This window comes from Rissa tridactyla, chromosome Z (genome assembly GCF_028500815.1).
Source record: "Rissa tridactyla isolate bRisTri1 chromosome Z, bRisTri1.patW.cur.20221130, whole genome shotgun sequence".
NCBI lineage: Eukaryota > Metazoa > Chordata > Aves > Charadriiformes > Laridae > Rissa > Rissa tridactyla.
In genome coordinates this window covers 21,196,429-21,264,108 of record NC_071497.1, presented here as the reverse complement: position 1 = coordinate 21,264,108, position 67,680 = coordinate 21,196,429, and the positions used below count along the sequence as shown (strand labels likewise).

General features: G+C 37.2%; 1 protein-coding gene across 7 annotated transcripts; it reads left to right on the top strand.

Moving 5' to 3' along the window:
- Positions 1-23,068: 23,068 nt before the first annotated feature.
- Positions 23,069-63,418, top strand: CEP120 (centrosomal protein 120). Of its 7 annotated transcripts, none has more exons than XM_054185413.1 (21): positions 23,071-23,302; positions 24,271-24,427; positions 25,342-25,456; positions 26,267-26,408; positions 28,585-28,733; positions 29,886-30,083; positions 32,123-32,350; positions 32,648-32,816; positions 33,863-33,976; positions 35,243-35,420; positions 38,781-38,930; positions 39,792-39,974; positions 41,158-41,254; positions 41,344-41,493; positions 42,172-42,261; positions 42,745-42,837; positions 44,500-44,661; positions 48,654-48,776; positions 50,245-50,343; positions 60,427-60,572; positions 61,260-63,418. In XM_054185413.1, exons 1-21 carry the CDS (start codon positions 23,251-23,253, stop codon positions 61,495-61,497), a joined length of 3,033 nt encoding a protein of 1,010 aa, XP_054041388.1. In that variant the 5' UTR covers positions 23,071-23,250; the 3' UTR covers positions 61,498-63,418. The 7 variants fall into 7 exon arrangements, 6 of the variants coding, with proteins under 6 accessions (XP_054041388.1, XP_054041387.1, XP_054041390.1 ...); XM_054185412.1 differs by having other exon boundaries at positions 32,609-32,816; XM_054185415.1 differs by lacking the exon at positions 33,863-33,976 and having other exon boundaries at positions 32,609-32,816.
- Positions 63,419-67,680: the final 4,262 nt, after the last annotated feature.

Below are 67,680 nucleotides of genomic sequence, written 5' to 3'. Positions count from 1 at the left end.
TTATATTGTTATGTTGCTTCCCAGCTCTATCAGAAAATGGCAGACGTGTAAGTTACGTTTAGAAAAAGTATATTATCAACTGTTGCAGCTGAACTCCTATAGTAAAAAGCAGGAAGATGGAACTGAGTAAGTTTAATGTTAAAGTAGCTTGACCTGAAAAAAGTTAATTAATGTCCTATTCTAAAACCCTTTTAAAGTCAATGGAGAAACTGTTGAAAGTTTAAATGCCACCAAGCATTGGAATGTATGGAAATTTAATTAATTTATTAGAGTAATGTTATATTTAGATGTACGCACCCAAAAGATACGGTTGTAAAGGCCTAATTACAAATGCACATACAGTCAAAAATGTCCCAAAAGAGTAAGTAGTAGAAGCACACGTGTAAGTGTAAATGCAGCAATCCAAGAACAGAAGGAAAAGACAAAACAAAGTCCTGCCAGTCAACTTCTTTTTACTTCTGTGCAGTATTACATTAAAAAAACAAATGGTGTGTGTAGGGTTAACCTCCAGGGAAATTCTGAAAAAATAATTATGTTCACTCACTTCTCTAATAATTTAATCCGCCTTTCACTTGAAAATTAATTCTTTTTATTAATGTAAAATTCTTTTTCTCCAGGTATATATGTGATTATTTTGTTTTGACATGGAATGAAAATATGAAATAGTCATCAGGTATAACTTCCTCTCTTAGTATATCACGTTTTGAGATCTGGAGGACATAACATTTCTCTACCATGTGGAATGTCTGCGAGACAATTGTAAAGTTATATGCACTCTCACAATTGAGAAGAACTCATGCAAAAAAATTAAAAGGTGAACACTCTCAAGCATATGAATAGCTTTTTTCCACATGAATTATCCTGTTGACTTCAGTAGAACTGCTTACATTTTTCAGGCTCAGCAGCATGAGGGTTATAGGTTTTAGCATGTTAAAAAATCACTTAATAATATAAAACTAAGCCAGAAATTTGTTAGTGTTAAGAAATCACAAAAACTTGTCAAATTATGCCCAGAATACACACCAGTGAAAGTCCACTGCAAATAAACCAGATTTAAATATGCAGGCATCCAGTGAAATGAAACGTTTTTACATTAGTGCTTTTTCAGTTTTAGTATCATCTCATAAGTCAGCATTCTCCAGTTTATATGTCGTTGTGAAAGCACGCTTCTCACTAACATACACTTCAGCCTTTGATTCTGAGGCATTCACATGATCTTGCGTAATGCCTCAGGTGGAGTCCACCACCCCCCAGTGCCAATGGGAATTGTGCCCTCCAGTCCCAGAAATTCCTATTTGGAGTCCTGGTTACATGCAAGTAAAAGGTAAAATATTCTATTCAAGAGATCCATCCTTAATGTAAGAGTGATTCACATTTTAAAACAGATAGAGCAAAAGTACGTGCTACTGATACTCTATAATGATCCATGCTTTTCTTGATAATACACAGCACCAGTATGACAGTTTTAATCATATACTTCGGATGATTATACTAGGAAAAAACAAATCAATCTGCTTTTTTAAAAGATATTTTTAGTACCATTTCAGTATTTTCAGTGGATTGCTATAAATCTAAAACTGTCAATTAAAAAAAAAAAAGAACCTCTGGAAAGAGATCTGCTTCTATGATTTAACACTAATTTCAGCAATACTGGTAAAGCTTTCAATTACTTTAGAATATGTTTTTAAATGCTTTTTAAAATTTATTTTAAGGTTACTTTAGATGTTATTTTTAGATGTTATTTTAATGTAATTTAGAGGTAGTAATTTAATGTAATAGATGTTACCTTAATTTACACTGCTAGATCATTCACTTAACATTTTACCCTTAAAATCTTATCCAAGAAAAGGACAAGCACCAGAACATCATAAAAATTACTTTCTGAATTAGCAACTGATGGAATCTTCTAGAATTTGAAATAAATACATTGAATTCTTAGATAAATACTTATTTTCAGACACTGAGGCCTTCTTGATTTTCTGCTGAGAGATGTTTGGAGCTTGGAAATATTAACATACAGCAGAAGGTATTAACTTGTGAATTTATTCACCCTGGATGTGGAACGATATGGAAGTCATTTTCTTACAACTCTATATATTACTAAAAATCTATGTCTTGGGAAGAGTGTCCTTTGCAATTTAGTTACTCTGGTTGCATTCCAGTATAATCCCAATTGATTAATTCTAATTTTTTTTAAGAGGATGAAAAAGAAAAAATACAGGCACTACTAAATTTTGCTTATCTGGAACTGTAAGTGAATATTATTGATTTTTACGCATCACTCTTAAAACCTAATAGCATTTAGATTGAAGGCAGTGGAAACACTAAAATCTCTTATGTCAGCAGTGTACTAAAGAGGTAGGAAAAAAAAGCAAAATATTCCAAAATAAATTATATCTTGCTTAGTCTTTGGACACTGCCCAATTTAAGCAAAGGATTTAAGACTTTAAAACATTTCTCTGATACTGCTATGAAAGCAAGAGAAGAAGAGAAGAATCCAGGCTAGATCACTTTAAAAGCATTAGAATGCACCAGCAAGAAAAAGTTCTTCGGTTTTCAAGTGTAAATTCAAGTGGTAAAAATATGCACCATGTCGGATATTCAGTAATATAATATTCTACAGTAACATAAAATTAAACACTGTCATTTGCATTAAGTAGTCTCCAACACTTATCCTATGCTTACATTTGAGCGAGGATTCTTATCAGAAGGGTGCTATGCCTGACAGACAGTTGATAACTGATTTACCTTGGTAGTGAAGAAGAGACCAAGAGACATTTTTTTCCTTTAATGTGTGTTGACATTTTGTACAAAGGAGCCTTGATCTTTCTTTGGAGCATCTAGGAATTAGTACCAGTAAAAAATAACTATGGTAGCTCTAAGTGTGAATTCTCATGCTATATTAGATGCTGTTTAACACTGTAAATATTTAAATAGCTAATATTCATGGCCATTTTATCACGAATAGTAATTACAATGGCCACATTTTACACTTCCATCTCATGTAGTTCCAATAGTAATGATTATTTGCTTTCTAACAATGGTAAACGAAGGAAGCCTCACACACAAATTCTGTGAAAAAAGTAACTGAATCAACATCTCTGTAGTTTGTAGAAATACATTGGCAGAGAATGCAAACTTTGGATAAATTGTATTATACCTAGAGAAACATTCCATGTTTTTAGATTTGGCATTTCATCTAAACAGTTCACCTGGATTTTATTTTTCTCATTAGAAATCTATTTAGAAGAAGCCATTTGGAGTATGGTTCAGCATGACTTTATGTGTTAGAGAATATGTTCCAAAAAGATTTCAGAATGGCTCACATGTAGTGTGAATTTATTTATTAGGTTTTTTTTAATTACTAATATTGCCTTAAATGGGCATGGTATAACAAAGTAGCATTAAATTAGTTGATTTAAACCTAATCATCCCTAAAATATATCTTTTTTTCACCCAGCTGAGTGCTACTAGTAGTCTAGAGAACAGTAATTGTAGTTTACTGAAATGAAAGATCAGGTGAAGATTGGCCACTGGATTCAACAACTGTTAACTATCGCGATTCCTATAAATAAGTTTTTAGAGAAGAAAAGTAGCATTCTGATGAGTGGAGGAAAGCACTCACCCCCGTAACAAATTTAACAATGTGTTTCAAGCTAAGTGCAGGCCATAAGGTATGTTATGAAAGTTGCTTGGGTTTTTTTCTGGTACTTAGGAGGTACAACTCTTACAACCCCATTTAAAAATTATGGTGAAATATTTGTTTATATTCCATCTCATCCTCCAGCCCGAATGTGAACACAGATACATCCAAACCCCTTATGAAATCCTAAACTATCAATAGGATTAATCAACTGAACATCCACACACACCATCTCTTGTGTGTATACGCACCTCAGATGTAGTTGACAAGTCCAGAAGTGATATCACATTTGCAAAAACTAATCTTTCACTAAAAATCTGTTTCAGTTTTATATTAATTACATGGGAAATAACATAACTGACAGACATTAAGAGACATGATACTGTAGATGCACATTTTACAACTGCATGAATATCACTGAAAATAGAGAGCTATGTGTTTATATTCTTTTGTTTCAGTTTCCTGAAAGATTACTTCAAGACTGAGTGGATGATGAAATTCTAATAACTAATACCAGATATAATATTAAAAACAATGCAAAAAAGTAAAGATAAGCTCCTTTGTTTCCCTCTGAGAAGTATGGTAATCCATTGTCAGAAGTCCTAAGGACAACCGAAAAGGTTTTCACAGAGAACACTACTGAGCATATCTCCAGGAAGACTCAAAGCACAAGACTAAACACGGCACATTTACCTAAGTAGGCTTTATAGCTGCTAGCTCATGAGGGACAGCTATGATTTTTTCCAAAATATACTCCACCCCCATGAAAAATCAAAGAAGATCTTTTTTTTAACAAGAGTAGGAAAAAAAAATAATGTGCCCACATTGTGTCCTGTCCGCGGTTCTTTTTGATAACCAATTTAAATATGGTTAGCACTGTCAGGCTGGAGAACTTTCCAGTGGCATAAAAGGAACATATGTTTGCATCCAGTGTACAAGCTAATTTACAGACAGCTTTGGACCACTGTGCTAATACTTGATAAAGAGCTGATTCTGCAATGCAGCAAATAATTTGGCCTTTTCTGCATTTCATTTTTACACACTGCACAAAATTGCAGAAGTGATTTAGCTTTTTAAAAAGAAGACAGTCGTTTCATGGCTATATATTCTGTTGCACTTCCACTCTTCTTCTAATCTGCACCGATGTAAGAACGAATCTTTGAGAGATGTCAAAGGGCAACTGAGTCATGCTTCTGGTTTCTGTGTCCTTGTAGACTGGCTTCATTGAACACAAATGTGTTGAGCTCCAAAGGCAAGGTCAGGAACAAGATCAGTTTTCCTCCTTGGGTATTGTTAAAGGAGAAGCCACTGCCTGAGCATTCACACACCATTCACTGCGTATCACACACGCACTTGCTCTCAGGTGCGCACTCCCTCCTTTTTCAGGCTCAACCCTAGGTTTCCCGCAGCAGAGCTTCAGGCATCAGATTTTATAAAATAATTAATTTAATTGAAAGGTACAGCAGCAAGAACAGCCCAGGCTGGGTGCCTCCAAAGAGAGGGACACAACAAAGAAATCCCTGGGCAATTATACCCTTATGATCTATACACCCACCCCTCACGTGCTCTTCAAGCACTGTCCATGTGTCCACCACCATTCCAATGGTGATTTTTGGTCTGGGATCTTCTAACACCTTCTTGGATTATTTTTCTGTGTCCAGGCAGGCAGGCTCTTATCTTGTTGATTTGCAGTTTCAGCCAAGGGTTGGAGCCTGCTTATCTTCTGGTTTACACTCCTTGTGCACCTGCACTTGCTGGAGAACTGAAGAGTCCCAGATTTGTGAAAAACACTACCAAAACATCAGTGTGATATCAACATCTTTCCCATACTTAAAGACTAAGCACACCACTGTACCAGCTGCTAGGAAAATTACAAAGAAAAATAACTCTACTGCAGCCTACAGGTTTCAGCAAATCTAGTTATTCATGCTAAGTAAAGCTAAGGACACAGCATAAATCAAACTATATTATAATCCTAAGTAATTTATTCTAACTAAAACCTACTTATTTACGCTAAACAACTAATATCCCTCAGCAGGTATCTCATGGAGGGTTTCATTCCATGTCCCTCAATGGAGTGAAAACCTTTGATTCTACCTTACTGGTGAGGGAAGATGTGGAAAACTTTTGGGGATGGTGGTGAAAATACTATGCATATAGGGATTTATATCTTTGGAGTACTCCGTGTAGAATTATAAAAAAGCTCAATGGTTGAGGCAAGACTATCTTCTCCCCGAGTTTAAGTTGTAATGCTGACAACCCACATCGTGCACAGCCTCCAGTGGCCCACATAGAACTGTTTTCAGCCTCAAGCAGGATCATCTTGCCAGATTTTTTTAAACATGTCAGAAAAACGCAAATACAAGGTAATATATCAATGGTTATTCATTATGTGGTATTCTGTTCCCTCTGAATCAATTATATATCAGTTATATCAACTGTATCAGTTATATAATGCAACACCTAACATGGGTGATAGTATAAAAGTTTTTGGATATTATGTTTTATTATGTTCTTAGAATAACATATAAAATCAAATAAATCCATTAATAGTGACTAATAGCATTTGGCAACCCTTCATAAAATCTGTAGAGCTAACAGGGAGTTTCTAGAAAAATGCTGTTTTGCTGAAAAACAAAAACTTTTTTTCCAAACAGTTATGAGAAATAGTTTTTCTTAAATTAATATAAAAAATATAATATACTACTTATTGTGTCATTTGCATTGCAAACTTTATGGCTAACTAAAATTCTGTCTGCAGTGCAAATCAGGAAGGTATTCATTTCACATCCCAAACTGTTTTGCACAGTTCCTGTGTGTTCTTGAATTGCTTCTTGTTTTCACAACTCTAGTGTGACAGCACTTGGTGAAGGTTCTTTAATGCAAATTGTCTGTTCCATTGTAATGTAGTGCCAGATGCAATAATTTATGTAAGGCCTATTGAAAAAAACTATCATACACACAAGCCATACGGTGTATTTTTAAGTATAAGTTTGTCTTCATTTCCAGTTTCAAGCAGACCTGAAGACAGCCATATGGCACTTGCAACAAATAAAAGAATAACAACAGAAGTCATGGTTCTACTGCTTTAGAAAATTTATTTCTTGAGAACTGACTGACAATGTTTTAGCAGTTTTCCCTTGAAATCATGCTTGTTTTTCCAAAATTGTCGATTCCATTAAACCTGAACTATTATTTTCTCATTAAACATCCAGGAAAAGTTAATAATGGATTCATAATTCACAGATGTTTTAAAAACCCAGAATGGTTTTTAAATATGTGTAAAATAATTACAGAACAATCTTGTTCTGAGTAGAATACAGTTGGCCTGAAACAATTCCTACAAATTTAACTAAAGTTGGACCAGAATTTTAGAAACGTTCTTTTAAAATTACTGGGAAGAGATCCTTCCAGCAATATCATTGTGTAAGACAGCTTGATACAAAATATGAAAAAGAAAAATCCAAGAGGGCATTAGGAAAACCTGCAATACCGAAAAAGTGAAAAATAATATTTATGATATTTTCTAATCAATTTATGCGCAATAGCCTGTACAATGTCAGTAATTACCTAATTCAGGCACATATTTTCAGAACTTTCTGTCTTGTGGGTAGTTGAACAATTCCAACTGAAATCAATGGGTTTGGAATACTAGTGAAAAAAACGTGAATAATATTTTTTAAATTACATACCCAGAAAGTAAGATGCACTAAATGTGCCATTTCTGACAACATGTCCATATAGGGTGCAAGCTGTGTTCCAAAAGGTTCAGCCTCAAATCTGGAGCTGAAATGGAAACAGCTGTAGCTTAAACCACCAGAGTCTGTACTGATGCCATTAACAGAAATAAGAACTGGGTTTCTGTAGTTTTATCTCACAGACACTGAATTACCAAATTGAAATTACGGCCCAATATACGTTTCTTGTACTTTAATTTTCTACGCTTCAATTATGCTAAAAAGTTGCAAAAATAAACAGCTATTCGTCCATTTCTTAATTCTCAAGTCATGAGTAAAATCTTTATTCTTCTGTAACATGGTGATGTGGTGGTTTAAACTTGGTTGACTGACAGATGTCCACCCAGCTGCTCTCTCTCTCACCCTCCTCACCAGGACAGGGGGGAAAAAGTAAGACAGAAATGTTCATGGATCGAGATAAAGATAGGGAGACCACTTACAAATTAACAATTTGCAAAACAGGCTTGACCTGGGGAAGATGGAACAGATCTTCCTGGAACCTACATCAAGGATGATTGATTGGGAGGTGATTAGAGACAGCCAACATAGCTTCACCAAGAGCAAATCATGCTTGACTAATCTAGTGGCCTTCTATGATGGAGTGACTGCACTGGTGGATAAGGGAAGAGCAACTGATGTCATCTGCCTTCACTTCTGTAAGGACTTCAACACAGTCCCACAAAACATCCTTGTCGGTAATTTGCAGCAGATGACTGCAAGGACTCATAGTCATGGCAAATCCTTGGATTAAATACTCTGCTCAGACGAGCCCTGGGGAGGGATTGCCAGCTCTGGGGTGACGAAGGAATTTTTCTCCCTGGGGCAGATTTGCACTGGCCCCCGGGGGTTTTTCACCTTCCCCTGCAGCATTGAGCATGGCCCCTTGACAGAGCTCCTCTGGGCCTTTTTGGGTAAGTGACTGTGGGCTGCACTTGCAGCACCAAGACAGCACTGGTGCCCTGGGTCTGCGGTCAGGAGGGATTTCTTTTCCCCCAGGACAGATTGACACTGTTCCCCAGGGCTGTGTTTTTACTTCCCCTCTAGCACTGAGCAGAGCCCCTTGCCAGGGCTCCCTGGGCTGTTTTGGATAAGTTCCGGCCTGCTGCTCTTGCAGCATGAAGACACCTCTGGTGCCCTGGGGCTGGGGTGAGGGAGGAATATTTTGCCCTGGGGCAGATGAGCACAGGTCCCTAGGGATTCTTTGCCTTAATTGGCCACATTGAGCACGGCCCCTTGGCAGGGCTTCTCTGGTCCATTTTGTATAAGTGCTTGCCTGCTGTTCTTGCAGGATGAAGACGCCATGGGTATCCTGCATCTTTCAGGAGCTGCTGCCTTTCAGCGGTCCCTGGATGCAATAAAAGTGCAGTTTTCTCCTTGATCTGCGTTTGTGTCACATGTGTGCTGGTCTCAGGCGGGATCCTTGTCCTGCAGCTGTGCTGTCAGCAGAGCCGGGAGGTTGGTTGGTTGCCCAAGCCCAGCCTGGTCAAGGTGCCTCAGCAGCCAGAGTGCAAGGCATGTTCAGCCCCTGCCTCTTGTCCACTCATGCTCAGCCCCAGGGATGCGCCAAGAGCTGCCTCCAGCACCTGGTGCTCCACGTGCCATGTTTCTTCCCATCCAGGTCTCCACAGGCACTTGAATGGTGCACCAGGGGTGGGGTAGACCCTGCTCCACATCATGTACTTGCCCCCTTTCTGCTCCACGCTCCCAGCCCTGCCTTGAGACACTCCCCTCCTGTGCTACTCACAGCTTGCAGGGGAGTAGAGAGGGAAAGAAGGAGGAGGCCTCCCCACAACTTCTCCATACTGGAGCACTCAAGATGGTTTTTTTGTGCAATGGGGGCATGGGGGAGGTCCCACAAGCCCAACCCCATCTTTGCAGCTCAATGCAAGGTGTCAGTCGGCAAAGGGGTTGACCTGCCTTCTCAAGCTGGATTTTCATTCCAAGGACCAAGGTCTCAGCTCTGTCCACAGCATGAAGCTTCAATGCAGTAGCACATGCTGTAGTCTGTTACCTGAAGTGTCTCATTGAGGTGTAGCAGCCCTCCACGTGCCAGAGGATCTGGCCGTCCTCTCCCGCAGAAGCCCAGGCCATGGCCATTGCTCGGGAAGGTGACTCTGCAGAGGTGCAAGGCAGGACAGGGTTGCTAGCGATAATCTCTGGGACAGCATGATGGGGTTTGAGTGACAGTGCGCTAGTGAGGGCTTTCACTCTGCTCCACAATGCACCAAAGACAGCGGAGCACATTTCAAATGTTTGTTCACTACAGCCCACAGTGTAAGGAATAAATGGGGAACTGGAATCTTTGGCTCAGTCCCAGGGCTACAACAACACTGGCCTAAGTGAGACTTGGTGGGAGGAGTCCTGTGACCAGAATGCTGTGATGGACGCTTACAGGCTGTTCAGGAGAGACAGGCTGGTGAGGTGGAAGGGTAGCACTGTGTGTAAAGGAGGGGTTGGACTGTACAGTGCTTGCAGCTGGGGGTGACATGGTTGAGAACCTCTGGGTAAGGAGTAGGGGAAAAGCTAATAAAGCAGATGTTGTGGGAGTCTACTATAGATCACCCAGCCAGGATGGTGACACCAATGTATTCTAGAAGGAATTAAGGGAATTAAGGGAAATCTCCAGATCTGTCGCCCTTGTCCTTATGGGTGACCTCAACTTCACAGATGTTAACTGAGACTGTCATACAGCAGACAGAAAGAGGTCTGGGAAATTCCTGAAGCATGTTGAAGACAACCTTTTGGTACAGGTACTAAGGGAGCAGAGAGGGATGATCTCTTTCCTCTGATGTCTGGTGATTGGACACAAGGGAATGGTTTGATATCAGGGGAAGGTCAAAAAGTTCTTCACTGAGAGGGTGGTCAAGCACTGGAACAAGCTCCCCAGGGAAGTGGTCATGGCCCCAAGCATGCTGGTGTTCAAGAAGCAGATGGTTTACCTTTTGGTTGCCCTGTCAGGAGTTGGGCTCAATGATCCTTATGGGTCCCTTCCAACTCAGGATATTCTGTGACGCTATATCTTATATTTAACTGTCTCGTAAGTACTTTTCACTCAAATAGTAACTTACATAAACTTTGTGAGAGAGGAGGAATGAGTCTATTCATTTATATGATAGCTGCAATTTTTTTACATCATTTTGGTGATTTAGAAATTTAAAAAGCAGTTACCTTCCAACCTGCCTGACAATTACAAAAAAAAAAAAAAAGGTAAACATTGTGTATGACAGAGTATATGCTGTTTAGTAGCTAATGAACATCACAATACATTATAATTAGCTCAAAAAGTAACTTTTCAGAGACATTATGATGTTCTGGATAGAACATCACAAAAGTATGTGGAAAAGGGGATTAAATTCATACGTAAGTCATTCAATCTTCTATTACAGAGCCATCCAACTCCGTAATAGGATTAAATATCCTGTCTCTCAACTCTCTGTTCATCTGGTCCATCCAAGACCAGATGCAACTCACACTGGCACAGAGTTACCAGTTGCAGAGACAGTTTGTGTGAGCAAATGCATGAAAATGAAAGTACAGATTACTGTTTGCTAGACTGTAAACTCCCTCGACTTAGACTGTCTTTTTCTGTGTGCTGCTTCCTACAATCTACACAGAACACTACAATGAAGTCATCCCTGCCTTAAGGATCAGTTTTAGCACACTTTCAGTATTCTGGTCCTCGGAGACAGAACATTCATACCTGTTATTTCTTGTTAAATAGATGTTATACACATATTCTCCATATTCTGTTCATTATATTATATATAATAAATATATATAGTATATATATAATATATAATATACTATACATATGTATATGTGGTATATAGTATACTCTATATATAGTATATTTATATGTATTTATTATATATATAGTTTCTAATTTAATCCTTTGTAAGGACTTATTATACATATATACAGATATTTAAAAGCAGATCCTAGAATGTGACTTGCATGCATCACTTGACTTTAGTGTCATAATCACCAACATGTATTTGACATTCATTTGGATTTTTTCTATGTACCTGAGTGCCCCAGTATATTAGTGAGTTTGTCAAGAATATTATGCTGTGCGTCTGCACAGATAGCATCTTAGAATTCAGGTATTTAGGGGAAGAAATATAATCCCCAAGTTGGAAAGCAGTCCAGTGCCAGCAGTCTTTGATTAATGTCATTCCCTCAGGGCAGAACAGCACTAGTGCTTCTTGTTATAAGTAGTTTATTAAGACAATTACATTTCCCCACCAGTTTGTTAACTGTTACGCCTACTCTGAATGTTCCGCTTGCCTCCGTATAATGAAATTTACACTGCTGCTTGTGACATCAGAATTGGGAAAGTTATTGCACTGACATAATTCTTTTTCTTTTCTTCACTAATGTCTTAAGAATACTTACTGTGTAACCTCAGCACAGACAAGCTGATCCAAACTCCAAATCATCTCTGAGTCCACCAACTACAGGCCAGTCAGTCTCACCTCTGTGCCTGGCAAGATCATGGAGCAGATCCTCCTAGAAACTCTGCTAAGACACATGGAAAATAAGGATGTGACTGGTGACAGCCAACATGGCTTCACGAAAGGCAAATCGCGCCTGACAAATTTGGCATCCTTCTATGACGGCTCTGGTGAGACTCCACCTGGAGTACTGCATCCATCTTTGGAGTCCTCAGCACAAGAAGGACACGAACCTGTTGGAGCAAGTCCAGAGGAGGGCCACTAAGATGATCAGAGGGCTGGAGCATCTCTCCTATGAGGACAGGCTGAGACAGTTGGGGTTGTTCAGCCTGGAGAAGAGAAGGCTCCGGGGAGACCTTATTGCGCCCTTCCAGTACCTGAAGGGGGCCTACAGGAAGGATGGGGAGGGACTCTTTGTCAGGGAGCGTTACGATAGGACATGGGGTAATGGCCTCAAGTTGAGAGAGGGTAGATTTAGATTGGATATCCGGAAGAAATTCTTTACTGCGAGGGTGGTGAGGCAGTGGAACAGGTTGCCCAGGGAAGTTGTAGATGCCCCATCCCTGCAAGTGTTGAAGGCCAGGCTGGATGAGGCTTTGAGCAACCTGGTCTAGTGGGAGGTGTCCCTGCCCATGGCAGGGGGGTTGGAACTAGATGATCTTTAAGGTCCCTTCCAACCCAAACCATTCTGTGATTCTGTGGTTCTGTGATTTTCTTTTGTTTTTCATCAAATCTTCTGCCTGTTCTTAATCTATCAAGTTTAAATAAATTAACTAGACGTGTACATCTCATTACCAACAGTGGATCTGGTAGCAACCCCAACTAGAATACCTGACCCAACTGACTTTTTCTTAAAATGCTCTAAAAAGTATCTCATTTTAGCATTTTTACTGTCACTGACCACAGACTGAAGAATTATTTTGATGATTTTGACAAATGGTCTCTCTGAAAAAGAAAGATAATGTCTTGATTTATCTTAAGAGCAGCAAGGCCTAGTATATAGATAAAAGAATTAAGATTCAGGAGATCAGGGTTCTTAGTTTTTCATTGACCTGCTGGGTTATGCAAGCCCAAAGTATACCATTTTCTTTGGTTAAATGACAAAAATCTACTGTGTTTGCTGTTCAAATATGACCGGAACTGTGTGGATGACCTTTCTGCTTGCAGAGATGTAAGACTATGTTCCTGGTCACTTGGGACAAGATCCAAAAGCCATGAAAGCTATCCCTTCAAAGGAAGCTTCTCATTGACTCACATGCGTTCTGAATTAGCCCCTTAGTTTAACTTTGTATTTAACGTATTAGTGCTCTCAAGGTGCAAGGAGTTTCCTGGGAATGAATGAGTGATGAGGAGAAGCTGATGATATAAGAGATTCCTTTCACCATTAATCATGAGGAAATGCCATTTGCTGAAATTATTTCAGTTTAAATTTCAGTCACAGTGTAACCTTCAAGATGTCTTATTTCTACACAAGTACTTTAGAACTTTGAAAAATGTAAACATCTGTAAGAATACCAGAGCAGTAAAAAACAGAGCCCATGAAATATGCTTACTTTTACTGAGTCTTTTTTTTTTTCCCCTTGAAACATTGACTGAAAGTTTTCCTCCTTCCAAATAATTAGGATTTGGCAGTAGTTACAAGGCGAACAGTGAGCAGCCAAATAACAGAAGACCACATGACACAAGATCATCAGCAATGTATCCACTGATGGCACTTTTTAAATTTTAGAAGCCGTTAGCCATTAGCCATCATTAGTCTTAGGAATTCCTATCACAGACATTTTCACACAGAATCTGACCTGGTACTGGAAAGAAACAGGAACAATCTGGTAAATTACTTGAACAGTCCTGGAAGAGTCACAGCACAGGCACACTTAAGGGAGATCCAGAATATATTCTGATATTCTTCAGCATGCTCTAATTTTTCATCATAGAGCTCTACATAGTCCTAGACTTGAGACAGGAACAAAGCTTTTGTACCTAATTTGTGAATATCCACTGGATATTTTTAATTCATTTCTCATATATTTAACTGTCCATTTTCTTTTCAGATCCAATTCTTCTAACAATATTCTAGTTTTCGTTGATAGCACTATTCACTGATACAGTTTATGTGAATTAAGCAGTACAATAAACTGTACAGTGACATCTACACCATTTGGTTATGTGTACTACTGCTCAGTGGAGAATAAATAATCTTTTCCTACCTATTCTGAAGAAATATATTTCACCATTCAGTTTTCCCTTTTCCAGAAGAATAAAGGTTAGTTATCTTCTAATTTAATCTTTAAAAAGCACCTCCAGCTGCCCATCTTCTTAAATTTAGATTTCCTCTGTTTAAATGATGTTCCTGCTCTTCCTGAACATACCATCACAGAGGACCAGTGATTCCAATTCTAAATTTTGCCTTAAAGACAGTATTTTATATCCTTTTCTCATATTCAAACTCTATATTAAGTATGCTCTTATTGAAGTTCTGTTTTAATGTAAACAAAACTTTTCAGAATACTTCCAAGTATTCCAAAGTGTAACCAAATAACCACTAGAAGAGTAATTCAAGTTACACGTTACACTTAAGTGCAATTTAAATCCCTACCCCACTCTGTACATGAACAGTCTGGAAATGTTAAAAAGATGCAAGACAGGTTAAATAAGAAGTAAATAAATGATCCTAAGTCAATTCATAGCTACCCTAAGGTTATTCATTAATTAACCCAGGAACAAATATGGTGCATTTTGAGCTGAAAATGCTGGAAACAACATGAAGTTAAAAGCACCAGTCATTTTTAAGCACCTGGTGCTTAAGGTGCAAAAGCACCACCATATTTACAGAACCTCCTCCAACACAAATGCTGAAGGAAACAATACTAGCTTCCAAGCAGAAAGGTCTTCAGGACTAAGCTACCATGAAACAAGATGCCAGATGGAGAGGATAATGCATCCCTGTTTGAATTGCATATGACCATTTCTCAGCTATGTATATGCTGATGCTATTCTAGCCTGTTAGAGGTGACAAGGGGGAATCTCTGAAGCTATCACAACAGGTTTTCAAACATTGGTAATGCCATACTACAGCTGCTTATCTGAACTGTAGTGGGAAATACAATGGTCCCAATTTGAGCAAACTAATAGAATTCACACTTGATGAGAAAGGACTGATTGCTTTTATTGGGGTGAATCTCCAAGTGAGATAGAATACTTACCAGTTTCATCCTCTTCTCACCTTATTTGAACGCTCATCCCCCTGGCATTTTTCATATAAGTATATATTATTAAAAATAATCCCAAAACAGGAAGGAGAGGGCCAAACATCTAAGGCATGCTGGTTGAAATATTCAATACCTTCATTTGGCTTGGCTAGTAGAATGATGAAAGTCATGTAGGAGCATGTACGGAAAATATAGATAAACAGATGTAATTTTAGCAGGAATAACTCAGTCTTCTTATTTGTAAATTTAGTCAGAAATGCAACAAGTACAAGTCTTTTGAAGTCAACAGAAATAAATCTTAAAATATTTATTTAGGAGAATAAAGTAATGAAGGCAGAGGAAGTTACCTTGTAAAATGAGGCATAACTTCATATATGGAAGCAAAATTTATATACAATATCAAAGGGAAGTGAATCTGGGATTGAAAAAATAGCTATGCCAAGGAAAACTGGCTAATAATTATGAAGAACTGTTATAACTTAATAGCCTCTAAAATAAGAATATAAAACCAACTAATTTTGACTAAAGTATTTAATAATGGTAGTCACAATTTATTAATTCAATAATTACTTCAACCATTGTCTGTATGAAGAAAATTTCATAACCGATGCTAACTTAAATATTGTACCTAATATTCGCTTCTTGTTTTGCTTGTATAATTGTATTTACATAATTGTAATTATATTTTTCCTTTAGAGATGTGCGATAAGTGAAGATGGTAATGAGGCACAAGATACTGGACAATCTCTATCTTTTTCATGGAAATTGAATTACAAATTGACAAATGAATCTTGAAAGTGATACATTTCTAATTCTATTGCTAAAAGAGAAGCATAATGACATTAATTTGCTTAATATGCATTAAACAATTAAACTTAGAAAATGGAAAACCACATTGATTTTCATATAGTGTTTCATATAATGTTATAGAAAATGACTGCAGTTGAAAAACGGGCTGGTTTATGAATAAAACACATTGGTTGTTCTTAGTGATGATTTTTTACTGTTATATCCTGGGTCTTTTAAATGTATATTTTTCAGATAGATTAAAAACCATCTCACAAATTATTAAAAAGGAGTGTGCTGCAGAGCAATAACATTAAAAATCTTAATACAATAATTGCCTTTATATTGTTCTGTTTAGATGCCCTTCCAATATTACATATTTATTGAAGTCTGAAAGTCATTAGATTGTACCAGTTTTGGATCAAAAAATGCCTTTAGTAAAAGGCATAAAAAATTTCAAGAAAGCACATTTTACAGAACTGAAAGGATAAATGGGTAAGATTTTTGGAAACATGTTTATTAGCAAAGCTGTTTAGGAGAGTTCATAGCTCCTTGAAGAAACTTTTTAAGAATGTGCATGCAAAGTATTCCAGTCCAAGGAATGAGAATAATAGTTCTAGCTAAATTAGCTCTTCATTAGGCTACTTACTAAGGAGAAGTATGAGAAGCAAGCAAAAATAGAAGACAGTATTAGAATCATAGAATCACTTAGGTTGGAAAAGACCCTTAAGATCATCGAGTCCAATTGTAAACCTAACACTGTCCAGTCCACCACTAAACCATGTCCCTCAGCACCACATCTACATGTCTTTTAAATATCTCCAGGGATGGTGACTCAACCACTTCCCTGGGCAGCCTGTTCCAATGCTTGAAAACCCTTTTGGTGAAGACATTTTTCCTAATAACCAATCTAAACCTCCTCTGGCACGACTTGAGGCTGTTTCCTCTTGTCCTATTGCCTGCTGCTTGGGAGAAGAGACTGACCCTCACCTCAGTACAACCTCCTTTCAGGTAGTTGTAGAAAGCAATAAGGTCTCCCCTCAGCCTCCTTTTCTCCAGGCTAAACAACCCCAGTTCCCTCTTCTTTGGATGCTCTCCAGCACCTCAATGTCTTTCTTGCAGTGATGGGCCCAAAACTGGACACAGTACTCAAGGTGGGGCCTCACCAGTGCCGAGTACAGAGGTACAATCACTTCCCTAGTTCTGCTGGCCACATTATTTCTGATACAAGCCAGGATGCTGTTGGCCACCTTCTGCTTCATATTCAGCTGGCTGTTGACCAACACCCCCAGGTCCTTATAGAAACTTATAGAAACATTTTTAATTTACTTTTACCACAGTAGCTGGGCTTTGGCCCTTCTAATTTCCCCCCTGCATAGCCTCACAACATCTTTATAGTCCTCTTGAGTTGCCTGCCCCTTTTTCCAAAGGTTATAAACTCTCTTTTTTTTCTTCCTGAGTTCTAGCCAAAATTCTCTGTTCAGCCAGGCCTGTCTTCTTTCCTGCCAGCTTGTTTTTCAGCACATAAGGACAGACAGCTCCTGTGCCTTTAAGACTTCCTTCTTGAAGAATGTCCAGCCTTCCTGGACTCCTTTGCCCTTCAGGACTGCCTCCCAGGGGACTCTGTCAGACAGGGTCCTAAACAGTAAAAAGTCTGCCCTCAAGAAGTCCAAGGTAGTGGTTCTGCAAACCCCCCCCTTACTTCTCTGAGAATCAAAAATTCTATCATTTCATGATCAGTATGCCCAAAATGGCCTCACATAACCCACAAGTCCTTCTCTGTTCACAAGCAACAGGTCCAGCAGCTCACCAACTGTGTCAGGAAATCTTCCACATGCTCCAAGAACCTCCTAGACTGTTTCCTCTCCGGTGTATTGTATTTCCAGCAGACATCTGGCAATTTGAAGTCCCCCCAGTCACAATTGCATATCTCACCATGCAATCGTGAGACTTCTCGAGTAGCTTATAAAATATTTCATCTGCCTCTTCATTCTGGTTGGGTGATCTATAACAGACCCTACCCATGATATCTGCCTTCTTGGCCTTTCCTCTGACTCTTACCCATAAGCACTTGACCCTTTCATCATCATTGTCAAGCTCTAGACAGTCAACGCACTCCCTAATATACAGGGCTACCTCACCGCCTCTCTATTCTGAAGAGTTTACAGCCATCCATTGCAGTGCTCCTTGTGTGCGTCATCCCACCATACCTCCATGACTGCAATTACATCATAGTTCTCCAGCTGCACAATGGCTTCCAGCTCTGTTGTTGCCCATGCTGTGTGCATTGGTGTAGATGCACTTCACTTGGGCTATTGATCCTGTCATCATTTTGAGGGGAGAAGCCCTAATTCCTGTGCAAGTGTTATCAGGCACTTCTGTGGTTTCCAACACATCAACTCTTGCATCTTTTCTGTCACGTGGATCTCCACCCCTACCTCCACTGAGATGGCTATAGTGCTGCGTGCATTAGTCCAGGGACATTTCAAATTTGCTCCACTGTACTCAGCACATCCTGGAGCAGACCAAAGGACCTCACTGGCACACTGTCCCTCAAACATTGGCGTGCAACCCCCAAGTTTATCTCTAGGAAGCCTGGTTTTAATGCTTTCCCCCTTCAAATCTAGTTTAAAGCTCTTTCAATGATCCCTGCTAACTCCTGTGCAAAGATCCTTTTCCTCCTTTGAGACAGGTGTACTCTATATGTCACCAGCAGGCCTGGTGTCATGTAGACTGACCCATCATCAAAAAATCCAAAATTTTGCCAGTGATACCAGTCTTGGAGCCAGGGATTGATCTGCTGGCTCTTCCTGTTTCTTCCTTCATCATTCCCTGCAACTGGAAGGATAGAGCAGAACACTACTTGTGCTCCTGATCCCTTAACCAGTCATCCCAAGGCCCTGAAGTCTCCTTTGATAGCCTTTCGAAGTCTTATTGCATCTTCATCACTGCCTACATGAAAAAGCAATAATGGAAAAATAATCTGAGGGCCACAGCAGGTTATGAAGTTTCCGCATGGTATCTTTAACCTGGGCCCCAGGGAGGCAGCAGAATTCTCTAAGAAGTGGGTCTGATTGACATATTGGACCTTCTGTTCCCCTCAGAAGAGAGTCTCCTATAACAACAGCCCATCTTTTTTTCTTTATGGAAGTGGTTTTGATGCAGGGTGTAGGCCGACTTAATCTTGGTGACACCTCCAACCTAGATGAAACATCGTCCTCGTCATTGCTTCATTCCACTTGCAGAGCCTGCTACCTGTTATGCAAGCGCACCTGGGAAGATGGGGTAGTCACAGAGGAGATGCGCCTGATGCACCGGGCAGGAACTTGTCACCATTCCCCCCATCCCTTAAGTCACCACATTCTGCTGGGTGAAGAGAGGTTAGGGAATCACCCATATCATGCATCCTGCCTGCCTGACGGGGCTGTCCCGGGGAAGGTGGGGTGTGGATCCAGTAGTCTACCTCTCTCTCCCATTCCCTGATCCTCCTTAGCCTCCTCACCCCCTCCCGGAGCTCTGTGACCAAGCAGAGGAGTTCCTCTACCTGGGCACACCTCCCACCGGTGTGCTCACTGCTGCCATCCGCGACTGGCATAGGAGCAGGGCACAGCCTGCAGCCTGACACCTGGGCAGGCAAATGCACAAGATGAGATACAACTAGGCAAGACCAGGAAAGTGTCATAAGAAAACATTCTTTGATGGTGACAGGAAGATTAGAGGAAGACTTGGCGTTCTGCAAAACAAATGAATCTGGTAAGACCAAGGAGGTCCCAATGTCTTCTTAATGTCTTTTTACTCTTCTCCCCCACTCCACCCCCCCTTTTTTTTTAAAGCTTTTACTGGAAAAGGTTAATGGTGATGAGGCTCTTGGCACAGTTAATACCTGTAACATAAAGATAACAGTCAGGCCAGGGCCGGGAGAGAATAAAGTTTCATGAAGTAGGTGACCTGATTTAATGGCTTGCTGTTGCCAAAAGGCGAGATCCCACATGCTCTGCCATGTGCAGACACAAAGACCCATAAACCAGCATTGTCAGGCCCGTGCTCTCGCTCTTTTGTACTGGCTCTGGCATTTGTCTGACCCTGTGCTGAACCAGTTCAGCTTACTAAATGGGCAAAAAGCAAATCCAGGAGCAGTTACAAGAAGCAGCAGTTGTTTTTTCCAGCAGTAGTTCACAAGAAGAAAGTGGAGAACGTGCAGGAAAACACATTGACTCTGTTGTAGGAAACACGAAGGTGGCCCTCCCTGATGTAGTCTATCCACCTACAGGCACTGTCAATAAAGAACAGTGAGGGCTAATGAAGAGTTCAGAGAAGGGCAACAGAAATTAATAAAATCACAGAAAACATGATTAACAGAGAGAACTCTGGGACTTGCGATTATTTATTCCCAAAAAGACTGATGAGAAAAAGGACAACATCCTTTATTCAAGTAAGCAGTACATAATAAAGCAAAAGGAATTAAAAAGTAAAGAAGCTGACTATGAAGACTGTCCTTAGAGGAAAATACCAGTCTGGGTGAGTAGTCTGCAGAGAAGGTAAGAATGAAAGTGGAAAAATCTTTCTCAGGATTAGGAAGGTTAGAGAGACAAAGTACAGGAAAATATGAAGTGAAGAAAGGCCAAAAATAGCAAGGAACAAAAAGTGATGAAATATAGCTGACTGTTGTGAGAAAAAAGAGAGGCCTACTGAGGGATAATTTTTAATTAGCTTTTTCAGCCAGAAAGCACTACTGGCTTTAATTTCTACAATAAACTTTTTTTTTTTTTTTTTTTTAATCTTTATTTACTGAGACAGTAGCTTTATTCTGGTTACAAACTGCTGGACTCTGATATGGAATAAACTCATGTAAGACACCAGAAGGAGACATTATTTCCAGGAATCACACCAAGAGAAATCAATTTTCAAATTAAAACAGCTGCCAGGTAAATGGTACATTTTTGTCATCTCCTGTGATAATGTTCCCTCCCTAGCCAAAATTACTCACTTTTCAGAGGTCTGCCTCCAGGTCTTCTTTAAAAAGTACCTATAACCTGGTTTGCAGAAGCTGACAGTGATAGAAATTTAAGAACTTGGGACAGTGATAGAATTTAAGAATTACTGTAAACAAACAAAGTGTTGTCATACCAAATGAAGTGTTACACAATAGAAGATGCCATCACAAAAAGCACCAGCCAGAACTGAACTCAGGCAGATTCAACTCAGAAAAAAGAAAAACGCATTTAACAGTGTTTCAGAACCAGAATAAACTCCTGCAAAAGGAAAAGGGTTCTCCCTCTCCTGATGTTTGCAAATAGTGACTCAGTATCTTTCCGGAATATGTGTGTTACTAAAACACAAGGATTTTATGTCAGCACAAAGTTTTTGCTAGACTATCTAATAAACGAAAGATTGTAAACATAAAAAAGGTTTCTTTTGGCTCACAGTCAAGGCATACATGCAATTTGGGGTGCCAGGGGACACTAATTCCTGGTATTATTGGTTAACCGATTATTTACTTCATAGGGAAGAGAGAATACTTCTATGGTTTGAGAAACCTGCAACAATTTATTGTCGTTAAGACAATTATTATATCACCTGATGACCCTTCCCCACCCGGGAAGGGGAATCAGAAAAAAAAATAGGGAAACCCAAGGGTTGAAATAGAAACAAATTTAATAGAGTAAGACTAGATAACTAACTTCAATAATACTAAAGAAACAATATTGATCCTGATACCAATATAAAATACACAAAGATTGCACTCAGCCAATTACGTCAGCAGGAAGCTGTGCACTCCCAGCAGGACACTGCGAGTGCAACAGCTTTGGGAGGAAGGGAAGGGCTCAGGGGTCCGGCACCAGGGCAAGGAGTTCTTGGAATGGCAGCCATCAAAGGAGAGAGAACTTCTCAGCAGAGTTTCTAATTTATATAGAATGTGACATTAATGGCACGAAGTAATCCTGTTGGCCAGCCTGGGTCAAGTGCCCGGGTCTCGCTCCTCCTCATCGCTGCACCTGGCAAGGCTCGGGACATGGAGACATCAAAACCCACCTACCATACCTGGCTATAAAGTAAATATTTTCACAAATTCAGACACTACATTCTTCTAAAAGTACAGTATTCCCAGGCATTAGAAATTAGTCCCGTGTCGCTCAGACCAGAACAAATACATTAAAAACTCATCTAAGCAAAATAAAGCTCCATTTTGCAAGAATGATATTGATACTGTGTCCAGTTCTGGGCTCCCCGGTTGAAGGAGGACAGGAACTGCTGGAGAGGGTGCAGCAAAGGGCTACCAAGATGATCAGGGGACGGGAACATCTCTCTTAGGAGGAAAGGCTGAGGGACTTGGGTCTTTTTAGACTGGAAAAAAGACGGCTGAGGGGGGACCTTATCAACGCTTATAAATACTTAAAGGGTAGGTGTCAGGAGGATGGGGCCAGGCTCTTTTCAGCGGTGCCCGGTGACGGGACAAGAGCAAACAGGCACAAACTTGAACATAGAAGTTCCATCTAAACATGAGGAACTTCTTTACTTTGAAGGTGGCAGAGCACTGGAACAGGCTGCCCAGAGAGGTGGTGGAGCCTCCGTCTCTGGAGACATTCCAAACCCCCCTGGACGCGTTCCTGTGCCACCTGCTCTGGGTGAGCCTGCTCTGGCAGGGGGGCTGGACTAGATGATCTCCAGAGGTCCCTTCCAACCCTACCGTTCTGTGATTCTGTGAGGTTGTTCTGCCCTGCTGCTCACCACAGTGGGGAAAAAAAACAATGAAGTTTCGCCATTTCAATAGCCCGGATGTCTTTAAAGCAGCTGGTAGGTGTCGACTGGCAATGCAAAGTGCCTGGGAAGGCTGCAATGCCATACTTGTACTTTGTATTTACAAATATTAGATTTTTCGACTAGTTTTCCTTGGGTCTACGCCGCGCACCAAGCGCGTTCGACAACTCCCCGCCCGGTTCCGCGGCCCTGCCGACGCCAGGGCGCGGAGCCCCCACAGGAGTTACGGGTTGAGCTCCAGCCTTTCAGCCTGAAACACCCCATTTCCTACCCGGAAAACGGGTAGTTGACGCAATGCAGGTGACGTAGCTCTGGGCGGGGCGGGAGTGGGGCGGAGGAGTCGCCGCGCGCGGCTCAGGCCGCGGCCGCGGAAGGCGACCGGGAGGCGTGGCCTGTGATGCAGTGGCGTGGCTAGTGCGGCCAGGGGGCCATAGGGCGGGGCGGTGTCGTCCCGCGCCGGAAGCGTACCGGCGTGTGGCGGGCGGGGTCGACGTTGCTAGGCGGAAGTGCGGCGCCGGGCGGCCGTTGGCTTTTAAAGGCTGCTGAGGCGGTAAAGGGGCGGCGAGCGGCGGCAGCACGGGAGGGTTGGCGGGGTTCCCCTTACTCCCTCCGCTCCGCCGTGGGAGCGGCTGCCCTTCGCGGTGCCTGGGCGGAGCGGGGAGATGGTCTCCCGAGCCGCCGATCGGCTGCTGATCGTCGTCTCCGTCCTGGAAGGTAAACAGAAGGGGGGCGAGAGAGGCCGCATTTCAGTAAAGATCTGGACCAAAACGTTGGGGTCCAGCCGATGTCTTGCGATGTTCAGGATCGCTTCATGTGTCTGCCCCTCCTAAAATAGTATTCTGATGTTTCTGTCCCCTGTTGTCAATACACTGTAAGCTATTTTTATAGCGTTGAATACCTAGCTAATCGGTAGTGTGTGAGTGTAAGGGTTTCATTTGCTTTGGTGTTTATTTCTCTTTCGGGTTCTTTGGTTGTGGGGTTTTTTTGGCCTAGTGTGTTCTCTTTGCCAAGTAAATCCTATTACCTCTGTCCATTTATGTCGTTTGCTAAGGTAACTTTAAAGATCCTGTTTCCTGACATGCATTAGACCCTCCCAGCACTGTGACACATGTAAATTTTAGAAGTGCTTACTTCATTTTGTTCATTTAAATTACTAATCAGAATATGGGATGATGTTGAACCCAGGAAAAATCCTGTACAGCTTTAGGCACTCTCCTAATCTAGTAATGATTTTTATTTTTTTTCTCAATAACAGGTAATTGGAAAAATGCCTTTCATGGCTTTCATTATATTGTGTTTTGCTGCTTTAATGTGGGATAGTGATAAAATCTTCAGTAGCGGCAAAACATTCAATCTCTGTCTCTAACCTGTTCACTTGATCTATTCCCAGTCATAGATTTCTCAAAAATAAATCATGCTAGTTGTCTAGTTTCTTTCTCTTGCTGTTCTTTGTTACTTCATGTCTTGCTGTTTCTGGGTGCTTCACAAATAGTCTGTTTCATGGTATGTTCATCTTTCTTATTTCTGCATAGTGGGAATACTTTTTTTTTAATATGTGGGATTTAGCTTTAGCACAGTTAGGATACAGAAAAAAAGTATATTTATGTAGTTGATTTGTGGTGTACATCTGAGCTCTTACTTCTTTTTTAGTGATAGCATGTGGCAATTACATTCTTTTGCAGGGCGCTATTTTCCAAGACGACCCAAACATGTGCTTGTAGTTGAAGCAAAGTTTGATGGTGAACAGTTGGCTACGGATCCTGTAGAGCATACCGATCAGCCAGAATTTGCTACAGAATTGGCTTGGGAACTTGATAGGAAAGCACTTCATCAGCACAGGTAACATTAGAAAGTTAAGTCTATTTTGGAGATAAAACTTAATTTTCTTGTCTTTACAGCTACTGAAATACAATTTTTGTGTTACTGTCATCTGAATTTTTTTAGAAACATTTAGCTGTACACTGATCTACCATAATGTTGCCACAACAAACAAAAGTAGTATGTGGCAAGACAAGTGATGTTTCAAAATTCTAAAGGGTATGTTTTTACACTACTGAAAAAAACCCAAGAGTTTAAAGCAAATTAGTAATGCTATAGTTCAAGCATTGGATTCAAGCTTTTTTGTGCATACTGTGATGCAGAATTAACTTAACTTCAAGCCTGAAAAGCTTACGTAAAATATGTTTGAAAATGTCAAATAGAAGAGCTGAGAAATTAAATAAGGTTTCCATAGCTGTAATTTGGTTTTGACTGACAGATGATATTACCTCCATATTTTCAAAGATGTTAAAAAGGCCATATTATCTTTGAGAGAAAAAAGACTACATGTACCTTATGCTAGACACCTTATCTATGCCTTGAAGTATTAAGTGCTTTGCACAAAAATCTTTTGCATAAGTCCTATTTTTAATATACCCTCACAAGTGAAATCCCAGTTTCATGTGAGGTACAGTGCTTATTTCTTGTATGTGGATAAGATTGAATTTATTTGTCTCTAATATATATAGCACTTGACGATATGTGAGACTCCAATACACTCCTCTTACAAATTAACCCACTTGTACGTTCTCCCACTTAATGATGAATTTTTAGATGTTCAATATAAACTCAGTTTCTCACTTACTCACTAAAACCAGTTATGTGACAAATACACTTTGTATCATTGGTATCTTTGAAACTTATGAATTATTTTTGTGAACTGATTGCATAGATAACTCTCACACTGTGAATTTCAACTGAATTGTTTTTTTCAGGCTGCAGCGTACACCTATCAAACTCCAGTGTTTTGCTTTGGATCCTGTATCTTCAGCTAAAGAGAATATAGGCTATATTGTACTTGATTTAAGGGCTGTACAGGAAAAGAAACAGGTATCTTATGGGGTATAAAGCTTTAAAAATTTATGTTTTGACATGATACTGTTACAGGTAGTAGAATTTGAGTTAAGGCACAGGCAAAACTTTCGAGTCCTGTTTTGGAGTATGACTCCTAGTTGATTATGTGTTTTGGTTTTTTGAGGAGAAAACATCCTGACTCTGTAAGAGCATGGGAAAGTGAAAATACTTTTGCACTTCTGAATTTGAGAAGCACTTGTAAGCGATACTTTTAAGCAACTCCATGATTTAATTGCCTGGAAAAGATTTTCAAAGCAATTGAATTGAGTCTCCCTCATCAAATCAGGTCTTATTTTTTTTTTTTTAATGGGCCTCAGTGGAAGGTGTGTTAAGGGATCAGAAGTTCTAGCTCCTTAATACAGCACAGAGTAAATATAATGTAAATGTTTATATGAATTTAATTGATCAAAATTCTGTGTTGTGCATGATGAAAACATAACTCTGATATGGGTCATAGCAGGACCTTAGTGTTCTTAAGGATTTGTGATCCATATCACTTACTCTGAACTTTCAGTTCAGAATTTTTCTAAGATTTATGGTATATTTTTCTTCCTAATTTGTTTACTGTACAAATCAGTGTAAAAGAGTTCAGGTAGTCTTCCAGGAATCATTCTATAGCATCTTTCAGTATAATAGTGTACTCAAAGTAGACCAAACCTTTGGAAAGAAAAAAAAGTAGATGAAGTAGAAATGCTAGAGCAAGTCTAATTTTCCTGTAACAATATTATATTATTTTCCTGAGTTCTTAAATGCTTTTGGTTTTTAATTTTGTTTTCAATTATGTAGGCACCAAAATGGTATCCTCTGCTTAGTAACAAGTACACTAAATTTAAATCTGAAATACAAGTAGGTGTTGTGTTGGAAACTGATTCAAAAGCACTAGTCGATGGTTTTAAAGCAAAGGAGGCACCCCCTAGACAAGGGAAGGGTAAGTAACATGATAAGAATATCACTTGCTTTAAATTAAAAATGTGCCTGTGCCAGATGAACATATCGTTTGTTGCAAATGTGTTGATTTGAGTCTTTAGAGAACTTAAATTTCATAGCATTTCCAATGCAAATTCTCTTCAGCTGATTAATGTACCTTGTGGTAATAACTTTACAAGGATGCTTTAATGTGGTAATTGCGTGACCTTTCAGGTGGACAGAGTTGCAAACCAACCATCTTTGAACTCAGTGTTTACTCCTATGGACATTTTACTCATATTTCAGGGCTTTAGAAAGTTCTGAAATAAAAAAATAAGAAAAGAGCTTCTTCACAGGATGCAGCTTCAGTATTTTGGGCTTGGAATTATAAAGTAGTGCAATATTTCATTTGTTGGGTAGGCTGCTCCCCTTTACTGATGTTTGTAATCTAATTTAAACCATTTGGAACTTAAATAGTGTTCTATTGATAAGTTTTTATAGTAACATCTACTTAAAATTTACAGTTGGGACTCATTCCACTTCTGGACTCCCTTGTACATTTTTTGCAAAAGTAATTAGTGAAATGTGTCAAAAATCTATTAGAATTCAAATATTATGCTAGTAAATGTTTTTATTTATGTGCTGTGCTTTTCAGTGACTTTTTTTATCTGGGATTTTTTAATGCAAGTTAGTAGGTTTTTTTTTAAAAAAAAAATGAAACAACAAAACAAACCCAAACCCTTAGAAACTTGATTTTTAAAAAAGACCCCCACAAAACAAACAGATTTACCTCCCTTCACCCCCACCACAAAGTCTGTCTACTTCATTTCTAAAAACTGAGCCTCTTTTACAACTAATGGATTTTCTCCTACTTACAGTACTTTGTGTTCTTGCACTGGGGGTAACTTTTTCCTAATTCTAATTCCATCATCTGCTTATCATGATCTATGGCTGTGGTTTTGTGAAAACAAGGTGGTCAGTGGCAGTAAGTGCTTTGCAGGGTTTCTGGCCCAGGCTTGGATGTAGCTGTATTGCAAGGGTGGTTAAGGCAATATTGAAGTTCCAGTGTAATCACTTAGCTTTCAGGTTCATAGCAAAGCACAGGGAATTTTGTGTACTGTAAAGTTTGTAAAGGAGGCAAGGAACTACTGCAAATGACTTGTTAACCTGTGCTTCCCTTGTGATCTTTCTGCCTGCAAGCTCTCCTACCCTTCATTACACTGGCAAAAAATATGAGAAATCCCTTCTGCCTTCACCCAGCACTGTCTTCCACTTCATGCTTTCTGTGGAATAATTGATGCAAACAAGTTTGCCAGCTTTTCCCTTCCCTTTCCTCTGTTGTCTCAAGATAGTCAATATCATATTTAGGCAATGGAGGAAAACAAACATGTAGATTTTCACTGGTTTAAAGTTAATGTTCCAAGCATTGGGTATGACAAAGCTAGACTACCCAGTTCTAGTCTAGTCAGGCAGTTATGGAGATGTCTTCCTTTTGGGATTCATGCTTTGATTTTTTTTATTTTTTTTTTTTTGCTTCACTGGCTTAAGTGGTCTAAAGTTTCCAGTGTTTGAAATAGAACCTTTTGGTTCACAGCAGAAGTGCTGTGTTATTATTCCTATTTGCTGTAACCTGAGGTGCTTTGAAATGTATTGAGTTACTGGCACCATAGAGTAGAAGCGAATAAACCAGAATACGAAGTGTTTTATGCACTGAGGACTTCAGATAAAAAATTTTTAAATTAAACATCCCAAAGGTCAGTGGAACGAGACATTGTACTTCTTTCAACAGTTGAACAGGTTGTCGTATGCAGTTTCTGTCTTGCATTTCCTTTAATGAGTAAAATAAAGAAACAGCATGGTAGACTCTAAACTAATGAAATAAAGTTGCAGTCACTGTAATGTTATCCACTGTAACATTAAGTAAAAATATGCACTAGCGTTCTGTCTAGCATAGTGTTCAAAATAACATCTGTGCCCACTGAATAGAAATTGATTTCATAATTTTTTTTTTGTAGCTATACCTGAGCTACTTAGGGACTTTTTTGTGTTGAAATGCTTTGGAATCAAGCATCAAGATCTCTATTGGTAATTTTTTCTTTCCACATGTACAATAAGTAAAGGTAAATTACAGTTAGATGGAAGATTCCTGCAGCAATTAATAAGGTCATAAGTTACTTAATTTTTTTCTTATCTCTTAGCATCTGCCCTTCTTTCTGGACTAGACCCTAAAAGTATTGTACCAGTCTTGAATGAAGAAGAGGGCTATCATCAAATTGGACCAGCAGAGTATTGCAGAGACTACTTTGTCTTGTCTGTAACTATTGCTTTTGCCACACAGTTGGAACAGGTTTGTTTCCTTGCTATGTGTAGGTTCTAAGTACTATCCTAGGTCTGTATTTTGGCCCTCCCGTGCCTTTTATCTAGCTAGGACTTTTTTATTGTCTTAAAGTTTCTTGCCATAAATAGCCTTGTCCCATACTGAATACATTAATTTGAGTTTTAAAACTCTATGTAGTGCTTGCATGTCAAAGTACAGATGAAAGATCAGAATTCTTTTGGAGCACTAGAATTGCATTACTTTAAATTATGCGCTTTTATGAAATGCACACATTTTATATTACAATATAGTATAAAAAGTGCATGTATGGATAATATGAGTCTTCAATGTGCCTATGTGCTGAAGTTCAAATGAGATGAAATACCTTTTACATTCGCGGGATGTACATAATAGTAGGGTTTATAGGTTGCCTAAGGGAAGGACTTATTAGCTTGGATGAAGTGCCATGCTAATGTGATTATTTTAGCTTTAGACCTCGGCTGCTGTGCTTATGTTGTACTGTACCACACTGATACATACTGTCTGATTTTAAAAATACAGGTAGGCCCAAGTTACTGCAAAAGTCACAACTCCAAGCCAGTGTGACCTTTTTTTTTCGTTGATCTGTAACTCACATTGTATGATAAACTCTCCTCAGTCTTGTCATCTTTTTTTTCAGAGGAAATAATTTTCCATGTCAGAATTATATGGCCTTTTGAAGTAGATTTATCGTGATCACTCTGGGGTAGCTTGTGCCTTTTTTAGACGTTGAACTCACAGTTGTAGTGGCTACAACATGAAGTAGCTGTTGCTGGCTGTTCCAGTCTTTATTGTATAACTTGGTATCTAATCTGCATTGTTTATTTACACTATAAATATTTTGTGGAGGCACTGGTTGTTTCTGAATATTTGTTCAGTGCTTGACATTATTGAATATATGATGTCAGTTACAGTCCCATTTTGCAAGTTATTGGTATGCTTGTAAGATATTTTTTTAAACAATCCAAGTATTAATGTAGAAGCTTTCTTTTATGTGTGCAGTGCAAGCTAGGATTTAGGTCAGCTACTTGGCAGTTTGAGATCACTTTAAGCTCTTTAATTTCCAAGCTAATGCTTAAGGATTACAGTAACTGTACATTAATGAAAAAGATACATTTTTCTTTTCTGCATCTTTTTTTTTAGTTAGTTCCCAGTACTATGAAGCTTCCGGAACGACAGCCTGAGTTTTTTTTCTACTACTCATTACTGGGAAATGATGTCACAAACGAACCTTTCACTGATTTAATTAATCCAAACTTTGAGCCTGAAAGAGCTTCAGTTCGAATACGTAGCACAGCTGATATCCTTCAGGGTTATTTTTGTGCACAGTCAAAACTGCAGGTAAGCTGTTTCTTCTCAAATGTGAATGAAAATAAATAATGAAAATAAAAGAAATAGAATGTGGCTCAGGCTGAAACTGGAAAGCATTTCTCTTTCCAAAAGTAGGTTGTATTATGGTATTTTATCTCAAATATAAGTTGATTTTCTTGCTGATATGATGGAAACCCTAGCAGCAAGTTTCCCAGCTTGGAGGGAGTGCAGTCTCTTTATTGCAGTTGCTGTAGTAAGCTGGGTTACATGTCATGATAAAAGATATTGCTGAAACACGGTATTCCCAAAGTGCTAATGTCGCATTCTGAAGAGCTCTGGGACCTGCTCTGCAGTCAGACCATCTGCAACCTACAGTCTTGCTTTGTGCTGCCTGTGATAACCTCGCCCACTCCAGCTGCTCGGGTCATTCTAGCCTAAGTTCTAAAATCACCATCCTCAGCACCCTTTGTGAATTAAAAGGGAGGTCTGGCTTTTTTCCCCGCTCCTTAGCCACATACTGTTTTTAAACACACTATAGTCATATTTGAGCTGTTACAGGATATTACTCATCTTTATGCCTTTAAATGGGAGACATTGTTTAGTGGTGGAGTTGGCAGTGTTAGGTTTACAGTTGAACGCAATGATCTTAAGGGTCTTTTCCAACCTAAGTGATTCTCTGATTCTAAATATTGGGTGGTATTGAAACTGTTCATGGCAATCTGTCTAGTTCAAACTTGACTTGTTGACAAACAACAGACTATTTGGTTGAGGGTGACATGGGGTTTCTAATAACATAGCTGGTAAATAAGACAGTGTTAGTTATACAAAGTAAGTCTTGGATCTGGACCCTTTCAAAGCTATTTTTCTTTAAACTTGTACATGCCATTCTAGTTTTGTTATCCAGGTTAGTTTAAGAATGTTTCAAGACCAGAGACTAAGATGAAATTCCAAACACAGCAGTGCATATGTTTCTCCAAAAACTGCCATTAGGAAAATATTTGAAGTTGAGACAAAAAATCTGAGACAATATAAGATTTCAACAGAAACAAAGTATTTAATATATATTATAAATATATACACAAACGTGTGCTTTCATCATGTTAAAGAATGACCTTTTGAAGAAGAGTTTTCATGAGGTCAGATCCACATCTTGATTTACAGTTTCCTTTCTCTGACTTCTCATTCAGCTTCTTAACATTTAGGTTATAGGTCAGAGATTTGTATTCTGGATTTGGTAGTTAATACATTTTTTCAAAAAATGAAGATTTTAGTCATAAAAGGTGCTACCAGATTAGGTAGCACAATATACACACCTAAGTGTGTATATTGGCAGCTGACACCTTTTAGCATTAAAGTCTTCATTAAGTGTAATAAATATTAAGGACCAGAATGCAGTGTTCTGATATGCTAAAACGTAACTGAAGTGACTCTTATTTGGAAAAGAGCAAGTTGGTGTGTGAGTTTCAAAGAGTAACTTTCAGCAAGGAAAATAACATTATGTGGAGTGTAGGGTTTTTTAAGATCCATCTCTTATTTAGGTGTATAAATATTAAACTGCGGTAGGAAGAAAAAGTTGAGTCAAGTTTTGAAAAAATAATAATGATTCTTACCAGGAATTAACAACTTAGTTACTTAATTCCAAAAATCCTTGCTATTTAAGTGGTGTCTAAATATATGCAAAAAGACTGGGCTTTCAAGTAATGTTTTTTTTCTTTACGTTGCAGTCATGCATTTTATATGCCTGTATATTAAGGGCAAGAATTTGTGCTGTGTTTAGAAGCTGCAATCTATTGAATTTGTCCTGCAGAAGGGATAATATGACAGGCCCTTAGAAGGACAGTGCAGTGATCTGCTACTGTCCTAGCACTGGGCAGATCCTACCTGCTCAATAGTGAAATTTCATAGCTGTTCTTTACTGCTCAAAATACTTGTTTTCATCATGCAGGGACTAGACTAGGGATGATCATTTTGATCTGTTGTATTTATGCTACCTTTAGTAGAGGATGAACAGACAGTTCAAGTGGAAATGCTTGTGCCAGTTACTTTCTAACACTTTTGTATGTATGCAGATCCATCTTTGCTGTGGGGATCAGTCCCTTGGAAGCACTGAAATACCCCTGTCTGGACTACTGAAGAAAGGAAATGTGGAGATCGATCAACACCCTGTGGCAATAGAAGGAGCTTTCATCCTTGTTCCACCAAATAGAGCTAAACAGAAACTGCCACAGTTGCCTTTGGATATGGCTCCTACTGTTGGGGTATCTGTAGTTCTGCAAAAGGAAAGCTTGAGCATCCAGGTACAGCTTCCCCATTTTTTGTTGGTTTAGACACTGTTTCACAGTTTCATGTTGAAAAAAACCCTAGTATTTCTAAGTCCTATTTGACAGTTAAGTTTGTAAAAGAAATCCTGAAAGAATAAGTTGCTTTATATGAATAATCCTTTCATTGCTTCATTTTTCTATGTCAGAAAAATCATCTCAAACTATGAAAGTGTTGTAAACAGAATTTTTCAGTGCAAACCATGATCAATAAGAAAACTATATCACTTCATTCAGCCTTTGATTCCCTTAAATGCTCCAACTGAACCTAAACAGCCACAGGAGAAAGTTCTTTCACCTGTTAGTGGAAAAACAGAGGGCTTCCAGCAGAGATCCCAGAATGTCCTCTCTCAAGCTGACCACTCTTCTTCAACAGAAGATGAAGCAACTGAAAGTGAAGTGGAAAGTCTGAAGTTTGAAAAAGGCATGAGACTAAAGAAAAAGGGTACGTGGTGTATAATTTTTTCCCCAGTTGTCAAGTGTGGTGTTGTATCATGTACTACTCATTTGTGGTGATAAATTTCAGGCAAGTAAGAATTAGTTACATAGAACAGGTAACAGGAGGAGAATAAGTGTTGTCATTTGAGTATGGTGGTTATTGAAAACACTTCGAAGAGCCAGTTTGAGGATTTGGTGGTGTGTAGATTGCAAGTGATGTGGATCGTCATCAGCTTGAAAAATAATTCCAGAAATGCGTGGAATTCCCTGAATTTGAGAATGGGAGAGTTCAGTACACTACCCATGAAGAAACTTACTTCCTCAGTGAGGAGGTGAAATGGCCTAACATTCATGTTTATTAAATGGAAAGGCAGAAGAAATGTAGGGGTTTTAAGACTTATAAGGTATTTACTATGTGGATAATAAATTGTAAAAACAAGTGTTCATACCATACAGATTGCTGAACAAAACCAAGCATCAAGGTTGTTTATTTTTACATTATCCTTTTATAGGGACTTGATAGCCCACATAGCCTTCTAAGACTTCCCTTGTTTTGTTTTTTGATGAGGACTGGGTTGAGGAGAAGTGAAAGAGGAACAGAGATGAGAGAGAGAAATACTATACTAATCATAGAGTAAAGCTCAGAAGAATGTTTGTTTCCTGAACATTACTGAACGGGCATATTCTTCTTAAGAGATGACTTATGAATAAAGCAGAATGATTCTTTTTCTAATAGTGTTTGTATTATTTTTCTTTTGAGATTGGTCCTAAAGACATCCAGTTCTGTATAGGAAAATCTGTGTCCTAGAATGTGCTCTCAGGATTTGTCTGCTAATTCAGCCACCTTTCCTTTTAATCCTAACTGATCTTAACTAAGCAAGGATTGAGTACTTTATATGAAATGTGTCAAGAAAAAGTATTGTGTACCCAGCAGCTTGTTTGAATCTGCAGTTAAGAAATCCACGATTTTGCTTTTCTATTACTACTACTAATAATTTTATAACTCTCTGGTTTGGTAAGATGTAAAACATGCCATTTCACATTATCTTTCAGGGCTGGTGGCTGAGTCTTGCCAAGAGGCTAACAAACAGTATACTGAAGAGCTTCCAGTTTTCAAATCACAGAGCAGAGCGAAGTCACCTCTAGTGTCAGATCTGCAAAATTCCAGTAATGCGAAACTTATCAAATTTAGTACATTGAATGAAATTTGAATATAATAGCAACTTAAATTAATTTTAACAGTAGGCTGTATGCAATTGTTAGTGGTACCCTTAAACTTCTATTCAGCCATTTAATTGCAGCAAGCAATCTAGTCGTATTTTGCCTGAATCATGAAAATTACTTCATTCCTATGTTGTGGTAACTAGCCGATGTTGAAGTAGTATTGAGGGGTTTTTTTGTATTATTACTGTTACTGCAAATAAAACACTCAAAACCAAGCAGAACAACAAAGTCAGTGCTAACAATGATGTTGGTTTTTTTTAAAATGACAAAAATGGAAACATTTTAGATAATTATGAAGAAAGAGGATCAGAACAACTAACACTTACAAACGGCAGTCAAATTCTTCTCTGACAGTTTCTTTGCCTCTTTCTCTGCTTTACTATCTTAAACATTTTTTGGAGGATACCTTTTGTTGATGCTGTCAGTAAAATTTGTAGTTTGACCTTTTATTCTTTCAAGACAGTATTGGGTCCCAGTGTAAGTACTTGAGAAGCCTGGATGCAATTGGATATGCACTCACTGTAGCTTCTGCTTCCTAAATTATGAAATGGATGTAACAGTAGGTGGGTTCTGATCAAAGGACATAAGCACATGTGATTTACAGACCTAGCTAGAGCATTTTAATTTATTTCAAGAGTTAAACCGCAGCTTGGGACCAATAGCTGATACTGCCTTACATGAGCACTGTAATTGACCTGGTGCTCTGTTTTTCAGTTACAAACTAAAGAGATTAGTTAATTCAAAGCAAAGTATGTTACTATTAATTGGGCTTTTTTTTGTAAGCTCACCTCTTCTGCATGCCCTGAAGTTGGCTAGGAACAATTATGCAAACTGCTGAAACCAAAGTCTTACAGCATCCTTCTGAAGAATTTAAAGCTTTGATTTAGTCTAAACTTTTCTTCAGTGAGATAAACTTACATAGCTTTAAAGATTAATAGCTTTAAAGATTAATTAAAAAAAGGAATATTACCAAATCTTTAAGACTTAAAGTTTATTGCGGTTTTCAGTGCAGTTTTTTTGAAGCAGTAAGTTGAATACAGTGGCTGGTTTTTGTGGTACTAGCTTATATTACAAGGAACTGAAATGTCTTGGGGGAAGCAACCTATCTGTACTTGCATTTAAAATGCAATACCTATCTTTAATATATTTTGTTATTTTGTGCAGAACAAATTACTAAAAGTGCGTACAACTTCTCTTCTGTGTTTTCAGCTGATAATGGTCCAGTAGCTGTATCTCAACCTAACCCTGCGGGTGCATCCAGTTCTTCTGAGCCTGTGTCAGCACAGAAAATTGTTATTCCAGCAGCCTCTCATCATTTTTGCTTTTCAATAGACTTACGAAGTATACGTGGTCTGGAAGTTGGTTTTCCAATAAATTGCATTTTAAGGTATGATTTATTTTTGTTGATATTACTCTTGGTAATAACTATCTTTCTTTTCAATACAAAACCTTCATAATCAGAACGATTGCTGGCACTATGCTGCCTGATGCCTCCTGCCTTTACAGAGCTGATTTTCAGTAGTGAAATACTTTGGAATGTTCATCTGGCTCATTGCTAAAATTCTGAGCATTACAGCATTAAAGACAATATGTAGCACTTCATCTCTGCTGTAATTTGTATTAAATCTCACTTGAATATCTAAGCTCAGACGATGCAGATAATCATTCAGTCCTTAGAGGAAAAGGAGGATTACCTGTTTATTTACTTTCTGGCTGCCTCTGAAACTGATTGAAGGAGTGATTTCTGTAGCTTTCCATGTTTCCACCAAGAACTTGAAGTATTTTAGCAAGAGACAGATCACCTGGTGTGTGCATGGCACTGAATCTAAAGAAGCACATTCTAGTCCTGCAGTGAAGAGCCAGTGTAGTAAATGCGTTATCATTCTGAGAAGCGTATCACAGTTTTTTTGATAGTCTTTGCATACAAGCAAAGCTTACTAGGGAGAAGTAGCACCTTTGTTACATTAATTTGTGGAGGTACGAAAAAGGCAAGCTTTCTAGATACATGAGTTTTGTGCCTGAAGCAAAAGTAGAAAACTACCAGTGCTAGTTTGGAACAATTGCTTAGAAATTATTTTTTTCCTGATGTCATCATGAAAGAAAAGTATGGGAGCACTTTTGGAGAATAAGCAGATGTTAGCTGGGACATGAATGCTAAGTTGGAGGAATAAAAACTAAAAAGTTGAAGAACCAGTTACAAGTAAGGGTATTGAAACAAGTATCTGTATGCAGGTTGGGGTTTGATTGTTTTTGTTTGTTTTTTTTAGCATTGCCAGTGAAGACAGAAACTTTCTTTTATTAATTTTTTTGGTTTTGTTTTAGGCTTTCCTTAGAGTTTAGGATCAAGAGTTCATAGATATGGGGATGATTTTGTTGTTTGGTTTTTTTTAAAAAAAATTCCTACTCATGGAATATTACTTATTGATGGCATATGTGAACTCAGTGGTTTGTAGCAGTCTTCTCAGTTTGCCTTCTGGTTTCCATTAGGGCCCTCTTGGTGCATGTGATGAATCACAGAATTCATAGAATTGCTGAGGTTGGAAGGGACCTTTAAGATCATCAAGTCCAACCATTAACCTACCCTGACAAAAACCACTTCTAAACCATGTCCCTAAGTACCACATCTACCCTTTTTTTTTTTTTAAACACCTCCAGGGATGGTGAATCCACCACCTCCCTGGGCAGCCTATTCTAATGTTTAATAACCCTTTCAGTGAAAAAATGTTTCCTAATACCCTATCTAAACCTCCCTGATGTGACTTGAACCCGTTTCCTCTCATCCTATCACTTGTCACCAGGGAGAAGAGGCCAGCCCCCATCTCTCTATAACCTCCTTTCAGGTAGAGGGTGATAAGGTCTCCCCTCAGCCTCCTCTTCTCCAAGCTAAACAACCCCAGCTCCCTCAGTCATTCCTCATAAGGTTTGTCCTCCAGACCCCTCACCAGCCTTGTAGCCCTTCTCTGGACACGCTCCAACACCTCAATGTCCCTCTTGTAGTGAGGGGCCCAGAACTGAACGCAGTACTTGAGGTGGGGCCTCACCAGTGCCGAGTACAGGGGGATGATCACTTCCCTAGTCCGGCTCACCACACTATTCCTGATACAGGCTAGGATGCTGTTGGCCTTCTTGGCCACCTGGGCACACTGCTGGCTCATATTCAGCTGGCTGTCCACCAACACCCCCAGATCCTTTTCTGCCAGGCAGCTTTCAAGCCCCTCTTCCCCAGTCCTGTAGCGCTGCATGGGGTTGTTGTGACCCAAGTGCAGGACCTGGCACTTGGCCTTGTTGAACCTCATACCATTGGTCTCAGCCTATCGGTCCAGCTTGTCCAGATCCCTCTGCAGAGCCAACCTACCCTCAAGCAGATCAACACGCCCACCTAGTTTAGTGTCATCTGCAAACTTCCTGAGGGTGCACTCGATCCCCTCATCCAGATCATTGATAAAGATATTAAAGAGAACCTATCTTTAAACGGTGATTTGATTTGAGAGGGTTGAATATTGTGGTCGTGGAGATGTATCTCTGCTTTGCATTTGTTATTCTGACAGAGTTTCGTTCAATACAGTTTTAACTGGTCACCAAGAAATCTGTTCATATTAACAATTGTTGGAGCTTAAGCTTTGTTTGAACTAGGGTGAAAAGGTGGGGGTGGGGTGTAAGAGTAGAATATTTTAAAACAGAAATAATATAGATTGCATCATTAATGGTTTTTTGTATAGGCTATATTATTAAATAGTATATGGAAAACAACATACAATGGGTGGAATCTTGTCAAAAAAGCTTTTTCACATAATATTCTGAAAACTAATTTGTTTCAAAACAGTGACAACAAGTAGGTTTTGCTGTTTCATACACTTCAATTTTTATAGTCAGTGATGAATATAGCAACAAACTGAAGAGGATAAACGTCCAAACACATAAATGCTAAGAAAAGTTGCAGGGTAAAAAAATTGCATTTTCACTGTATATTGGGAGCATGATTTCATTCAAGTCTAAACAAGCTCTTTATAAACAGTTCTGCACAAACAGTTGAAGAATGGAATTTTATACGTGGCAGCATTTGATGCAGCATTTATTTTATTAGTAACTTAGCTGACAGCTGGCATCATCAATTTGAGCAAAGCAAAGTTCAAGGGTTCTTGGCCTTCCCTTTGTTGTAGATTATCATATGTTGAAGTAGAGTAGTTTCAGGCCACACTGTAAATCATACTGGTAAAACGACTTGGCTTTCCTTTTAGTGAATTAAACTGTGAATTAAAAACTAAATTCTTCAAATGTGACTGAAATTTTCAAATGGTGCTGACACTGCAGATACGTATACTTAGTTACCAGTTATTGTGTGTTAGACCAGTCTTAGTTGTAAATATAGTTATATATGTTCTCAAGTAGCAATCTATATCTCAATCTAATATTCCTTTCTTCTGTTTCTCTGATCACTTTCATTAAAACTTTGCAATTGTTATATAGAGATTAATTCATATGGTTGTGAACATACGGTTATTAAAGCTTTTTTTGTCAAAATAACAGCAAATATAAATGAAGCTGGATCAGTGCTGAAGTAAATGATAACAGGAGTATTTAAGAACTAAATTCTATCAATGGATATATTTGTGTCAATTTTGCTAATTGTAATACAAGTTGTGCTTCAGTGAAAGGTGTTTAAATTGGTGTTCTTGTTGCAGAAGGTTTAAGAAAAAAGTTATCTATCAAATTATTGTTTGATTATTTTTGTTATTGTTTTTGTTAGGTACTCGTATCCATTTTTTGGCAGTGCAGCACCTATTATGACAAGCCCACCTGTAGAAGTAAGAAAGAACATGGAAGTTTTCCTTCCACAGTCCTACTGTGCATTTGACTTTGCAACTATACCTCATCAGCTTCAAGATACATTCTTCAGGTAGTAACTTGCATTCTTTTTATCTTAATTACACTTTTTCTATTCTTTTGTTCTAAATGCAGTCACAAGTTCAGATTTTTTTACTTAAGATCATCAGTTTGAGAATTTAGTAAAGAATCCAAGTGCCTAATGCCAGCAGATACTTAATACACCGCTTTTCTAGTTTTTCTATTACTTACTTTTAAAGTCAGGAGCTCTAAAATTCTTGCTTTTGTATCTTGAGTACTTATGCAGGGATCACTGCTTACAGAAACAAGTGCTATTGCTGTAAGTTGTTAAAATCAAGGTTGATAGCATAGTTGTAACAATTCGTTACTTCAAATGAAATAAGTAGATAAGCTTTTTATTTTTCTTTTCAATGCATGATGACTATCATATATCTTTGAAAACACAAGTACCTAGGAAGCTGAGTTCAGTATTTTCCCAGTAGTCCCACCAGCTTTTGATAACTCATTAAGATGTGGGATAAAGAATCATCAAAATAGTGGTATTTTGAAAGAAGAGGTGAAGGAGATGTGTTTATGAGTGGCAGTGACTAAAACTTATTTATAGGTATTTATAAAATAAGATGATCTAGGTCTGTTAGGATTATTCAGTCAGTCACTTTCATTGCAGTGTTGTCCTTTGTAATAATTGGAGAAAGGAATGATAATCCGACCAAAAATAAGTGGTGGAGAGGATACAAAGCCAGTCAGTCTCATTCGTCTGGGTGAGAGGCAGTAAATCCGTCAAATTGTTTGACAGTTGTGACCATCATTGATTTGTGAAGTTACTTTTAGAACATGAGGTCCCTTTCCCAGATGAATAGGAATGTTTCCTCTTGTGTTGATGCCTGATGCTAAAATGACTTCTTTGTTTCAGATTACCTCTGCTGGTTGAACTGTGGCACAAGGATAAAACAGCTAAAGACTTACTTCTAGGCATGGCAAGACTTCAGCTTTCAAATGTTTTGGCTTCGGAAAAAACGCGGTTCTTGGGTAGTAATGGTGAACAATGCTGGCGTCAGACTTGTAGTGAAACAGTCAGTGTTACAGCAGCACAAGGGTAAAACTATTTTAAAAAATATTTATGCTGTAGCAAGTTTTGAATAATTGTTTGTTTAGTATTTGCCTGAAAAAGGACAAGCTCTTCCTGTTTAGCTTTTTGAATAGGTAAACAGGCTGCAGAGTACTGCAATATGGGGGTGGGAAAAGGCATCCAAGAGTTTAAAAGTTAAATTGCCAAAGGCATATTGTGCAACCCTACACCACTACCAGAGTCATCCTAATAAACCTTCATATAATCCTGATCTTGGGTAAGCTTCACAGACAGATAACATTTTTTCCAATTATTTATTTCTTTTATTGAAGCACTTTCTTAAGTTACTTAACAATTAGAAAAAGCTGCTGGTATTCCAGCAAATAGTTAAAACTGTCCATAGTATGCTTTTAGATGCAGCTGACTTCAGTGAAATTTAGGAGGACAGTTATATCCATAGAGTGGAGAGGTTTCCTGTTTCAGGGTTATACCTTGTGATAGTAGCAGGGTTTTGAGCTTGTGTACATCAGAAGGAGCAATGTTATTAGTTAATATTTTGTGTGAAGATAAATGTTCATTTACATAGAGAAGTGACATTCTTTTTTATGTATATGAAGAAACCTAACTTAGTTACTTCTTTCCTATGTCCTTGTTGAAGATGTGAACTGTGCTAGCAAGTATCTAGACCCTAATCTTCTGTGTGACAATGGCACTTGATTATGCCTTTAGAAATAAATATAATTGCTATTAAGACTGAGGTCAGTTTTAAACCGCTACAGATAATTAAAGCACGCTATATTTGACACAGGAAACTTCAGGTTACTGACAAAGACTGATATTCCCCCTCCTCCCAAATTGAGAGAAAATTGATCCCTAATTTTATTTTAACTTTTTTGTGTGAAAGCCAGCATGGCCTGATTGTGTGGAGAGTTACTTTATGATCTCCCTGTACATTAAGGTTCACACTTTCACCTGTAATAAGTTTGTTAAAATGAAATCTGGTTTTGCACAAAACTTAATAACCACTAGATGGCATTCTCAAAATGTAATCAGGTCTGCATTTTGCTGTGCTGATACCTTTTTAGCTTTGCTCTTGGTGTAACATTCTTTTTATACTGATACGTTAAACTGACTTAATCAAATTTCTAAGGTCCACTTTCTGTATTTTAAACACAGTTTTCATTAAATAACATTTTATTGCTATTTATAGGTCAGGCAACAGAATAGCAGAGCTTTCATATGCTATCACTTTGGAAGACTACGGGCTTGTGAAAATGCAAGAAGTTCTGGTGTCAGATTCTTCTCAAGTAAATTTTACATAATCTTATCTTTTTTTCCTTGAACGCTTCTTTGAAAAGTTAGGTTTCCAGTTAAAAATCCACTACTATTATATCAGTGTGTAGGTGCTGGTCAACAGCGGCATGTCCCTCACACTCAGCCTCGTGCCCCAGAAAACTGTTCAGAACCTCGAGAAACTCTTGAATACAAAGCAGCACTGGAGTTAGAAATGTGGAAGGAAATGCAAGAGGACATTTTTGAAAATCAGGTTTTTATTCTTTCTGTTTATTTCCTAAACTGCATGTCTGCCAGAGAAGCTTTAGCAGAATTGGTAAGAGGAATATGGACTGCATTTTTCTTAAACTTTGCCACTGTTTCAAATAAGAACTAAATTTTCCTCATATTTGTGTACATCTAAATTTTTAATATTTTATATCTTCCATACTCTTAAGGGAGAAATTTAATTACTTTCTGTGAAGTGACTGAAGTAGGTGCTAGGTATGAAATACAGAATACCCCTTTCACAATTTCCCCTTTTTATGAAGTAAGGGGAAGAATATTCAAATAATTGCTGTTAAGTATTAACACTGCATTTCTTTATTCTCTGTCAAAATCCATTGCTGTGTTTCTACTCTTGAAGTTGTTGTAGGTGTCCTTACAGTCATATACTTCTTCTTAAAAGATACTGAGAATCTAGTGTCCTAAGTTGTTAGGATATTTTTCTCAAACTTGGGCTTACTTTGCATTTCATACTTAAGGGTAAGAAATATTCTTCACTGTCAGCATCGTACCTTGAGTTGTATAAGTCAGTATACAAAACTTAGTTTCTAATTCTTTTGCTCCAAGGCTTAATTCTGCTGGTACGCTCTCCTTTAGAATTGTATTTCCAACAGTTTTTATTTGGTTTTCTGGTTTGGGGTTTTTGTTCCTTTTTTGCTTTTAAAAGCTGAAAAAGAAGGAAATGGCCCACATGCAGGCTCTTGCAGAAGAATGGAAGAAAAGAGATAGAGAGAGAGAAGCATTAGTTAAGAAAAAGGTAAGGAAACTTGTTCTTATACTTGCTAAAAGTCTTATTATAAATCTCATCACTATGAAACTTGACAAGATATTTCGTAACTATAAAGGTACTGTAATTAGTCTTCACACCTACTGGTGTGCATGCATCTAGTCTACAACTGTGCAAAAAAACTAAGAGTAGTCCTTAATCGTAGAATACATGTTAGAAATCCTTTAGGTTAGCTTGCTGTCGTTGGGAGCTTTGTAACTTTAATTGCCTTTCACTTGCATGGTCAAAAAGCACTTCTACAACCTGGCTATGTGTAGTAACCTGTTAAACTGTATTGTATTGGAAAGAAAGGCTCTTCATTGTGACTTCTTCATTAGGAGCTGGAGATTTCTTTTATATGTAAATTTCCAAACAAAAATTGACAATTCTTTATACCATAGCAAGAGTAAGTTCTTTGTCTGCCTTAAAAGATATTTTTATTGCAAGAAAAAATGCCTTTTTTTGTTCTTTTAGGTAGCAGAATATACTGTTCTGGAAGAACAACTTCAGAAAACCCTGAGAGATCTAGATAAGCGAGAACGACAGCTTTTTAGTGCTGAATCAGAGGTAAAAAGTCTTTGGTCATTTTAAACAATGCTATTTCATGAACTATTTCTAAAGGTTGGAGTTTTCACATAGGCACAATTGTGACCTTTGTATAAGAACAGAAAGAGCCGCATTCATACTAATACATAGAGGAGCACTAATAATTTAAGCCAAGTTTTATTACAACTACACTTTTTTTTTACTGAAATGGAAATTCAATGAACTTTTAAATGAGTTGCTAGAATTACAGAATTGTAAATTTTCTATTCCTAACAGAACTAGTGTCAGTGGAGACATTTATGTAACATTAGCATTTCTCAGTTTTAGGTTTGGTACTGTCAGATGCACATCATACGTGTGTACAAGAGTGTCTTACTTAAACAGTAGTTACTAGGTTAACTATTGAAACAGGAGAAGGTGACAAGAAGAGCTGGAAGAAACTTCAATTTTCCAGACTTCGTTATCAAGCAATTTGACAGAGTTCCTGAGTTTTTTTTTATAGTTACAGGAACGAAGAACATGCAGGAAAAAACCAGTAGCTACCATAGTTTTTAGGTCTCACTGAACACCCCTAATGAGGTGATAAGGAGGTGGGGTGCGAGTCCTCAGGAAAGATAGTTGTATGAAAAGAGAAAGAATGGAAATAAACTGCCTATTTTTGTACTTCAGATCAAACTCAAAATTATGTAGGTGAACTGCTATGGTGATTTAGTAGTCTGACAAACTCTTTTTTCCTCCTGGAGCTCAGATTAATCCTCTTATCACATCAGTCGCTTCTGTGCTTGTGAGCAAAGTTAAGAAAGCTCCCAACACAGGTACTGGCTGGCTGAGCCTGTGTCCTGTTCTGTACTCATGCTGTCTGTGCCCTTCAAGATGCAGTTTGCGCTGTAAATAGTATCTGACTTTATTTTCAATGTCTGTGCAAAAAATCTGGTTATAAGGTTTGTCTGAACGCATTTCAGTCTGAGTCAAAGTATTTATTTTGAATCTTGCACATGTTTGTTTCAAACGTTGCTCTAAATTTAGTGAGATTCTGACCTGAGGGTGTAAAGATAATAAAAATCTGTGGATTCCAAAAGCGTCTAGACAAAATGATGTAGGGTTCATTTAGCAATTACATAGTTTGAGAAATGTGCCATTTGGAGAAGTTTCTATTCAGCTAGCAGTTATCTGGGCCAGTAACGTCTTTCTAGAAAGTTCAAACATGTCAAGAACTGTTTTTCTGTTTAGCTCAATGAGAAATTCTCTCAATATGCTCAGTTTGAAGAGTGCAGTGTTACTGATTTAAAGGCATCTTGGCTGTAGCTGTGACTTTACTGTTTCTGCAGCAAAGGGGTATATTTAGTGTTTTAATTTGTCGTAGAAAGGTAGATATAAAATTTGCCTTTTGCAATACCATATAGAAAGTACAGTAGAGATACAGATTGCAAAAATGGAGCTATAATCAAGCAAGAGTATATTTGTAGCCCAAATATAGCAATTTGCAGGTCATTTGTCAAACTGAAAGCCAATAAAAGAGTATATAGCAAACATATAGATAACAATGGAATGTCTATTGTTTAATTTCTAAAATGGATAACTATTTTTTTTTTCTGTCATGAATAGTAGTAACAGTTGTAAGAAAGGCCCTTAAAATAAAGCTCTTGCACCTATGGATTGATATAGATATGTTTCACTTTTAAGCTTCAAAGACTAAAGAAGGAGTTGCAAGCAGAGCATGAACGAAATCTGCAGGAGCTACAGGATTCTGTGAGGCGAGCCAGAGAAGAATGTGCACACCAGGTTGAGCTAGAAAGGTCAAAAATCAAACAGCTGGAAGAAGACAAGCTTCGCTTACAGCAGCAGGTAAGTACACTTAAATTTTCTGCCTCAACCATTTACTTATTTAAGTAAGCATGTTTTTAGAGTAAGTATACTGAGTTGAGCAATAGTTTTGAGGCAAGCACATCGTGGCAACTTAGTAATAAACATTTTATCACCATTGTTTGGTGAGCTATGTGCTGGGATCCATCTCTGTCAGTCTTGCTCAGTAGCAGGGCCAGTTTGCAATGCATTGGTTGTAATTTTTTTTCCAACGCTTGAAATCAAACATATGTTACATCAAGCATAAGTTGCATGTAGAACCTGAACAGCAGTATACATTTCAGTACCTTAAATTGTTAGCAGTTAACATCTGTCAAAACATCTAGGTAGCTTGATTATGCGGTTTGTTTTATTCTTCCATTGCAAAAGAGTATTTCTATTATCCTTGGTGGTGGTGGAGAATTATCTTGTTATTGTGATCCCGTATTCTGAAAATACATTAAACCAAGAAAATTCAGACCACATTCTTTTGTCCTGGAAGCTAGCTTTTGCACTATCAAGGCTAGTCTAGCTATTTTTCTTGACTGTTTAAGCATACTGTAAAATTTTAAAAGTTAGTAGTAGCTTTTTTGAGCAGTTACAATGTTGGACACTTAATTTGTTAAGTAGATTGTATCTTAGTAATGCATAAGTGTTTTTCAAAGTATTAGTTTATGTAGATAAATTATTTGCTTTGGTGCTTTTCTTTTGTGATATGATATAGCAGTAATACCACATAGCTTTCACTAATTGAAGAACTGTATCAGCCAAAGGCATATTTATGTATTGGGAAGAGTTGTGCTGGGATTTTGTGGGTTTTTTACTTTAATACTAAACACTGATATTAACCTACTTCTTTTCTCATCGGCATATGTTAACCCTAGTACAGTGAACTTCTTAAATATAGCTAATACAAAAAATGCTGCTAATCTAGAAGATGGTAATCTTGGCTGTTCTACTGAACAGTCATTGACTTGAGATGAGCAGTTTCAAACTGCATAATGCAATCCACTTCAAAGTGATAAGTGGATCACTTCTGCATTGTAGATGTGTTGTTGGCAGCTACTGCTGTATTTGTCCAGACAAGATAGCCAGTAGTTCTTCAGGCTCAAGTGACAGATGCCACCACCTAGGAGTCATCTTCCAAATTCATTCTTTTGACTCCTACTGACTTTTTCTAGCTAGGTTGCAATGCCATCACAATCACTTTATTTTTCCTATTCAGAACAGACATACTGTATCAGAACAAAGATCCAGTTAGCTCAGCATTCTGTTGTAGCAATGGTTGGATTTAGAGGGCATGAAAATAAGAAATGGGACAATGAGAAAATGCAATTTCAGTGTATCCAGCAGTACCATTAAGAGTTACATGTACCCTCAGCCAGAGGCAGCATTTCATATTTACTAGCCATCAGTGAAAGTAATCTTCATGAACTCATCTGATCCCTTTGAAAAAGTATTTCTATTTTTAGCGTTGCAACATCCTGTGGCAGTGAGTTCTAAAATTTAATTATGTGTTGTATGTTTAAAAATTCTTCATTTTAAGCTCATTGCTTAATAATTATGAGGAACACTTTAGTGCCTGTGCTATATACTGTTCCTGATTGCTTAGGTGCCTGTAGTACTGCCTCTTCCAAACACAAACCCCACTATGTTTTGTCTTGCTTTATATGAAGGCCATTCTTTCCTGCTTATAGAATCATAGGGTTGGAAGGGACCTCTGGAGATCATCTAGTCCAGCCCCCCTGCCAGAGCAGACTCACCTAGAGCAGCTTGCACAGGAACGCGTCCAGAGGGCTTTGGAATGTCTCCAGAGACTCCACCACCTCTCTGGACAGCCTGTTCCAGTGCTCTGCCACCCTCAAAGTAAAGAAGTTCCTCCTCATGTTTAGGTGGAACTTCCTATGCTCAAGTTTGTGCCCATTACCTCTTGTCCTGTCGCTGGGCATGACTGGGCATATTGGCTGTCTTCCTGTGTGCTGTTCCTGCTGTTTTGAATCTCTCTTATGCTTCAGTGTGAGGTGGTTGTTAGTGCATATTCTGGATAAGACAGCCTTTTTTTTTTTTTTGCATTACTGGGGGTGGTGTGGGGTTTTGTTTCTTTGCTTTGGAGTCTTACTATAGGATGGTTCCCTTTGCTACCAGTTCTGATGAGCCTCTCTTTTTTTTTTTTTTTTTTTTTTTTTTTACATTTTTGAGTGTGTTTTTTTTGTTTGTGTGTGGTTGGTTTTTTTAACAAGGAATGTCTTGGAGTAAACTATAATAGTTATAAACAATATGCTTTGACTTATGACTTACCTTTTAAGGAGATATGTCGGTACACAATTTTCACACTTGAATTGTAGAGGTTCCCTAATTTTCTAACTTGTTTGGAGATAAACCCCACTATGTGCAAGAGAAGATCCTTGAAGCATCCCCCTTGAAGAACATCGCATTTACTTCCTGAATAAGGAAGTTGTGCTTTATTTGTATGATTTGTGCAGTTCCCTAACAGTCCACAACCTGAGGTCTCATGAGAAATTCCATTTTTGAAACTGTTTTCAGAACCAAACAAGAAAGTAAACATATTGTATAAGTTCTAGGAATAGCTGGCATTTTTCATAGCTAAAGAAAGAAATTACTGTCATTGTCATCACCATCATATCTGTATGTCTGCTTAATTATGGAAAAAATTATGAAAATTATGGAAAAACTGTAAAAACTATGAAAAAAGAAATTAGTAAAAATGGAAAGGTGACAAATAATAATATCTCTTGACAAAAGTCGGCTATTGCAGTTGTATATAAAAAGTAACTGCAGTGAACTACATTTTTGTGTGGCTCCTTGGGCAGCATCTTTGCTTTCTTACATCAATTCTGTAAAAATAATAGTTGCAAAAAGTGAAATTTTAGAAGAAAAATAGAGGTGACCCAACGAGGAGATCCAAAGAATTAAAATATTGATGTACTAACAGAAGAAGTTGTAGGCTTTGAAACAGAAATGGATTCTCTGAAGCATTTTCACCTAGTATTCTAAACTGTTTGATACAATTCATCAAAATAGCTAGTTGGACATAAGTGCAAGTGCAGCATTTGGGATCATATTCTGCAATGGAATGTCTCAGTTCCATCAGGTGTACTAAGGTATTTATAGTTGAATATTACTTAACTGAAGAATGTAAGCTACTCTTAGAAAACATCTTTAAAAAAATCTTAATATTTTTAATATAGTATAATGGAAAAAAAAGCCTGTTAAACATCCTGCCCATGGCAGGGGTGTTGGAACTAAATGATCTTTAAGGTCCCTTCCAACCCAAACCATTCTATGATTCTATGACTTGCTTAATTTCTTTGTAGCAAAGTAACTGTGTATTGGCAGTGGTTTTTAAATTGCCCATTTTAAGATGAAAAGCAAAGTGCTCTCTTTATAAAGTCTTCGTGAAACTGTGTAAGTACACAGTGAGGGCGGAGGTACATAGCATTAAGTCATTAGTCACTGACATCTTTCTACTTCAGCCTTTCTTCTAAATCATTATTTGGCTGTACGAAGTATTAGTTGTTTCCTTTTCCAGACATTCCTAAACAAGTTATGCTGGTGAAATTGAGTAAGTAATAAAACTTCATATAGTAGATAACACTGTTGGCTTTCTTTAAAAGATGTGTGTAAATCTAAATAGTTTTGTTTTCTGTGTTTCTTCTGCAAGTCATTTTAGAAATGTGAACGACAATGTTTATAAATCTTTGTCTTCTGAATATGAGGACAGACTTGTTTTCTCTTCCCAGTCCTGAGCAAAGATCCTCTTTAAAATTCTTCCTATTAAAACATTGCTGTATGCCATCATCACAAAATCATTATTTATGAATATGTAACTTTCAGTGTCTGTTTTATATCAGATAATGGACAGTAAGATTTTTGTTCCAGGGACTAAGGAGTAACTTAAGTTCTGTAACCTAATTCTTTGTCTGTGAATGGATTTTTCTGTTAACCTACATTACATCTTCATATCTTTAATGTAGCTTTATGAAGCAGAAAATAAGTATAAAACATTGGAGAAGGAGTTCCAGCAATACAAGGAACAGCAAAGTAGCAAACCAGAAATCCAGTTACAATCGGAAATACATCTTCTCACTTTAGAAAAGGTATCTTGGATTTTTCTAGTCTTTAAAAACAGTCACAATGTCCATTCACTGACAGGGAGATGTAGAATAACCTTGCATGATAGACTGGTTAATTTGTCCATTTTGTATTACTTTTTCCAACAATTTCTTCAGACTTTAAGTATTCAGACACAGTATTAAGGCCAACAGTGACCTTATTTCTATAGAGGAAGCAGTAGTGTTAGCGGCTAAAGCAGGAAAAAAACCCCTAACATATATACTTAAATTGCTGGGGACTGATTTATGCTGGGGACTCTCAGCATTCTGTTTATAAAACTAAATAAAGGTAAAGATTTTCTTGTGAGGATTAATTGACTGGTATTCCATTATGTGCATTGGGGTTTTAGTAAGTATTTCTGAAAAGAGATTTGTTACTTATAAGTGGAATGGAATCACTGTCATAAGTTGACTTCTTAGAAATCATATGTGCTTTGAGTAGAGGATATTTTGCCTAATTATAACCACAGATATGGGCATTTTATGCTCAGAATTGTGAGATTTTGAGTCAAATTGTTGACCAAATAAGCTGGAAAAAAATTAAACCAGGCTTCTTGACACAAAATGCACACACAGTGATATGGTCAATGTGCATGTTACTGTATGTTTGAATAACTTGTAATAACACAAGCAAATGATTCAAAATATGTTTCTGTCTCTACATACTTCTTAAACTCTTAGCTTAAATATTTTTGGATTTCCCATGTTTGTTAGATAAAAAATAAGTGCTTTAAGATCTTCACAAATTTAACGGTAAATAACTTTTTTGTGTGATTAAAAGAAAATATCACTGCCTCAAAGTTGTTAATTAAAAATACTTAATTTTTCAGATTACTGTGTTCTGTGTGCTTCACAACAGTTTTCATTTGCCTTTTAATACTTACTCTTCTTTGCACAGAATGCAGTGAATTTTTAGTGTGTAACATTTTGTAAAGATTTATTTAGATAGTAAGATCAAAGATTCACACTAGATACATATATTTTAAAGACTGGTCTGAACAGATACTTGTTTCAGAGAAAAGAATGTAGCACATATCTTCCAGCAGCTGTAGGAAAGAAACTAAATATACACAACTTTTAAAAGCAAGATTTATACATCAGTGTTTCTGTTAAATTACTGCTTATAACCTTACTTTGGAAAAAAAAAGCAGGGGGACGGGGTTTCCTAATTTGAGAATCTTATATTTAAAGGTTGCATCAGCAGATTTAGTGCTAAAAACTAATCTTTTTCTCTTTGTATAGACAGCTATCCAATAAAAATAAGGCTATATTTTAAACAAGAAAATGTTCATGTGCCATAATATTTATGTTATATTATATAACAGCTTCAGATGATGTTGTATATTATACTACATAAACACTTTTCTTAAACCAGACCCTTTGTATATATACATCTTTCAGTGATTGTTACTGCTGTTATTGCTTCAGCTGATATGATTTTAATTGCTTTTAGGTTGAACTTGAAAGAAAGTTAGAGTCAGCTACCAAGTCTAAGCTCCACTACAAACAACAATGGACAAGGGCTTTGAAAGAACTTGCAAGGTTAAAACAGGTATGCAGTTTTCTTTTGTCATATGAGTCAACCAAGTTAAGGTAGTGTTGGAAGCTACTTATAATTACTGTTCACTTCTGGCAGTTTTCATTTTATTAGTTTTTGTCTTCACAAAAGTAAAGTTCTGAGCTATGCTTTTTACAAAAATTAGAACAGCAAAACTGGTTTGAATTTGACTTTGAACTCAGGAAAGACCAAGGCTCAGGTCTGCAAAGAAGGTTGGGGTAGGTGAAAGGAGGCATGATTCAAAAAAGGAAAGTTTTATTAATCTTAATGCCAATAATGCTTAATCAGCACTTGCAGAGAAAATATTTTGTTCCTATCCCAAGCATCTTGGTCAGTTACAGTCCTAACAGTCCTGTATGTTAATTGTAATATGAAGAGTAAAGATGAGAAACAAATCGTAGTAATTGCTGAATGCTGTAAAATGAAGTAAACTTGCAGAAAATTTAAACTGGAAATGAAACTTCCTTCTGCTTTTGGAAATCCTAATCTTACATTAATGTGGCATGCTTTTTTTACTGCTGTGTTTTAACAGAGATCTTGTTTGTGTGTATCTATCTATATATGTAGTCATACATGCATGACTTGAAAGCACTCTGAAACTTGCAGTAGTAGCAGGTTCATCCTCACTGAATCTGTATACCTCTGGGGTTTTTTTGTCATCACCTGTCTTGCATGAATTACAATAAACATTAGCTAAACAGTATACTTGAGAATGGCAAGCATTTCCATTGGCCTTGACAAACAAATTAGTAAATCATTAAGCCCTGTCGCTGAACAAACCTTGATGCAGACATAAAGCTTCAGAATTCAAGTTTAGTAAAAGGCTTTTATTTCCCGTGTTCACACCTACTTCCTCCTTTAGGAAAAATGGGTTTTGGGGTTTTTTTAAGGATCATAGTTCCTACTTCATTCCTTCTGATAGACTGTTCAGTTTTTGAGGAGTAAGAAGTTAAGACTGCCTTGTCCTAAATGATAATTACCTTTTTTTAATCTGTATTTCTCTTTGAAGAAAGTAAATGTGCTGTATACTCGCTATCAATAATTAAAAACTCTCTTTATTTTCTGTCTTCAAATTGGTCCTTCTTTGCTTAGTGATAAAAGGAGTTATGAATTCTCATCTCCAATTTCCGAAACTTCTGTGCTTGACAAGATGGTAGAAGAAAGAATATAAAACTTATCTCTCTGATTAAGGCTTCTTCAGCAGCCATGAAGTGTCCAGGCTATTTTTTCTTACTGACATATTTAAAAATTCCTGCAGAATAAAAGAGATTGTTGCTTCCCATATTAACACTAGTGTATATCACTATCAGGTTTTTATTATAAATTTTGTCACCATAGACCTGACAATCTGAATTTAGTAACATATGTAAATGGTTTCAGCTGATGCTCTTGCTGAAAGTCTCAACTGTAAAATAAGTTGGCATGTAGAGTGAATTATGCTACCTAAACCTTTTCTACTACAGAACAAACCCTTTCTAAGTAGTTTCTTGTGGGTTTTATACCCTATGCTTCATCTTATACTTAGTCTATTGATAAAGGATTTAAGTGACTTTAAAGAGCGAAATAAAAGTTGAAGCAGAGATGATCAAAAACCGTTTATTGTGTTTTAAATATAAATTTGGAAACTGTTGCTTCAGGAATTCTAGATTTGCTTTAGTTCAGATGATTTGTGCAATTGTGCATAGTTTGACCAATTTCTTGTTTGAATTGGATTAGTACCATGTTAATTTTGCATTGCCTCTGGTGAATAGCCACAGGGCTGTAATCTGTGCCAGTAATTTGTCACACCAAAGCTCTCTAGAGAACTATACAAAACATTTGTGTAGTGAGGATTAGACGCTGAAAGCCATATCTTAGATTGTTAATAAATGTTAATGACAAAACCCAGCTGGTAAGTCTTGGAAATGAGATCTAATGCTTTGTGCCCATTGCCAAAAAAATGTTTAAACAGAGATTTCCATTACTCAAAGGTGACCTAGTACAGTCAATTTGTGAATTAAAGAAGCATAATCTACAGGCTAAGCATTTAGTAAAATGCTCTTCTGATTTGCAACCATAAAAGTCAATGTTTCCTTAATTAAAAAGTTTCCTTTTACTTTGGAACTAGTTCTTAGCACACATCTGTGATGGTTTTATATTTTGCAGAATATGAGATATGCAGTACATAACTGAGACAAGTATGGTCTGTTAATAGAAAATGTTCTACATTTCTCTGTCTAGGGTTTTGAATGCTAAACACAGTGCCAGTGGTAACCAAAAAAAAAAAAATCTAAAGTACATGAGGACACATACACATCATGGTTGCCTGTGCTTAACAAAATACCGAAGTTAGTTAATTTAAGCACGGTTTTGTAAAGCTGAGTGAAAATAGACTTCGACCAGCTTACTTTTCTTCTCTCTTTGTTATTTAGTGCAAGTCTATGTTAGTACTTCATTTATTATACCCCTGTTTAGTTTCCCTGTTTTATGAAGACAAAAATGTAAACAGGTTAGCTACCTATCTATTTACCCAGGTAGACTGTAGGCTTCAAAACTGTCTTTTGAAGTTTGCTGACTGGGAGATCTCAATACTACACAAATGAGACTTCCATGGTTTTTATGTATGTGTGCTCCTTCTGGGAGCAATCCAACCATTCACACAAAATTGCATATGTACTTACAGAGATCTTAGATGCTGAATTCAGTACCTGAGTGCAAGAAACAATGTATCAAAAACAAAAATCAAAGCTGGCAGAAATGTCATTTTTTTCAGCTGTGGATAATCTCTGTTATAATCTAGAAAACCAAAATCTGAAAGTGTTCATGCATACGTTATTCAGTATTCTGGGAGAAATATTTAAGTCTTTTAATGTGTTTGTGCCCTACAGATCTGTTAAAACCAGCACTGATGCATTTGTTTAAAACAACAGACCATATTGGCTGGCTGACATTCACTCTGTCTTGTCCAGTGTCTTGCTTATCCACTCAGTAATTAATTTGATTAATTTATAAGTAATTTAGCCAAGGATGGGATGTAAATCTTTGTTTAAAAAAAAAGCACACAAAAAAAAAACAGTTGGAGGTCCAAGTCTTGGTTAAAAACTGTGTCTTGAAACCATCCAGGCCCTCCTACTGACTTGTCAGCTCTGGGTTATTTTCAGAAAACTTTACTTGAGTTCCTTAGCTTCAATCGTAAGTTTTTCCCACAGACTTGCATGGTATGTGTGAGTGGGAGAGTGAATAGTGGCTGCTATTTAGCCATTGTTTAGTCTAGTGTATGTATGTTTACATCTCCCTTTTGGATTTATAGGCAGCTATGGCAAAATAAAGATTGTGCTTCCTTGATTGAAGAGCCTCTTAACTAGAGCACCTGGTGGCATGCAGGGATTCTTTTATGATCTGATTGCAGTTGAAATTTTGAGGGTTTTTTATTACTGGTTGAATTTTATTTAGTGCTGATATTCCTGTAGTACCATAGGTTTCAAAACATGATTGAAGTTGCCAAGCTCCTAAAATGGTAATCCATGTCTCAAGCATTAGAGATGCAAACTAATGAAGAAAAGTAGTAAAACATAGAAGTAAATGATCTGATGACTAGTATGAGGCTTTGTTTGCATTGGATTTGATTTTGTTTATGGGGATGTAAGAGGAGGATGGCAAAATTAGTAAGAGAAAGGAATATTGGTGATAAGTTTTAATAAGGGGGGAAAAGGAAAGAAAATGAGCAAAAGGAGCAGAGTGACTAGCAGTGCTGAGAAAGTAGTGGAGGAGAAGGTACCTGGACTACGTGAGAGTATATTGCAAAAATCAGCACGTGATACTCCTGGTTGATCCATGGCTGCCTTACTATGGCATAGTGGCTGGTGATAATTAGGTGGTGATGCAAGAGTGAAATTCCCAAGTATTGTGAGTTTCTAGGGCATCTTATCTTCTATCACAAGGTTGCCTTTGGTACAGCAGCTGATGATTCCAGACTGTTTCCTTACCTGAAATTTAAAAATGCAAAATTCTAAAAGTTTAAAAATTGAAATTCTGATAGCTCTTGCTGAGGCTTAAAGCTGGCTGACTGGCTACGATAATGAGCTGGGAATAAATCTGAAATATTCCTTATTTCAGTATATATTATAGGAGCGTATTCTCACTGGAAATGTGAAGTATGTCAGAAAAACTTGACTGAGAATTTTAAGCGTGTGCGTATGTATGTATAAACTTGTGTGCACTGAGGTACACTTAAAAATACTTTGTATTCAATTATAACTTAGTTTTTAAGTATACACAGAATAAAACTAGATGTTACAGGTGAGTTTAGAAATGCTAGACTTTGCTTTATTAGTACCATAAATGTGCAGAAGTGTTTTATTAATACTGTTTTTTCATTTTGGAACACCTCACAGTAAATTCTGCTATATTTCAAGTACTACTATATAGTAGCATTCAGTTCCTTCTCTGGTTTAAAAAAAAGTGCTTGTTGCCCAATGTATTGTTAAACTGTGATGGAAAAGATTTAATACCTGAATGCCTTTGATAAAGTGGCTTCAGTTTCATCACTGATGAAGATGAAGAAATATTTTGTTCTGTCTTATTGTAACAAAAGACAGTCTTTTTATGGTCCCTCAACATGTAACAAAATTGTACATAAATTAATTGAAAGCCAGCATGCCTCACTTCTTATCAAACAACTGTTGTAAATTCTTTGTGATCTTCTTGTATTGATGGATTATTAGGAAACGTATTTCTGTTGCTCTGCTATGAATGGTATACATGGAATAAGTTTGCTGTTATGCACCCTACAAATTGTTATGACAAACTTTTAAAGGAGTCAAAGGATAATGTTGGGAAAGACATTTGAAAATCAGAGTATGAAGGGTGTAACTTAAATTACACACAGGATCCATCATAAATGAGTTGACAAAATCACTTCTTACTGGTTTTCATGTCTTCTTTTTTTCCAAGTTGAACTGTCTTAAACTGAATGCTAGGGAAATCTTACCTCTGAAAATGCTGATTTTTATTTTTTAAAATTTAATATTATTGTGCTTAAACGTCATTACCCAGGGTCATGGCATGGAACGCTAAAGAAATTTTAAAGAAAGACTTTCACTGTTACAGGACTAAAATTCATCTCGGTTTTTCCCTTACCCCTCACAAACAAGGAAATGCCAAATATTTGTCATGTTTACATCACAGTTGTATTAGTAATAAAATTAAATTTCTAGTCAGTTTTATCTGAAAGGAAGTCCTGCCCAACATTAACTTGGAGAGAAATGTGCTGATCAGAGTTTTTCTCCTCTGTGGCGAAAAGGAGAATTTAGCACTCTCCATATTCAAAGTTACTTCCCTACAAGTCTAGCGATATTATCCTGAGCAATGACCATGCTTACAGGTGACAATGTTTATTTTTTTTAATTTTTTTCATAGACATTTTTCCCAGAGAAAAACAGAAAGGAACAAGAACAGAACAAAGGATTCTTCAGGAAAGCCTTGCTTTTCCTACCTCTCTCCTTTGCTTTTGCATAACTTTCTCTTTCATCCTTTTCTTGGTTTTATTAAATATCACTAAAGATGTTTCTTAACCAAAAAAACTTAAAATTCTGAAACTAACTAGCTCAGTGAGGACATAAAGGACCAAGGTATTAAATGAGAGATCCCTTCTAATCAATAAGAAAGCATTAGCAGTATTCTGTCTTCTTCCTGGTCTGATTGAGCTTAGGACTTTGTTCTGTTAATCTTCAGTATACGTACTTCTTCTAATGTATACTTTCATTTTGTTTAAAATGCCTTTTTTGCTGTCAGATTGCCATTGTAAGCGTGTTGCTGAACAGCATGCTGATCAACTGAACAATGCTGATCATTGAACTTTCCTGCCTCAAATAGTAAGGTGTCATCAACTTGTAATGAAACTTGTAGTCCCGAGTGCTTTTTATGGCAAGCATGCTATTAAGTCTTTCCTCTGAAGCTGCAACTGTAAGATCACTTTCAAGAGCTTTCCTTAGAGATCTGAGTAATACAGTCCAAAAACTGAAGAACTGGATTAGAAGACTTCTATTCAGTGTAGTCACAACTATTTGATGATTTGTATATATTATGTGTCTCACTGTAATCGGTTTCATTAGTAGACAGGGATGTCATTTTCTGCTGATGTGTGAAAGTCTTCCTGTGCTAGTAGTAAGTGCTACTCTGTTTTGCATTACTTTTCCAGTGTTTAGTTTTCAGGTGATGTTTGCCCAATATACCTTCAAATAAAATTCTCTCAGAGTTACTGAGATACACAAATTTGACAGTCTTACATTAATCCCCAGCGTCCCATGACAGTAGTCCTAGTTTAAAATGGGACGATTAGAGCATGAATAACTGAACTGCAGAGCAAGGAGATTTTTTTTCCAAAGTTAATTCTTTCCTTACCATCCGCAACAATGCATTAGACTGAAGCTTGTCATAGCTACAAATCATCATAGGTAGAAAGGCTGGAAAAGGAGATAATGGCAGTTAGAAGTCCTCTCTTCTGTCAAAGATTTAGATTTTTGACATCATCTAGGAGGAAGATGTCAGCCTCATCCTGCACAGTAATGAGGGTTTTTTCCTACAGCTGAGGCAGTTTTCTTGTGTATTTTTATATAATTTATTCTCTGTCCTCCAAGACTCTTACCACTGTTATATAATGTCAACTGGAAAACCAGGTTGTACTAGACAGATAAATTCCAAAGCCAGAACGTGTATATGCAGGCTGTACTGTATCTACTACAGGGATATGTATAGCAAGTTTCTTTAGACTTTTTGTCTAATCAGGAAAAGTAGCTAGTCACCAGGCTGAATTATTGAATTCTTTACCTGTAGGGGCAGACAAGTAGAAATTTCTAGACTTGTTCTACATCTACAGAGCAACAACTCCTATCCTGAGCCTAAATAGAACTTTTCAAAGGAAGTTTAACACACTTAAAATGTCAAGTCTCATGTTTGCCTTCAGGTATTAATCTCTATTATTTTTTTGTTTCTTAAACACAGCAATATTTTAACTTGCTTTATTTTGAAAAGGATTTAACTTAGGAGAACGAATGAGAGCACCAAGAATAGTGATGGTCTCAAAGAAGTAAATGTTAGCCTGTCTCCATACTTCTAAATTTTGGGTAATTGAGATAATTAAATTTACTGTCTGTTTATTTACTTGTACTAAACTTAAGTTATACTGTTTTTATACCAACCAATTTGAGACTAGATCATGCTCACATTTTATCTTACTACCTGCATTTAGCAAAGCAAACAACTCAAGTACTATCTATCAAGTACTACAAACAACTATCAAAATAGTTAAGATAATTCCGTTCCTCCTTGTAGCCCATCATATACTTGAGATTTGGCTTTACTGTCTGGATTCTGTTGCCTCTCCAGATATTTGGAAACCAGAGAATACTATTGTGATATTCAATGGGACTTTTTTTTTTAAAAAAAAAAAAAGCACCCTCAGTCTTTTCTTTGTGAAATACTTCAACATTAATGCTTGATCTTTGGCATTTTTTAAAAATACAGATATCTCTCTCAATTCAGAACACTCTGTGATTAAGCTCCTAACGTGTCTGATGTATTGCTTAAGTGGTTAATTTCCACTGTTCTAATAACTTCAATCATGTCTCTAGCTGGAATTTACCTAGCTTTGACTTTCAGTCAGAGCTTTTCAGTGGGTGGAAAAAAACAAACTAGCCAACTGGTGCGAAATACCAGTCTAGCCCATACAGAGGCCAACAGTAGTTGCACAAGATCCAGAAACCCATCTTGGATATCTTTGAATATCCTCCAATCCCCTCGGTCAGTTAAGGTCATGTTTAATGGACATCAGGGAATGTATTCTTAATTTGTCTGTTTCCTTTTCAAACTAATTCGTATTTTTGTCCCCATTATATCCTGTGCTTTCACATCCTCTTTTCCTTACTGAATAGTTTTGTTTTGACAGCAAACTGTTTTTTCCAGAATGACTTCCTCTTTTATGAATATATCAAAGAGTAGATTTTTATGGAGTCCAGTGTTACCTTCTTGCTATTATGGAAACGATCAGTTGCTATCCTTTCTCTGGTCTTCTAAACCCTGAATAATCAGAGGACTCTTCTCCACAACAGCTTAGTGTTGTGACTGGTTGTAGGTGGTTTCGGAGTGTTTTGTTGGTTTTTTGGGTTTTTTTTCTAAGACTAGTTGGAAATGTCACTTTTCTACAAAAGCTGGATCTTTCTTCCTAGTGTACCCATACATCCTGTTAGTTTTGGTTTTACTTATGGTTTCAACCAATTTGGGCACTGTGGAAGTAAGTCCTACTGGTAGTTCCTGGATATTCCTAAGGCCTCTGTTTAAAAGAAGAATAAAATAAAAAATGGGGCAAAAGTTATTCCTGTGGTATCAACACCAATTTTAGTGATGCATTACACATCCAGTTAGTCTTGCGACCTTGTGTTTTCATTTCCTTAGAACTCCTGAAACTTCTTGGATAAATATCAGCTGGCTGTAGTGACTTGTTAATATTTACTATATGTGTTTGTAGATTCCTGTACTAAAACCTATTCTACTTCAGTCTGAGACTGTTCTGCAAACCTGTCCCACATAAAAAGGGTGCCTCTCGTATGGGAACGTTCTTCTGCAGTGAGCTCTTGATGGGGAAGGAAGAACTATGGCGTTATCTTCCCTGAGTACTTTTTTTTGTGCTTCAGTCATCTATCAGCTGTAGACTCTTTGGCAAGATTCCTGCTTCTGGTTTTGTTCTTAATATGTATCCCTTTAAAAAGTTGTTCTTGAGGCTTTCTGGCCTGTCTCACTGCAATTCAAACATTTAATTTGCCTGGCTGGTATACTGAATTCAGTATAAAAATAAAGAATTTTGGGGTTACATACATGCTATGACTTCTTGTCAAGTACTTCTCTATTCCATTGCCTGTTCACATCAATAACTAGAGTCTTTGTTTATACCAATTCCTTGTGAAATTCAGATTTTCTTATCACGTATTGATCATCAACAGGGTGTACGTAAGATGCCAGGAACTGAGGTTCAGGAAACTGCCTGACTGTTATTCCAAATATTATTAGGTTGACTGTGTAATGAATATGCTCACACATATCAAACAAAATTATCTTTTTTTTTCACCCCTATAATAAATATAAAACTGATTGTATTAACAATCAGGTGAAAGCAATGTCAAAATTACAAAATTGCACTTCACGATATGTCTAGATCCAGGATGTCTGTGTAACCTTCTGCCTTATTTTTGAACTGCAGGAAGAAATGCCATTTTACCTCAGGTCTTCTGTCTCATTCAGAGTGTAACACTAACTGCATTGAGCTAGTGCACAAGGGAATACAGAAAATGACTGGGAGGAAAACAAGACACTTTAATGTCACACAGTGGTAGCAGACTAAAACCTTAGTTTTGTCACAGTGTCTGCATAGACCTTAAAAAACAAAAAAAACAAACTAACAACAACAAAAAACCCCCAACACCCAACAATAAACTTTTTAGAATGCATAGATTAATTGGATTACATCCACAGAGTAAGTTAGCTAAGGTCTTGCACAGAGCTAGACAAATGTAAAAGGAAACCTCACCAGAGTTTTGTTTTCAAGGCTTATTTTTTAACCACATATTGCAATTTCAAAAAGTAGTTTGTGAAGCTTTGACAGTAGGCACTATGGCGCTATTGATGGAAATTTCCTGCAGCTATTTAGCTTTTTTCTGTTCTTTATTTCTCAAAAAGCGCTATAATTTAAAATGCTGTGTAGCGAAGGAATAAATCTCAGTATCTTGAGTAGTTAAACAAGTTTTATGTTTACCAGCTTAAGCCAGAGTTTGTAAAAGGGTTTGTAACTTTTTTGCTATTTTGTTAACGGGGTGTTATCTCTGACTGGGCTTCAGCTGATCCAGCCTGAACAGGTTTACTGCAAAGTCCTGGTCTTACAGATATCGACAGCAAAGTCAATCTTTTTAACTCCTGCATTTCTAATACTGCTGTAGACTTAATTGTCATGACTTCATTCCTGAAGTTTTGCTCATGTCACTGTATTTAGCACTTTTACATGTAATCATGTGGTCAACTGAGTTATATCTTCACCTCTTCCCACACTAGCGTGAACAAGAAAATGCAATGGCTCACCTTAAAAAGCAGCAACAGGAGCTGGAGCACATGAGGCTACGATATTTGGCAGCAGAAGAAAAAGAGCTGGGGAAAACAGACCGACAAGAGCTGGAGGATATCAGAAATGAACTTAACAGGTATGAAAGCATTTGCAAGATTCCTTTTTTCCCCCCCCCTCTCTTTTCTTGCTGTCTGCCTCAAGACAGGAGACGGTTCGGTTAAATCAAGATTATTGGCTGTCAGTCCGGTGAAGGAGCACAGTTTTTTGTCCCTTTGGTAAAGATTGCACATTTATAAAATGCAACGATACTGCAGGATAGAAAAATATGTTTAAGGCTATTCTACCCTGGTTTTTGTTATGGTCATAGTTGTACAGCACCAGGGTTTTTTTTTCTATTTTAAACTTTCAGTTCTAGGGATAACTGCTGTATTAAGAAAAGATAGAGGCATGTGCTATTCATATTTTTAATATATTAAAATTTTAAATCTACCTAATGTTGTCCTCCAAAAGCTGTTTGAGGTAGTTCTGTATGTTGAACCTCTTTAATTTGAGTGCTGTTTGCATTATCAAAATAGGAGCCTTGGTAGCAAATATTATAGTTATGGATGCATATAGAAGAGGTATTGTTAGAATTTAAAAATTAACATTTCTTTTACTTATGGTTGTTTTTCTTTAGAGAGGGGACAATTTGTTACCTTTTATAGATTTATTTATATTACTAAGTACTTCAGTAGATAAATAACCTAAAGACTTAATACAAAAATAGTCAGAGCGGTTTTTAATATGGCTCATTGTCTAATTCTTTCCATTTTATCAATATCAGGCTGAAGCAACAAGAAGAGAGAAAGCAATTGCAAGATGTTAGAGATAATTCTGCTGGTAGAGTTGATAGTCTTAATTCTAGAAAATTAAATGAGAACATGGATGATTATCTCTCTCGTTTGATAGAAGAGAGGGATACCCTGTTGAGAACAGGAGTATATAATCATGAGGACCATATTGTAAGTGAACTTGATCGTCAAATCAGAGAAGCTATTGCAAAAAGGAACATCACTAAATAGAAGCATGCAAAAAGTTCTTGCAAAGAGCCAAAATTTCAACAGTGAGTGATTTTTATAAGCCCGTTCTACTTTACAAAATACATAGTCATGCTTAATTTTGCACACTATTTTTAGCTCTTTTTTTGAAGTAAATGTAAGTATTTGCAACATGTGAAGTTAAGCACAGTTGTAAGTTTTATGGGGATAATGACTGTTTTTAAATGTTTTTTATACTCATATGTATATATATGTAAATATATTTATCCTGTACTTTCTTCTGAAATATTTTCTACCTCTTTTTGCATCACCCTGGCTAGGTTTATTTGTAATATTAATAGTAATTCTAAAATTTTTGGTCAATGTCGTCATAATTTCTTTCAATTTCTAAAAAGATCTCTTCAGCTATACTAGGAAGAGTGACGTCAGCTGTTTTCCTGGACAGAACTCTGAATTCTGAATGTTAGCACTGACCAAATGTCACTTTTTTTACTAAATCATGAGGTAATGAATTTTTGCTTCTCCAACTGTAGCTAACATAAATAAGTTCTGTAGTAGGTTTTGAGTGTGTGTATGTGAAACTCTCAAACAGTATGAAACTGAATCAATTATTAAGTAACTAGCCTGATTGTACAGGATGAAAATCCCTTTGTTGCCGTAGCAATTTTGCACATAGACCTGTAAAGGTGAACCCAGGGATGTAAAGACCTAGTTCAGCAATATATATGCATTCTTACATCCATCCCTAGTGAAGAAAGATACTTGAAGCACTAATTCAGTGAACTTATATGCTTTAAATTCTGAACACGTACATAAACTAGGAGCTTTTCTAAGTAAAGATGTTTTCCTTGATCAAGACCTAACCACTTTGTGGTTACTTAACATATATTTCAAAGCATATTATCTCATTACCACTTAAATTGTATATAAGGTTTTGTTTGATTGTGGAAGTATGAACAGGGCACAATGTCAAGATGTTAAATACCGGAAGAGAAATCTACAAGAAATGCTTGTTTGTGCATAATTGCAGTTGAAAAAGTTTTGATTTCCAGCCCTCATTCTGTTTCAGTAATTTTAAAATCATTTGTGTGGATCTAACTACTAAAATTGACATGCATCACTGTCCTTTCAATAGGCATTTTTGTCCATCCTGTAGGCACAAATGTTTCTCTATTTGAATGTCAGGTACTGAAAATGCCTTAGGATTTGTTACTTTTTAAATGAACAAGGATACCAATGCAAAAATCACTTTATTTTTCTAGTACGTAAAATCAGTCAACTGGACATGGCTGTATACATGTGACCTTCCTGATTTGTATGGTATTAATTATAAAATGCTGGTTTTATATTGTATTTGGCTTTGCTTCTATGTGCATTGTTTTTTTTTTTTTTTTCGCTTCCCTACCATGGGCATATCTTCTGTTAAGTAAAATATTCATTTAGGCTCCTTAGTTTTAAACAAGCTCTATAAACATAGAGATCATATTCTGTGATGTTATCAATACCAGACTTTGTAAGAAATGCTTGTGTAATACGTTGCACACTTTACTGTATTTTTTAAATTTAGTGTGCTTAAAGAGATCCCTCTCCACTAGCAAAGCAAATAACACATTCATAAATCTAATAAAAATCCATGAAAAGTAATTTTACCGTTTTTTTACATCATGTCTTTGTCATATCACTGATGCATGTCCAGATGGAATTACGGTAAATTAATCAGGGAGCTTCTATCTTGACAGGAAAACTTGCTCATGCTGTTTGTCTTCAAATTCTTGCTCACTTGCTGGAAGTGTAATTTCTTCTTCAAACGCTGGAGGGTGCCTTAGACTTAAAGATCACAAAGGTTGAGTTGACTAAATTTTTGTAACTGGTGATTTTTTAGAACTGGTATTCTGTGACTTTTCAGGTGTGTTACTTTATTTAATAAAATTCAAATTTTAAGTAAGTATTAAGGATTTTGTGTTTATTTTTCAACTATGTATTTGAACAAAAATTTTTGTTTACTATTTCTGCTAATATGACAGTCTTTAGTGCTTGAATCCATAAAATTGACAGGTTCACTTTCAAAGTTAGTTTTAGTTTTTAATTTCTAAGTGAGTCTCTTCCATGGATTGCAAAGAAAATGGCAGTCATGTTGCTGTGGGGTTTAAGAAGAAACTCCTTGGGTGAGTTTCCTTTCTAGTAAATAAAAGTATTGAGTAAAATAAAAGGTAGAACACTTTTTGTTTGTTTTTTTTTTTTTCTTTTTAAACACATTTATAAGCCTGATAAGTTATTTGGGTCTGTTTTGTCATTTGAAAGATCACTACTTACAAAGTGAGAAGCATTAATTTTGTGATTATTCAAAAACTTCATTGGCATTTTTGTTTTGTTACATAGTCATTACTCTTAGTGTTCATTGTTTGTATTAGAATGAGAAAATGAATGATACCTTAGGCTTAATGTTTCAATTTCTTTTTTTCTCCAGTACAATTTGTCTATGTGCTTCAGTCTGAAGTACTCTAGAAACAAAATCTGTATTTGTAGTAGATATCTGTGGCAGAGATGAGCTCAGTATTACTCTTTTTTTTTTTTTTAAATTATGTTGGGTTCTATTTACCTTTTTATTGCCTCAAAAGCATTTTAAATGTTATAGCTATTCAGTGGAAAGACCAAATACCTTTTTTTTTAATCAAAAACCTCTTAAAATTTTTATATTAATCTCTCTTCATGGCAAAAGAAATGCCATTTGAAACAGATGCATGAGATAACGAGCTTATTTTAATTTACCCAGCATAAAAAGACTGCTGGAAATGAAACCTGCGTTTATGGGTTCAGTCCTGGTTCTGTATGCCTTAAAGGGGATGGGAAGAGGAGCAACAGCTAAGCCCTCCTGGTGTTCTGGCCAACTCCTGCTATTGATTGTAGTGCACCCAGATTTCACTAGGGAAGTCGATGTAATTATTTCAAAACAAGTACTCTTAGCAATATGTTTCTGTGAGCCCAAATGGCCATAAAAATTAGTAAATGGGAGGCAGGGGGCAGGGGAGCTGTTCTGTGTTGGTTCCATGCCAAATCAGTTCCAGTTTTCATCTGCCTTACGAATCAGGCCCAGAACATGCAGTCAGCTTTGGATAAGGAAACCTGGATTATATCCTGTATTTGTCCAATCCAGTCTTTCAAAGGACAAGCATCAGCCCATCTGAAAATGAGGGCATCTAGAAACACTGTTTGTTTCTGATAATCTTCAGGCAGACAAGATGTCTCTGTATGTGCTAATTATTATTACAATGGTGGAGAGTTGCTAGTATGAATCTTTACTGCCAAGGAGCTGTGTTTAAAGAGGTTTAAAAGTAAGGCAGCAAATCTGGACGTTGTATGTTTTTGCACCTTGATACAGTATGGAGCATTAGCTAAGATTTTAAGAACTATTACAAAGAAATGGACCTTTTTCCACTGTTAATTGTTAGACTGTTTATCAGAAAAATTGTCTCCAAATTCTTACTTAAGGAGTGGAATGCACTATGAAAAAAATATGACAAAATATTGGAGAAATAAGATGGCAGTGTTCTGCTTTGAATCTGGACTATTTAAATACATATATTATTCATCTTTCTAGTATATTGGTTTTTGGGGTGAAGCTATAACCACTGTTTCTATAATATTTTAGCAGTTATCCAACACTTCTAATGGTAATACACTTTCATAACTGCTGTTGTGGAAAAGAAGCAATGTTATGTCTGGCACTGAGCTTTCAAGTATTCAATCTATAGTTCTCCTTCACTGCTGTTTAAATGCTTCTCCCTTCCATCCACCAAGATAAACCTTGATGCACAACTAAAGACGGAAGTCCTTTATCATATCTTCTAAGTGCTACTGAAGTATTTATACCAGTTATTACATATTTACACAATTATTTATTTTGCTACTACTGTGCCTAAATGATCATGACCTGTGTCAAGGCTTGGATAGGAAGCACTAGCCCCACTATTGTTAAAGACAGAACTGTAGAAAGGCGGCTGTATGCTTAGATCTCATTTCATTTGTTTCTCCAGGGGGTTGTATTAGTAGTGTTTTCATTAGAACTGTTTTTACAGATGTCGGCTATCCAGATATGAAGTCTCTGTGGTGGAGAAGCAGTCAGGAGTTTGGCATTCAGAACAGAAAGAAAAAAAAAAGTCAACTTTGAGAGACTAATTTATAGAAAAATAATTTACTGACTTTCTGATGTATAAATGTACAGTAACCCCATGGTGGCTTTAATGCAGAGTAATTGAATTCTTGCAAGTACAGTTATTTTCTATTCTTAACTTGAAGAAACGCTACAGCCTGTCGCTCCCCATCACTAAAATAGTCCCCATTAATAATGCTTCTGGAAAAGTGACACCTACTACTTTGTAGTCCAGTATTCTTTTTTTCCAAGTGAAATACTTGTAGTAGTTTGACAGCATTTTAAACAATTTATGTATTACTGCAAAAAGTTTTGTTCCAACAATATACATAGAGAGTAGATGATTGTGGAAGTGTAGTGTTACTGAATGTTTGACCAAAGGATTTTCATGCAGTTAGTAAGACATAACTGCACAGACAAAATTTAGAGTGGGCTTACTGGGGCAGATGGAGTCCAGTAGAAGAGTTCACAGCCTAATGCTCTTTGAACAGTTACTGTATGTTGCTCACAGCTTTAAATTTACTATGAAAAAAACCTGTAAAAATTGCGGTTGGAGGATTATGGTTTACTATGACTATCGTAAGTTTTGTTTTACAAATACAAGTAGGGCAGCAAAATTAAATCATTGCGTTTTGAGTTGAGCAGACAATCAAGCTAATAAATGTTTTTTAGAATTTAGGCTTAAGTTGTAATCGTAAGTCTTCAACATTTTTGTATTTGCTTAATAGCTTAGCATAAGTGAGGGGGATTTCTTATTTTGTTTTTTTCACGTCTGGAGGTACAGGAAGTAATTGTATTGATCTCGCGTTGAGATGGTTGTACAGGACACCAGGCCATCAGTATGTTTCCCTGAAAAGGTTATTTTTGGCAACAGGATTAATATTGTAATATAATAGGTCATCCAGATCAGGGCTGAGGCACCATAGCCTATTATTTGCTTTATAATCAGACACGCACGCATGATGCTTGAGCCCCATTCATAGCAGGCATGAAGTTGACATGATGCTTCTCATCCAAACAAGTAAGTCAGCTTAATAGTTTGTTCTTTAAGCCAATACCGTGGGTATGTTTTCATTGATACCAATGCATATTTGGTGTAAACCACAGAGCCTACCTGCTTCTCCAGGAACTGTTCAGGCGATGCAGAAAGTAAGTTGTTTGGACTGTATATTGTATAGCAATAACGTTTTTTACTGCAGTTTTCCTGAATCTGGGTGCATAACATGTTTTAAATACTCTAGTTTATTGATTTATTCTGACTTTCCTGATATAATCCAATTATTGCACTGAAGAAATGGGGCTAATAACCCAGAGTAAATGAAGAAATTAAGCAGAATGTCAAAAAGCAAAACCATACCAGTACCACAAGTAATTGGCAGGTATGTCTCCATAGGTACACCTCCATGAGAGGTAGTGCTATTTGTGGAAAAACTTGCACACCTCAGCAACATGCTTATTTGCCTCTACAGTGAGTTTTACCTGTCCCATCCTACTACATCTTGCAGAACAGATGGTTTATTTTATTTTTTTTACTCCATGATTGTATCTTGTTATTGCATTTATACAGCAAATCATTAAAATGGTCTTTAAGCTTTACCTGAGAATAAACGGTTTTATGCTACAAAATTATTCCCATTTCATTTACATGTATTGTGATCAATGCAGGTGGCTTGTAACAGCCTAAGTAGAAATAGGTAGGCTTAGCAAGAGGACATCTTAGAAGGCATTATCTCTCTATAACACCTTGTAAGGGAAAAGCAGTGCTTTGCCATCCTGACCAAAAGCTCGTGTTGCCGTACTTGGTGCAACACGGCAAAATCTCTCCTGCGTCGCTCATGAAGGGGCTCCCACTGGTAGGCTGAGGGTTGGGCACAAAGTCTGTGGTTTCTCTGCCCATCTTGGTTAAGGGGTGTTGAGTGATCTTGAGCAGCGCTCTGGGCCTCCACTTCCTATCAGCAAAATGAGAATAATGTGGGAAAAGCTTTTCTGTGTAAGTGGCTCACAAACTGCTTTAAACTCAGACTATCTGTGCTGGTTGTCTTAATGCCCTAAAAGGG

Bases quoted from the DNA above. Each gene is read 5' to 3' on its own strand.
- CEP120 (XM_054185412.1), top strand. From the start codon at position 23,251: ATGGTCTCCCGAGCCGCCGATCGGCTGCTGATCGTCGTCTCCGTCCTG. The intron at 41,255-41,343 runs GTAAATTTTACA...CTATTATATCAG, and splicing joins TGGTGTCAGATTCTTCTCAA to TGTGTAGGTGCTGGTCAACA. The intron at 42,262-42,744 runs GTAAGGAAACTT...TTGTTCTTTTAG, and splicing joins AAGCATTAGTTAAGAAAAAG to GTAGCAGAATATACTGTTCT.